Genomic DNA, 60,948 nt, shown 5'->3' with positions numbered 1-60,948 from the left:
CAATTATAATCTCTTAAGGAGATTTTGGTCTATTTATTTCTGTATCACACCTATAACTTTTTTTTAGCATATAATAGTCTAAAACTAGTCTGGTGTGAGCAAGAATGGCTGCTGCTGTTGGTTGAAAGCTGAAACCATAACGTTAGGCTACACAGCCATGCGTCCATTCTGTAGTACGGTAGTTCATCTCATAGATATAGCTATATGTCTATGAGTTCATCTCTTCCTGGGTGTGGGGCTGGCAGTTTCGATATTGACCACATGAGGTCAACACTGAGCACACCGTTTCTGTTTCCTCAAGGGCCAGGCAACTAGCGGTGACATCAATACTAGCAGTGCAGACAGTGAGCCCACGGACTCGGTTGTGCTGCTCAGAGATGGCGTCCCTTCTGCAGCCAGATAGAGTTGTCTATCTGGTTCGTGGAGAGAAAAGGATTAGAGCCCCATTATCTCAACTTTATTTCTGTCGCTACTGTAGTGAGCTACGGTCTCTGGAATGTGTGTCTCACGAGGTACGTTAACGTTTTTCCTCTCATTATGCTCAAGCTAGCCGTTAGCTTAATTTAGTCAGCAGCTACTTTGTTGTTAGCCGGCTTGCTAGTAGCTTTGACAGGTAGGTGGGATTAGTCCAACCAACTCGCGCATTGTATGGCTAAGCCGCATGCCAATCAAGTTTTTTTTCCAACAGTCTACTCATCTCATTGGCTGCAAGCGACGGTTTAACTTCCGTGGATCTTAGCGTTATGTTGAGCACAGCATAAATGAGCGAACAACTTGCCATTTTTTAGCTCAACGTTCAAGTGTTCGCTTAGCTCATACACAAAGAATATGTCCGACAAGTAAATCTATTTGTTAACAACATTAGTCCACCCTAGCTACCGTCCTCGCTATCAAAAGCCATCTTGTTAACGTGGCTCACAGTTATGGACACCACACCCAGAGTGCTTTAGATTTCGCACCTATTGCAACTTCAGATCACATCAGTGACTTTTCTTTGTAAACATGGGATTTCTTAACGTAACAGAGAATACAAAAAACACCAAGCTTGCCTCCTGAAATCAATATTCAGCTCCCATCTTCGTCATTGTACCACACTGCCCAAATACATGCTAACCATGTTCGATGCTAGTCTTTGATGACCCTAGTTAGGAAGCCACTGTGTAACAATAACTTTAATATGTGGCTGCACAGTTGGATTGACTCTTCTCTTGTACCCCTGTTTTTGGTGATCAGGTGGACTCCCACTATTGTCCAAGCTGTCTGGAGAACATGCCATCTGCAGAGGCTAAGCTTAAAAAGAACAGGTGAGACTGACATGCACACACATCCAAAAAGCTACATACATACAGCACTCGTGCAGGTCACTGTTGACCTGACTGGTCTCCATACTTCATCATATTTATGTCATTAATGCCCTTTCACTCATTCCTGATTATCTGTGCTCTGCTGTAGGTGTGCAAATTGTTTCGACTGCCCGAGTTGCATGCACACACTGTCTACGCGAGCCACAAACATCCCAGCTCCTCTGCCTGATGATCCTACCAAGACGGCCATGAAAAAGGCCTACTACCTGGCCTGCGGCTTCTGCCGCTGGACCTCCAGGGACGTGGGAATGGCTGACAAATCAGTTGGTGGGTGCTGATATAATGTAGATGTGTGCATGTGGTCATATTTACAGTATTTCCACAATTTCAACTTCAAATACCAGTAAGAAGCATCAGCATTACAATAATATCACCATGTGTCCAAGTCCTGCTATACGTCTACATTTGCTCATTAACTCAGCTCATGAAGAAAGCTGTTATCGGTTGTATTTGTTTGTTATGGCTGTCTTAAGTCTCATGCTTTGGTTAATTTTGTTCACTGCAGCCAGCGGTGGATGGCAGGAGCCAGAGAACCCTCATACTCAGCGGGTAAGTTTTCGCCTGTAGTCATTTAAATTCTCACAAGTTTCTCACATGTTTCCTGATCATGCATTACTTGTTTTTGAATAGATATGCCTCTGAATAAGTGACGCAAAGTCAGCCAGAGGCAAAAGCAAACTAAGTGGTTGCTGAGGCCACAAATAACAAACCATAAATGCCTCCTTCTCAATTTTAATAATTCAAGTGGTTATCTAGAAAAGCAGATGATCTAGTAATTTTCATCATTTATACACCTTCAATTGTACAAAGTCACTTTTAGTGTTTTAGTGATTGTAATAGGAGTTGATCATTATTCTGCACCACATTTTACAAGTTAAAGTTTGTCAACCAATTACACAATACCTCCTGTATTATTGTGTGACATAAAAGTACATCACAGATGTAAAATCCTGGTGTGCTGTATTTTACAGTTAGAATAGAGGAGAAATTTGTATTGGGTATAGTGCTACAATCGGTTGCTTCACAACACAAACATGTAACGGAGACATGTATTGCACAGGTGGTCAACGTTTGTTCCCTTTTTTAAAAATTATATTTACTTACTTCAAACCCTGCATACTGTTGTGTAACCAGACAATATGTAGTGCTAGGACACTGGGTAAAAAGAAATACATTGATGCATTGATGACCAGTCTCTGAATGAAAATATTTGTTTCCAACAGATCAACAAGCTGATCGAGTATTACCAGCAGCTGGCCCACAGAGAGAAGCAGGAGAGAGATAGGAAGAAGCTGGCCAGGAGACGACAGTGCATGCCTCTGGCGTTCTCGGTACTCCGTCTGAGCCCAGTTCAGCCTTTTCACAAATTCCATACCTTCCTCTTAACCTTTTTTAAATGTCAAACAGCTGTTGTCTCACTGTAATCTCTTACAATGTGTGCAGGTACTGTCGGAGCAGAATTTATATCAACAATTATATGCATTTAAGAGATTTATTTGATACAGATGTTCTCCCTTAATCTCAATAGCATTACCAAAGTTATACTCTAAAGTATGTGCCATTGAGAATATTATATGATTAGCTCACCTTTAATCAAAGCAGGATCTATATCAGCTGCTGTAGTGCTTGGTTGGAGTGCAAGATTTACACCATGTCTATAGTAAGGCGGATAAGTATGAAAATGCTGTTTACTTGTGGAAACAACATCAACATTTTCAGGTTGCTTTCAAAAAGTTCTCCATCCACATTGAAATTCCAAAACAACAGCAAAAAGTCAGCTTAGTCCGTCTATAGGGCAAAGGAATTTAGTTGCCCTGGTGTGGACATGGTCTTCATGCTTCTTGAGCTTGTTGACTCATGGTTTTACACCTCCTGCATTCTGCTTCTACAATAATTCACATTCAATAATGCAAACCTGTCTTTCCTATTGTGTAATGGAACCATTTGAAACACTTAGCGCTGTGATGTCCCGCAGTTGTTTTCCATCACTGATGCATTGCTGTTGCATGTCACCAAATGCCACTAATGTTTGCTAAACTGCTTTGGTTTCACCTTGTTCTTTATTCTCTTTTTTTCTTTGCTAATGCACTCTGACATTTTGATTTTTGCTCCCCAGCAACACACTATTCATGTGGTGGTGAGTTGTATTTTTCACAACTTGGATAGTCTTCTTTAGAGTAGCACTGTCTTCTCGTTTACCTCTGTTTGTGTCTAATCCCTTACTGAGTAAGCTCACAGATCACATGAATGTCTCCTTGGGTAAATGAGACTGAGATCCACACAATGGGAGCCTTTCTAGGGGTTAGAGGGCGAGAAGAAATGGAAGACTGTGTTAAAGTCTGTGTAACCAGATCAAAATATTTGTTATACTAATTAAGTCCTGCACCCTCAGTCTGTCAGAGTTGCGATATGGAGAAAATCAAATATCTATATATATATATATTTTTTTGACCAAATAACTCAATATCAATACCGCAACGATATTGTAGTGTTGACTATTGGTGATTTCACAAAATATTTACACAACTAGATTTTTGATAAATAATCATCAGTAATGTATGGATATAATGACTAAGTGGGTAAAGGCAAATAATAGAACCGTTACAAGTCTGGTAAGTTCAGAAAATGACATCACTTTACTGTAATGCAGTCTTTAAAACCAGGAAAAGACACTTATGCCATATTACGATATCCAAAATCTAAGACAATATCTAATCGCATATCACGATATCGATATAATATCGATATATTGCCCAGCTCTATCAGAGAGGCTCTCCCACTATCCTGGGCAGAAAGGCTCTTGTTTGGTCTCTTACCACAAGACAAATGGAATTGTTTTTGGCTTATTTGTTTATTTAAATGACAAATACCATTTCTTTCCAATTTTTTTTTTTTAAGTAAAGTAAAAAATCCCTTGGGGGACTTTGTGTTAAAAGTAGTCATGTAGAAAAATGGTTATGTAATTTCATAAATTGTCTTGAGTTCTCCTTTATTTTCAATGGGGAAAATGCCTGATCTTGTCTCCCCCACACACTTAATTCACTCAGGAAAAATATGGCCTTGGAACCAGACTGCAGAGGCAGAGGCCTGGAGCTCCCATATCAAGCCTGTCGGGCCTTTCGTGAGTGGTCTTTTGTCGTATACAGGGAATTACTGCTGCTTTTGACTCAACACATGGAACATTTATTTTCATACTATAGTACATGCATATTATTGGTGACTTAGTTTAATTGATTTCTTACCATCCAGCAGCCATTGTTTTATTAATTTCAGTTAATTTAATTTGTAGAGCCTTGAAAGAAACTTGGCTTGAGATTCATAGGTAATCCATCACAGTGAACAGTTCCTCACCCTTATTTTTTTCTCAAAGTTATGCCATCACCAATACAGTTGTGAGTGATCACCATCTTTATATTCCACCACCGTCCGGGATGCGTTCTATAGACCCTGCTTTACGTCTGGAAATTAATAATTTGCTGACAAAAGGCACTTGATTGACAAAGTTTGCTGTCAGATCCAGGAGACGCGTAAAACATGAAAGTAATTATGTGAAGTCGGTCTCTTGTCTGAAAAGGTTGCCGTTCAATAGCCAAGGCTAAAATCTCAGATGTCTAAGTGCCCTAGCAGGCACCAACACTGAATTCTCAAAGGTCTCTTTACTCAACTGCATAACCATGCAACTTTAATTTAAACTTGACAAAGAAATAGCTTCTGGTCTGGACTGCTAACTGCATTACCTACCTCACATATTCGGTCAAGTCTTTGCAAGTTGTTAAACCAGTGGCTACCAAGAAAGTACAAAAGAAGTCTAAAGCCTTACTTTATGCTGGGAAAGTACTCAGTGGCCAGTGTTTCCTGATTTTTGTAGAGCCCTATTTCTGATACTGTGGTGGCAGAAATCTTGCCATGGTGGGCTGCCACTACAAAATCAGCATAGAGGAAACACTGGTGGCAATTTAAGATAAAGGTTATTAGTAGTTAATGTGCTAAAACTAAAAAAAAAAAAAAAACACCTACACGGTTAGTACATTTGTTGGAAAGTGTATGTTGCGTTAACATTAGAAAATCTCACTATGCTTTACAGCTTTCAGGTTACATTAAAATTGCCATCTTAGAATAAATATATTAGATACAACAGAATGTTGATGGCAGTATTTGTGTAACTTCACCAGCCTTAAAGAGGGTGAGGACCAGAAGGAGATCACCATCGAACCTGCCCAGGCCCTTGATGAAGTGGAACCCCTGCCTGAAGACTGTTATACCAGGCCCATCAGCTTACCGGAGGGTAAGAGTTTGTTTTGGGCTCATTAAACAATGCTGATAGTTTGTGTCTCTAATTGCGGTAGAGTTGAATCTAAGTTGTGTTGTGTCCTTCCAGTGACCACGCTGCGCCAGCGGCTTCTGCAGCCAGACTTCCAGCCTGCAGTGGCGTCTCAGCTCCACCCCAGACACAAACACCTTCTGATGAAGCGCTCACTGCGCTGCAGGGTCGGTACCACTTCCGTGTTTTACTCTCCTGTAATCAATCAATGGCTGTAGTTTTATGTAGATCACATTTAGATAACATTTTGTTTTCTTAATTTCCTCCTCCAGAAATGTGAGCACAACTTGAGCAAGCCAGAGTTTAATCCTACTTCAATCAAGTTTAAAATCCAGCTGGTGGCTGTGTGAGTACTGCTCATCAGATTCTGTCCTAAACACGTGTCTTCATGATGATGCTGATCCTTTTTTTAAATTTTTATTTTTATTAATAAATATAAATCAGCCTGATGTAGTTTAATTAGATTGAGGTCCTTAAGTTACATTGTAGCCAAGATCAACTGTAATCCACCTGTTCAGGAAATTATCCATGCAAGAGTAGCTCCATCTTAAAACACAATTTGTTATTGTTAAAGGGAAAATAACCAAAAATTATACATGATCCAAAATGGTGTGCTGGAAAATAAATCCAATTGACTGATTTGGGGTAATCCATACGGCACAACTAGCACGTTGTCGTTCTCAGGTTCACATTGTTTGTGAATGGTTGCGTTTTAGCTGGTAGCACCAATGATCAATTCCCAGCTTTTAGTGAGTGTGGCTGAATGCTGTGTTGAACAAGGCCAGTGTGTTTGAGTGTAGCTGTGATTCATTGGCTATTGATTGGCGCTGTGTTGTTCCTCCCACAGGAGTTACATCCCTGAAGTGAGAATTATGTCCATTCCAAATCTCCGGAACCTGAAGGTCAGTGTGTGTACTGGTTCTGGCAAGTTGAAAAAGAAGAAAAAAAAAAAAATATGTGTGTGTATGTATATGTATGTATGTGTGTGTGTGTGTGTGTGTGTGTGTGTGTGTGTGTGTGTGTATATATGTGTATATATATATATATATATATATATATATATATATATATATATATATATATATATGTATATGTATATGTATATATATATATATATATATATATATATATGTGTGTGTGTGTATATATATATATATATATATATATTTTGTTAATGTCATATTCATTCTGTTCATAATCTTCAAGGGGCATTTCTGTTTTTGTGACTTATGGACATTTTTTTTTTTTTTTTAATTGTTCCAGCATTGGAGAGCCATGCAGCCAACAGCTGCGTAACATGTTGCAATGTAATCCTATGGGCCAATTACGAACTATCAATGTACTGTACGTCTACTAAAAGTGCTTGTTTTGCCACTGACTGGCTCAGATTGTTATTACAAGTGTCTGAAAACATTATGGAAAGATGGTGAAGTCTCGATCGGAATAGGGTTGTGCCTGACCGCCACGCCCTCACCCCATCAGAGACACCCTAATCCTAGTGTCTTCTAATTTTAACCTAAAAACTTTGCATGCAGGGGAGCTCTGGACGGGCCTGGGCCTGCCCACATTGAGAACTGGCCCGTCCAATCAGAAATGCATTGTTCGTCTGCCATTTCATCACTAAATTCACTTCTGAGACTTTTATAATGCGAGAAATCAACTATGTAGAGCTCAAATATGGGCCATTTTCCAAAAATTGATGGCAAATAGCAAATTTGGTGCGACTGTGTCGGATTTTAGAAGCTCCACAGTCTGACGTGACAGCCGGTGGGTGCCTGCCGGGGTCGCTGGCATGCCGGTCGGCCTGTCCACCTTTACAGACCAGCTGTGAGCTGGCCTGAGCTCTATCAGGAGACTCGCGGACAATAGGCGTTTAGTTCTCCGATCGTTTGTTTAAATAACACAACACATATCCATTGTAAGATTAACTGGAACCTGTGCTTTTTAGAAATTATAATGCTCCACAGGAGATTGCAGGCGTAACGTAACAAGTTCGGTGACCGGGCCGTCACTCACATACCGGCCACGGAGCAGGCAGAGGAGAGGGAGAGCAGCGTCCCACAGGGCAGAGATATCAGTCTCCCTTTGACAGTCTTGTAAATATAATTATAATATGTATATTAGATCTATAAGTGTTCCTCTATCATAGGCGCCGATTTATGTTTTCCTCCATGGGTGCTCACGGGTGCACGCCCTTTTTATAAAAAAAAAAACAAACATAATGTTTGCATTTCAGAACCTTAGGAAATGGTTAGCGGCCGACACGAACACACACACCTATTAACTTGTTAATAAAGCTGCAAAGTAGGCTATCTTTCAACTCAGGACAACGCCACTTCTCACAAATACAGATAGGACTGGAGATGAGAAGTTTAACTGACACGTAACCGCGATCATCAGCGCTCACACGCTCCACTTAGCATCAACTGCAATGTTTAATTTTAAATGAATGTAGCCTACTGGCAGTCTGGCGCATGACGTGGGTGCTCAGTATTTTCCGTGGGTGCTGCAGCTGTTATATATATTTTTTTGGTTTTTAAGTAGAAAAAAATATTTATGTGAAGAGATGTAGTAAAAAGAGACGACGATATCATCGTCCACCGCGATATTTTACTGTAAACATCAACTGCCAATTTAGGGGACATCGCCCAACCCTAGATCAGAAATCTTGCGAGTTGACTTGTTGCCGGAAGACAGCAGTGTGGAGCGTGAGTGAGAGAGTTGGAGAGAGCAGTGCTAGGTAGAGTGTGTTGTGTTAGCACAGATCCTGGAGTTAACCGGCTCAATAAGTGCCAAAATAAAGCCAACATTTTCCTATATACTGTACATGTTGTGATTTGTATAGTCACAGCGTGTACAAATAACAAGGTCACGTGAGACACAGCCATCTTCTAACCGTATACAAACTGGGAACTATATTCTCAGAAGGCAAAGCACTGCTACTTGGGCAGAGTCAATGCGTAAGCATTAACAGTGTATTAATTTCATATTTAATCACAGTTAACTTATAATATTACTTGTGAAAACTGGAATTGTATTACACCTATAATTTAATTTAGGTACAATCCTGCGGGCGAAAAAGTAAGCTATACTATACTACTCTCAAATTGGTTCTATGGAAATGAAAATACATCTATAGTCAGGACTCAATATCATCTCCCGACGTAAACTCTCTGTGAATTAATACAGCTTTTTCATCAACGGGATCGTTGACAAAAGGACATGACATGTTTGAGAAAAAAACATTTTATAATCTGCCTAACATAAACCAATAAGTTTTTTTTATTCATGCAGATAACAAACTGCATTAAAATGCGCCTGATACAGACTGAAGGAATGAATGAGGAAATGAGTGAGAACAAACCTCGAGTGACACTGTGTCAGAGGGAGGAGACTGAGAGAAACTCGAGGTTTCTTGAAGAAAACCTGCTCCCGACCAGGTTAGGTTCACAGGCTCAGTTACCATAGTAACTGACTCTGAGGTTAAGTTACCTCTCTTTCTGAAACGGAAAACCCAGAGTTTCCCTCATCTCAAGGTTAACAAACTCAGAGTTTTCACTAAACCTGCTTTCTGGAACGGACCCCTGGATCTGTGCTAAACTAGGCTACTGTGTGCGTTAGCGGGAGTTACAACACGCACGGAGATGAGAAGTGTATCTATGGACTCATCTAATTCAGGGGGATACGTGTTCCTTTTAACGGAAACTTCATCTTTCCATAATGTCGTCAGACACTTACAATAACAATCTGAGCCGGTCAGTGGCAAAAACAGGCACTTTCAGTGGACGTACAATGACGGTCGCTGTTGCCCCATAGGATTACATTGCAGCCCGGTTCACGGCTGCTGGCTGAAGTGATGTTCCCATTAGTCAAAAAAAATTGGGAAAATAGGGTGCAGGTTGAAAAATACAGAAATGTACCTTTTTAACCTCAAGAAGTTGAGTCTGTAATTATGCTGTACACTGCACAGGGCCTAAAGTTGTCAGGCACCATGCCTGAGCAGTTTTACAGTTATATAATAATTAATTTAATACATTGTTCACATTTCCTCCAGGGCAGCATTTCAGGCTCACAAATGGTTTCTCCTTTTACCCACTGCACTGCACTAACTCACCAGTAACTAAGCTTTTTGAGCTCAAGTCAAGTCAGTCTCTATTTTTATTGTCCTAGAGGGAAATTTGCTTTGCAGTTCAGGTATAAAAACTCAGATCTATGGAAAAAAAAAAGTGCATACGTTGTTAACGAATAAAATAAATGTAACAAATTAAATAAATAAAAAATAAGATAATAAAAGACATTTAAACATTACAGATGCTACTAGCAGAGTGTATGATGTAAGAGTGAGGTATTGTGTTTTAGGACAGGGTTGTAACACTAAAGAGACACCGCGTCTTTTAGTACTTGTCAGCGTGATGCCCATGGATCGAAGTACTAATACAAGAGTTGGTGAGAAAAGGCTGACATGCACCTTGCGTCCCTAAGAACCTGCTAGCTACAAGCTTACCTGATCAGGACAAAACCTGTCCTCAACAAGAATTCCTAGTTCTACATTTACTGAGTTAGTCAGTAGTTGGTCTACTCTATTGATCAAAACAAGACCAAGCCTTATAAGTGAACTTGGCTTTGAAAGGTAATTTGGGTTCAACTTGTGTCTTTTTCCTCATCCTGTCTATTTAGGAGAGCCAAGTGCTGCTGACCCTGACCAACCCGGTGGAGAACATCACCCACGTCACGTTGGCTGCCTGTGAGGACGACGATCCTGATGATGTCAATAGCACTGCGAAGGTATCTAACTCTATGTTTTCCTTTTTATTTGTTGAAACAAACTGTGGTCACAGAAAGTATCAAATAGTTTCAAGTAGTGAGAATTACTGTGAATACCAATTACTGTTCCAACTACTACTAAACATTGACACTGTGATTTAAACATTAATGGTGTGAATCCATACTGAAACTAAAGAATATGTTAAATCTGAAAGTGGTCTCTCATGGCAAATCTATAGAGAATGATAACCCAGCTCTGCAGTCTTAACCGCTAAAAACCCAGATATATTGAGACTGCACTTAAAGGCCAGTGAACATTTGTCCTAAATTTGTCAAATAGTCAGAAACATTTCACTGGGATGATAATTGTGTTCTATGTTCTCTGCTGGGTACGCAGTTGTTTAAACCAAAACACTTTATGAGGCAATAATATGTCAGGGCTGTGTGTTTATCTGCTTGTTTGGGGGGGTACTTTCTGCCCCACATGGTGGCCAAACATCAATAAATGGAGCTGGAAAGAGCATCATGGCTCAAATACAGAGTATAACAAAAGTGCAAAGTCACAGACTGTGGCAGTTGTTTACCACCTGCCTACTCTTAAATATTACATATTCTATCAAATCCTGCAATCTTACCAGCCAGCTTCAAAGAGCGTGGGGTGGTCTGCTCCTTCACACAGCCTGTTCCTTGTGGAGTAGGTAGCCTTGTCATCATCTTATATGCAGAGCAGTTGGGTCCCATTTTTACCTCCATCTGTCAGCTGTCACAAGCGGCTAAGTGTGCCGTGTTCCTGTGGTAAACGGTCTGCTGAGCGGCTAGCAGCTGCTGCGAGGCTCTCAGTGACTACAGGCTGTTTGTCTTGGCCACTTCAGCGATGAAGTCATGGGCCAGACTGGGTAAGGAAGAGCTCCCGGCCAAAACCGAGCATCTCCATGACCCATTTCCATCCACATAGTGGCTAAACGGAGTGCAGTCCTGTCATTCTGCTTGATCTGATATTCAAACACCTGGAGGGCAGCGTGAACCACAGCGAGCCATGCTTGGTTGATTTTATCGACCAGCTTTTTCCCAGGCTGACTGCGCTCACCTCTTACATGTATATATTATGTGTGAGTATATAGTATTTAAGTTTGCTGATGACTATAAAGGTACAGGATATTAATTTTACAGGTAAATGTGATCCAAATTCACACACTGCACTAATATTACTGACTTGTTTTCTGAGCCATGCAAACATAAATCACTTGTATTCAAATCACATTTTGGGACTGCACCACTTTTAAAGAGCTGAAAGTGGAACTTTTAGAAACTTAAAGTGGAAACCTAAAGTGGTCATGCATAGAGCCCTAGATGTTGTCATAGGGGACTCATAGATCGGACCAGAGCCAACATTTTAAAGTGACTATTTGGGTCAGTATTATGACCGTAACCTGAATGTTTATTTCACGTTTGGTTAATTTGCCGTACGTCATCTGCCCATTCCTGAATCCATCCATGTTCGTCCGCTTATCCGGGGTCGGCCATTCCTGAATAATTTCTTATAAGAATTATTTATTTGATTAGGACAATGCACATTAATCAACATTTCTTTAAATGCGCCAGTGTTAGCCAGTCGGCTAATTTTCAACTGTAGTCCTAGTTACCTAGCATGCATGTCATTATGGTGGGAGGAAACCAGAGCACCCGGAAGAAACCCACGCAGACACGGGGAGAACATGCAAACTCCACACAGACAGGCCCTGCCCGGACCGGGGATTGAACTCTGCAGTGCCAACTTGCTGTGAGGCAGAAGTGCTAACCACTGAGCCACTCTGCCCTGCAAAGGCAAAAGACCATAACTCGCTAGAGTGTGAAACTGAGAAAAATGACTTTAAAGTTTTTGTTTTGTCCAGACAAAAGTATTATAGGTAGAACTCCCAAAATGTGACAAGTAGTTGTTATAATGAAGAAATGTTTGTATGCAAAAAAATCTTGAGTTCAAAATTGACCTTTGACCCTTGTTTGGCAGTTACTGTACTCTGCCTTTGTATCATGTGCCAAAAACAAGGAGTCATGCAAAGGCAAAAGGCAGTAACTGACATATAATCAATATTTGCTTGCTGTTCACCATACTTACATCCATTATAAGAACACCTAACCAAGGTCTAGTCATCATGGTATTTGTTTTAAATTATATAGAAGACATTTGGTTGTTCCTATTTACTGCTATAATGATCAGGATAGTGTGGCAACACTAACACAGTTGAACAGCTGTGTTTCCTCTAGGATTTTTTTTTTAGCAGTGGGGGCAGATCTGTCGCACCCCCCCCGGCGCCCCGCTGGCAAATGTTTTACGTATTAAACAGAACTGACACTTCGCTGCAACACAAACAAATATATTTATTCACCTCTATTCACACACAATGAGACATATTTTGATTTCGTTTTGATTGAACTGTATTTTTGAGGAACTGTAGGTCTACAAAATTTATTTTACAAGAACTTCTTCATAGGGAAACCAAAACCCAAAGTAGGCTATAGTATGAAACCATTCATAATGAAACTAATTGCATATTTGCCTCAGTGGCAAAGTTGGCAGCCTTGCAGTGTGCATTTGATTTTTCTTGGCTTTTGGAAAAATAACTCCAAGGCTGGGTTACACTAGAACGGCCAGGACGGTCATTTTGAACCGTTTTGAAATGTATGTGTAATAACTTTGCTTAATAAAAAAATACAATCCTGCTGGTACCTGACTTTTCCTAAAAGAGTCTGTATTTTCATTTAAAATAGTTTTTATATACTGTACATTACACAAAAGGCAAAGAAAATACAATCACTTTGACCTATTTTGGCCATACACTGTCATATTGACCGCTCGGATTTTCGCGGTTTTGTTTTTAATCTTTTGCGTGGTTGAAGATGCATCTTGGTTGCTTAGTAATAATCATAGCCTCTGTCAGAGAAACGTAACTAGCGGTCTCGAGTAACCAGTGTGGGCAATGCATCACCGATGGGCCAAAGGCAAAGCCAGAGTCGGTAACGTAGGCTACGGCGTGGATGGTTCTGAATCAGAAGAAAAGCACCGGGCGATCGCTCTGTGAAAGGCGCAGTAGGCCTACACGTAGACGGTAGCTGTCTACGTGTCCATATAACTTTATACATGCTACAACTGGCTGGAATCATTGCACACAGCTGAGAGCGGAGTTTATGGAGGAAAAAAAGGGCAGCGGCGCACGGTCCAAGCTGCGCTGCGCACCGCAGCAGACACCAAATCGGAGGCGGTGCATGCCAGGTTAGGTTAGGTTATAAATGTTCAAATAGCATACTTTTAATTGTTATTTGGCTGTGAATTATGTTGAATGAATTTCCCCCAATATGTTTCATGAATGTATGAAATAATCACGGTTTAGCTTACTAGGCCTATGCCATGATATGATATCAAGGGCGTTGTATTGAATCAACAGCCACGTGCAATTTAGCTAGCAGGTGAAGGTGAAACTAAAATGTGCGAGAACTATAGACTAATACAGGCTTAAATGAACTGACAATATAAGTTATAAGACTTACAGTTACATGCCATCTCAACCGGGTCCTCCGGACAGCGAGTGGCGCGCGTGCCCACTCGCGTTGTGAAGCACGTGTCTGCGCTATTCTCCGTCGACGCACTCTTTACAATCACTGCTGATAGACGGCTTTTTGTATATATATTTCTGATACCGTGGCGGTCCGCCACTTGCCAATCAACATAGAGGAAACACTGAACAGTATGACAGATAAGTTACTTTGCAGTACAGTATACAGTATGAATAAATACAAGAAATATTTTCTCAATAAAGATAATTTAATTATAATTGAATACAAAGGTATATTTATTGTTTAACAATAAATATATAATGTTTAACACTTTTGCAAGGCACTGTATCTGTGTCATATTCTCATTAGGGGCTGAAGGTCTGATCCTAGAACCGCCCCTGGTTAAGGGGTAAGGGCCACCAAACTGCTCAAGATGCACAGTCAACAAACTCGACTTGGATTACTACTTTTTAATTCTGAGATAACATTTAGGTTAGCATACTTTTTACGGACGTTAGCAATAAATATGTTAGTGCTTTTATGGATTTGTGTAAGATTTGACATGAACACCTGCAAGAAGGAAATATGGCTCAAACACGTATGGATTGTTGTGGATACAGCAGATGACGTGCTTTGCTATGGATTATATCTTCCATGGATTATATCGGATTGCATGGAAAGGTAGGATGCCTGTGTATTTAATGATTCGTTTTCGGCATCTGATGTGAGGCTCCGCAAAGTGAGGAGGTGTGTCAGCATCACCGTTAGCGCTACGTGAAGTAAAGTTAGCTAGCTCCGGGCTGTCACTGACAGAATAGGAATCATCACCACTTTATTTGAAAGATATGTCGTGTGTATGTTACGTGGTTTGGTGACAATTAAAAGCGGCAAACTTTGACAGTATGACAACGCCAGAGTACAGTAACATCACGGCGGCACAGTAACATCTGTCTTGATGCCTGGCTAAACAGTCAGAACACCTTAACTCAACTTCAGCGTGCTCGGAACAAAGGCAATAAGAGCCGTAACAGCTGTTACGGCGTTCTGCTGTGGTTTCTCGTATGGTTTTGGATGTTACGGTTGTCATAGCCCTTTTTATTTTCTCGTTAAAACAATCAAATTGACTCACGATATTTATTCACATGATAAAGGAGGTCTCAAATACCCCAAAACTGACATTAACTCATTTTTGCCCAAACATGATGTTACGGCGTTTTGCCTTTGCAGGGCAGCACTGTGCTGCTTAAAATTGTTGTAATCATTCTAGTCTAATCATTCATCTTTTTAGCAACCCATTTTCTGTCCAAACGTGTAATATTATATATATATATATATATATATATATATATATATATATATATATATATATATATATATTTTCTTTTTTTCAATTACATCTGCCTCTTCTTCCTCATTGAAAAACTAATCCATAATCTGTGAATATGCAAATATAGGTTGCTTCAAAACTTTAACTACTGGGACTTCCCAAGTTAGTGTTGAGGTCACAAAATTATGATCGTACAAACAGTACACATCTCAAACTCCGTTTTAAAGGTGAGCACAGAAAAACTTTCCTCCTTCAGCAGATGAATTGTAAAACAGCCTTCTAGTGACAGAGTCTGCACATCCATCATTCTGCACAGTGAAGGGGAAACTTCCAAGTGATGCAACAATAAGCAAAACACATTTTTTTCAGAGGAGAGTTTTTCCCAGAAACGCATAAATTCGACAATGGCTTGCTTCAAAACAGAGTAGCTATATGATCTTTTAAACTCTATGTTGACTCATCCAATAGTCTGAAAATCACTGACTGTTGGAACTGTCTCTTCTAGGTTATGGTACCCAGCAAAGAACTGGTCTTGGCAGGAAAGGATGCTGCTGCTGAGTACGATGAACTGGCTGAACCTCAGGACTTCCAGGATGACCCTGAGTAAGTTAAAACACACACACACACACACACACACGCGCACACACACACACAGACACCCAGAGAATGAATAATGCGAGGTAACTCTTTGCCTGACCACCTTTGTTCTTTCCACAGTGTTGTTGCCTTCAGGAAATCCAACAAGATTGGTTTCTTCATCAAAGTGATCCCTCAGAAAGAAGAGGATGCGGACGTCACCGTTTCATTTAAGATCCGACACGACTTCCGCAACCTCGCGGCTCCCGTCAGGCCGAGCGAGGAGGGAGCCGAAACCACCGCCGAGGCCGTTTGGCTCACGCACCACGTAGAGCTGAGGCTGGGACCACTCGCTCCCTGAACATGAATACTTGGTTTACTATCAAACAGTCCTACTGTTGAGTTCTTTTAACTAATTTCTGTAAACCTGTGGGATGAATTTAATTTACAAAAATGATTTCCGATTCTGCTCATTGATCTGTAAGAACTATTTATGATCTGCCTGACATACGGTTGTTTCAGAGTTGTAGCTCAAGCTGCGTCACCAGATGTACATTGTAGAACATACAGTGATTGCATGATAGCCCAGTTTATGAAACTACAGGAAACCATGACTGACTGCAGACTGATAAGTGCATCACGTTTAACTTGACTAACTGATTTATTTTTTTTGTTAGCCAAAAACATGGCGATATATAGTGTTTCACATCATCATTCTCCTCAGCTTAAACACTATAGCATCTATCGGTAAAAAGCACTTTTAGTGCGAGGTTACCTACAGGAAACGGAACCATATATATATACAATGACTTAAAACATGTTAGGCTTTGTTTAGAAATTCCACTGATGTGCTTACTTTGCTTGTTGTGCTACATACAGTATTTTCTTAAATGGCAAAGCAACTACAAAGTTTGTCTTTTTCAAAGTATTAGCGGTGGATTTTTGGAGTGAAATATTAGTCTTTATAGTTTGTAGAAAATAGCAGTTTATGTTCAAAGATGAGAGGTTATACGTTAATATAACGGCATCGAGATGTGGTAGAGAATGAATGAGCAGAATCAGAAACCACAGTTGAGAACAATCCAAATAATCCCGGACCGTGCAGCACACACTGCGATTTCAGCTTATGTATCCTCGTCAACATTCTTTTCTGCAGACAGTAATATCGTATTAAGTCGCATGCTTCAACTATAGTAAATATCGCACACGTTAGACAAGTCATCACAGTTACTGATCCTGAACAGAAAGGTAGGTTCTCTGGTTGAAGGTGAGACCTGCCCATACTTTTACTTTTGTCTGAAGTCTAACAGTAACCATCACTAGCACTATGGAGAGGACGTATACGAAGCTCTGTAAAGTACATGAAATACAAAGTGTTCATTATTTAAATGTATTGAGACACTATCATTTTTTTTTTTTTATGATTTTAAAAATGTATCCTCCTGGTTTGTAGAACTCACTGACCTCTGTGGCAGTGTATATCGTAAGCTGCTGTTATTTTTGGTCTCGAGTGTGTTAGTAAAGCATAGCCTCAAAACACTGTTAATCTTAATTCTGTACCGGCTAATAAAATAATGTGATACTGTAACCGACCTCTTGACTTTTCTTTTTTTGAGGGCTGACATAACTTTTAACCCTTGTGTTGACTTCGGGTCACATTGACCCGTTTTCAATTTTTGTTTTACATCAGAAAATATGGGATGTAGAAATAAGCGCTGAAAATGTGTAGAAGAAAAATTTAACCATTTAAAACGTTGAAAAAAATTAATTTTGGCTCTTTGAATCACACGATGCTTTGTGATAGTTTTTTTTTTTATTCTCACCACAGGATGGCACTGCAGGCAAACAGATAGATAGCAGCATGTCAGAGGGCTTTGGAAGGACTCGAGCATACAGGGACATGTGTTCTTTAGTATGATCTTGAATTTCCCTACAAAATGAAACCGTATGTATGTCTAATGATAATTAGGATTGACTGAGAAGGTACAAGACACTGATCCAAACAGAAGCATTTGTATAATAATCCAAGCAATGCTGGATGTTGTTTCTTTTCAGGATGTGAGTCATGACGATAAAATGTCTACTTGTCAACATTAGGGCGTAGATAATAATGGAATGTGTGTTCCAACAGATAACGTTTTCTATTTAACACATATCAGCCCTGTTCAGTAATGCTTTGCACAGTTTATTGCCTCTGAAAAGGCAGACCAGATATGTGCATGCAGGCCTGTTGCAGCTCACCAATTGTGGCCTGTCTGCTGTGTAAACAGACCCACTCCGTCTGGGTAATAAAGCCATGATTTTCTTTTATCTTCGGCAGATCTAAACAGCTCAGAAGAGTGGCCTGTGTGAGAGCCATAAATCACCACTGAAGATGAGGTAATAAAGCACGCATGGGGCGAGACCGTACCACTGAAACAGCCCAGGCTCCCACTTCAAACACAGCTGATGATAGCAGTAGCTGACTTTCAGTGCACACAGCAGTGGTGTGTACCTGCTGTACCACATGCTGGGAGGTCGCTTTTCTGCTAGAAATCTCATATTGCTATGCTAAACTTGTATATAGTCATGGCCTTAATTTAATTCAGATAATCAAAGAAGACAGTGATTGAAAATTACTCATATTGCATATGGCAGTGGAGATTTAATGCGTTATGAACAGACCTTGAACAATCCCCCAAAACTGTCTGGAAGACAAATTTTGGATTCCTCTGGTCAGGATAATATTTTCCTGGATCAAGACTCCAATTATTTCATGCTCAGCATCAGCGTGTTCTTATTTGTAGAACCTCATACTGTAAACAGCACAGAAATCTGACCTGTGACCATGTTATGGGGATTAGAAATGAATAGCATAGTTCTCCAGCAGTGTTGAGTATGTAAGTGGTTTAGTAAAGGGCTTTCATGTCTCTCCTTTGCTCTCCTCTCACTTGTTTTTCGTCTTTTGAAGACTAACATCTTTATTTATAAAGACAGACCCGGCCAGCCTTGACCAGATGAGAAATTCCTCACTGAATTACAAGTTTGACTGCACCCAGGACCTTTCCACAATTACGTCATTGCCCAAACCGCCAGTAACTCACCCGCAGAAGAAGCATGACACAAACAAGCGGAAGAGGTGAAAAACTACACCTCAACAGAGGCAGTAAATTCCCTCCATCTAATAAAAAGATGGCATATAGTAGCCTGCACGACTACCATTTCTCTTTGTATTACCCCTCTCACGGATCAACTGTACAGTGTGTACAATATGTATGAGTATATGATGTGCTTTCTTCATTAGATCTGTCAGGTGCATGGATATTGCTAATCCTCAAAGGAGTCTCTATTTTCCAGAATAATTTGGACATGTCCTGTTTCTGGGCATGGGGAGGAGAAGCACAAAATGCCCAAGAGCTTTTTTCGATAATTTCCCCCTTTTTGTTAGGATGAGCAGTAGGCCTAGAGGTGCTGTGAGTGATTAATCGCCTCCTTCATTTTCTGCTCACCAGACCATCATCTTGTTAATTAGGGGTAATGGATGATGTCTACCCAGACAAATAACTGTAGGCATGTGGGCTTCCAAAGCTTGGAAAGCCAAACCTGTGAAACATTAGCTTTTCAGGAGGAAAAAATAACTCTCCACAATCCTCTTTTTTTTGTCATTTTCTCTCCATCTCCCTCCATTTCCTCTCGCTTTCATTCAGTCTGCATTCTGATGGCTGTAGGTTAGTTGGAATGTTGACTTTGGACGCCTGGTTGAAAAAGATCGCTTTGAGAAAGCAGCTGACCTTCGACACCCCCTCTGAGCCCCTGTCAGACTGCAGGCTCGCTCTCTGCGTTCTTTTATTATTTGCTCAATTGTTCACCGGGTGCATTACGTGTGTTAGGGCACAAGTGTGTCAGCACCCTGAGCTAAGGCCAGTGCCACAGATTGGGGCCCCCGGGGGAATCACCGAAGCAACAGGAGGGCTGAAAGTCTGCTGTTTGCTCCACATCTTCCCACTCAATGGAGAGACAATCAGGCAATCGGGATTAGTCTCATTTAGTGAAAGAAATTAGATAGCTCCATTTTTTGGTCACACAGTGTTCTCTTTGCAAACGTTATGAGCGAAGGAGAATTCAGAAACGCCATTTTCTTTTACCTTCAAAGGTATTTTTGTGATCCCACAGATTCTGTCTGCCCGAAAAGATGAAATGTTTTTCCCAGTTTTAAGCAAAACATTTAAACACAATATTTCTACAGACTACAGCAGATTTAACATAGCCTTCATTCCAGCTAAGAGTAAAGAATGGAGCAAAGCGGTGCAGTTTGTGGAAACAAATAATAACCCTGGAAGATGTAATCTCCTGCTAGATAAAAAAAAATAACATTTTGACTCATCCCCCAAGGTGTGTGAGCCAACCGCCGATTAGCTAAATTATGCTTAGTTAAACGGCTGCTAGCTGTAGCTTCATATTCTGCGTGCGGTTACGGTAGTGGTATCAATCTTCTCATGTAACTCTCTGTATGAAAGCAAAAAAAAAGTGTTTTTCCCAAATTGAATAAGAGTTGATTTCCACTATAGTATGTCGCCTACACTTATGTAGTACTTATGTGTTGACACCATAATCCTAGGCCTGAATTTTCCTAGAGGCTTTGGGTCTCTTTGCACATCATTCTGGTCCCAGGATATTTCACCCCGAAACACCAATAAGTCATTGCCACTTATTTATTTGCCTATATTAGCAAACAGAGCAGAGCTTATTATCCTCTGACATTTATAGAAAATAATCATGCATTTGCACCTGCCACACTAAGATCTTAATTCAATGACGCCCAGCACAAGATAATGCTCTGTGGTCTACCAGTATCCACCCAAACAAGGTTCAATAATTGCCAAAATGAATTACATGCCCCAAAGAAATCCAGCCACACGCTAGCAATAATGCAAGTTCAATAAATAGAGGATTTCAATTAGGACAACACTTGTAAAAAGCACTATTGTTGTCTCATTGTGGACGGTATAACCGGAGGCTTCTCGGGCAGCTTAGCCCCATTAGGTCTTGCTGAAAGTGTGTTGGCAGCTGAGAACTTGTGGATAGATGCTGAAGACAAAGGCGGCTGGTTTCCGCTGTGCAGCCATCCCAGGGACGTGCAGCCAGACCCACAGAAGCTCCATGACCCGCTGCCACACCACAAATATTGTATATCCACATCCAGTGTATACACACACAAGTTCTCATCACTGAGCAGTGCCGTATTTTTACCCAGGAGAGGCTAAGTTAAATCAATGTAGGGAATCAATGAGCGCTTCATTGGATTTACTGTGCAGGAATATGAAATGTCAAAGTGTAGATGTGGATTTGTTGTACACTCTATCAGTGGCATATTTCGCAGGCTGAAGAGGCCCTAAAAATCCACTGTAGTTGGACTTGAGGAGTAAACATCAACAGATTTGAAAGCTTTTACTGTATATCCACATACAGTATTCGTGTCATGTCCCGTTTTGCTCTGATTTTATGTTTTCATTGGTTCTTGTCATTTATTCTTTGTTTCCTGTTTTACTGTGAAATACTCACCTCCTCATTTCAGATACCTTGCTTCCTAGCTGTTCTTCATCAACCCTGCCGTCACCTGTCCCTCGTTATCACCTTTTGCTGTATTAAGTCCTTGTGCTCCCCTTATCTTTTGTCAGTTCTGCGCTTGCGGTCCTTGCGGGGGTGTCTGACTGGGTAGGGAAAGGGAACTGAGTACCCAAAAAGATGCTAAAATGAATAACTGTGGATAAGGGGAGGGGACCATGGAGAATGCCTTTCCATAGGGCCCAGAAGTTTGTCCTATGCCCTTGGTTCCTTGTTGGATTTCCTCCCTGTGTTCATCGTGCCAGGTTTGTTCTCAGTTTAGTTTTTGTGTTTTTCCTTTGTACTTTAATTTACTTCAGTCTGTGCCTTCGGTTTTGTTGCCTGCCTGTTTTGTTCTCGGCCGGTTCTCTATAAATGAGAGACGTATAATATATGACATGTATTGAGAAGATCCCAACCTTTGGCTTGGGACCCCTCAAAGTATCCCAAGATAAAACCTCCTTCTGGAATATTGGATACTTTCAGCTTTTCAAGCCTTTCAACAATACATCAAATGAGACAAATCCAGGAAGGAAGAAAATCACTACTCCCATCCCACGACTACATGCCATAACCTGTGATGACAGGTCACAAGTAGTGCACAAACCAAAAGGTTGAGAACTACTAATTAGAACCGTAAAACTGTATTTTAGTGGCATGTGCACTGTATACTGTCACCAGCAGTTAGTGGATGGAGGACCAGTTGAATACCCTGCAGTCAAGGGGGGTAGCTGCGGCTTATTCCGCCAGGCAAGATAAAGACACGGATGAAAAAATTGCTGCTGGCCAGTTCTCCATCGATCACCAGAAACATTCGTTGGCAACTATAGAAACAGAGCTATCCTGCAAATGCCAATGTTCTGAAGCGGGAGCGATTGGTGGGGATTGCTGTGGACACATGGAGATAAACTTCTAAGAGCAAATTAAAGGTGCAGTAGATAAGCCTTATAAAACTAACTTTCCGTCATATTTTGCTGAAACTGACCCTATCTTCCAGTAGAACTACATTAAGCAGGTAATTAAAAAAATCCAGCTCCTCTGGCACCACCTACAGCCTGTAGTGTGATTTGCAAAAATCCACAGCTCCCTGTTCAGATTCACCAATCAGGGCCAGAAGGGGGGTATCTAACTGCGTGTCAATCACTGCTCAGGCACACACATTCATTCTCCCTCGTGGGGGGAGGGGCTTAGGAGACCGTTTGGGCTTTAGCAGAAAGGGGGGGGAGGGACTAGCCTCGTGAGACTGTCCTGATCTCGCGAGCTCCAGTTTTCCACTCGCAGATCAGTCTGGCATTTTGAGAGAGAGAACATTTGGAGCCATTCACCAAACGACCGACCAATCACCGTTGGTTTTGAGGCGGGTTTAGGTGTGACGCAACGAGAAGCGTCTATCACCAACTTAGGCGGCGATAGACCGATGGTTTATCCAATCAGCTAACCAGTATTTTCAGACAGCGGTAGCCCTAATTCTGTTAGCCGCTTGCTAATGCTTTTTTCTCTTGGATCCTTCTTTTGGAATATGGACCGGGAACCTGAAATGGAGCCTTTTTATTCATGAATTCTCGTTACACAAACGGCAAATATCCTTTAACGACATGTTGCTTGCTTGCTGAGCTAACGAGCTATGCTTTGCCTGCAGCAGCAGGGGTAGCCTGGCTTGTGGTTGTATTTTCATACGCTTCGTTGATCTGATTGGTTGATTTGGCCCGTCTATCACCAACATCGGTGGTGATAGACAGATGGTTTATCCAATCAGCTAACCAGTATTTTCGCCCCTTCCCAAAAGTTCTCCAACGGTAAGTTCCCAGATGGATAGGCCGAGCAAATGCGAAGCAAGCCATCTGGCGGAGTCAGGTTAGGGAGGGACTGAGAAGTTGTTGATAAATCCTGGATCTTCACAATCCTACCTATAGCACCTTTAAGTTTAACTATGTATCCGGCTAGTTTAAATGGCTAACATTACTGTATTGTGTGAACAGTAACTTCAGTTAATATTGTATGTGATGTTTTCTTTTGCGGGGAATTAGCCATTACGGAGCTCGCCTACATGCAAATGTTCCTTCTTGAGACTATTTTGAAGAGGCACCGCAGTTGCTTCCGGAGCTTAGCTCACCTAAGCTGATTGTGATTGGTTTAAAGAAATGCAAACAAGCCAAAAGTTTTTTTTTTTTTCTCCTATCCACAAATTTGTGTTTGAGGTAGCCTGACCTTAATCCCCAGCGCTGTGGAGATAGGTCTGGCAATGCTAGACTACAGTTTAAGTAAACCTATTGTTATATCCACCATTTTGTCAGCAAGCAAATACTGACCGAAATCTTTTATCTCTTCCTCAAATGCCCTAGGAGTATTATCTGAGGGTACTCTTTATTATTTTAGCTGCTTTGTGATTGATTTCTGTTCGGTCATTTAGTGAGTTTAGGTTACTGCCAACCAAGCTAGCCAGTATGCTAGCTGTCCAAAGTTTTGCTAATACAACATTATAAATAACCATTGATTTACTGCACATTGTTTGTATTTTACACTTGTGGACTCTGTACTATACTATATACTTAATAGATTAGTTTTTCTTCCTGTGAGAACTCAATATTTGTTACTTCCTGGCACGAGGGACAATCCAACTAATGTTATATGTGTAACACCTTTTGTCATTGTTTTTATGGTAGGCTATCATCTTTCTCTGACTTGTAATCATTGAATTTGTTGTCTGTTTTGCTGTAAATTGCTTCCAGTGAAGACTTGAAAGTCCAGCTCCTTGTCTTCAGCCCTTATTGGAAGTGTGTTTATATGTGCAACTATACACATAGTGGGGGCAGAAGACTTATGTCTGAACTACTATATACAAAACTACATGATATAATTGTAAAATTGTAACATGGCCATAACCATGCAAGACAAAACCTACAAATACTGCGCGTTCATACAGTACATGAAGCATTTAATTGCATGTTTACATGCGGATGTATGGTATGACTCTTGTAGGTTTTGTTTGCCAAACTCCTTTGAAGGGTAAGGTCTCATTAAATTTCCTGCATAATGAATTATCTAGCAGATGATGCAGCCACAGATATAGGGGGATGCATTTTGAATCAGTATTCTTTATCTTTAAGTCCAAAGTGATCTTGTTTTCCACCTGCACACACTGCTAACTCTAAACCTGCACCCAATGAATTAGAGTATCATCTGTAAAAGAGTTTTATAGATACTCAAGCTCAGCTGTGGAAACAAAGTCAAAGTAAAGATCCCACAGGGACTATCGGCAGAGACCAGAAGGAATTTAAGACTAGATTTTTCTTTGCAATCCCCATTGAAACAATAACACTAGGAACATACTGTATATTGAGATCATCATGACACACAGCCTTGTGTGATGAGGGAAAGCCAATTGTAGTCAGAGAGGGTGTTTGAAAAGTAGAAGAAAAAAAGAATCTAAGAGGCCGTATTAAGTGAGCTTTTTTAAAAGCAGAAACTGAGATATAAGTGAAATGGAGCCCAGATAAGCCTGACAAGAGGACGTAGACTGCATTCACTTGTGTTTGAGGTAGGAATGTCCAAACATTTATTATTTACATAAGGATATCTGCCGTCTGAATACCCTGGCTGCTGTTTATTTACAGATTGGACTGAGGAGTGTTTCACTGTCAGGACGTCCTCAAGCATTGCCAGGCCTAGTCAGTGGTTGAAGTGGCTGCTGAGAGGATCTGGGTAGACTGGGGTTTGTTGGTTCTTGTCTAAACCATGTTGTTCTCTTTAATTTCCTGTTGATGGGGCTCACAGATCTGATTTCCTGCCTACGCGGGAAAGATAATCTTGCTGCCAATCCGCTGAGTGGTGGGGGAGAATTTCACTTCAGTGAGCCACAGCGACTTTATCTAAGACACCCCCTCCCCTTCACCACCTTCACTGTTGGAAGATAGGCCTCGCTGTTATGTGTAATTTCATAATTTACTTTTGATAATTTACTTTTGATAAGCCTTTGTGGGAGAGTGTGTATTGTAGAGCATGAAAATGAAAGAGAGCCAGTGTAGGTATATACAGTATAATACATTATACTAGGGCTGCAACTAATAATAATTTTCATTGTCAATTTGTCTGTCAATTATGTTCTTGAGTAATGAATTAGTTGTATGGTCTGTAAAATGTCAAAGTGTTTTCCAAAGCCCAAGATGACGTCCACAAATGTCTTTTGTCCACAACTGAAAGATATTCAGTTTAGTTTCATAGAGGAGTTAAGAAACTAGAAAACATTCACATTTAAGAAGCTGGAATCAGAATCTTCCTTTTTTTTTTTTTATTATAAAAAATGACTCCTACCGAGACTCCAAATGAAGATTGAGGACTGGGAGGGAGCGATGAGTCCTGAGGGAAGAAAATATGTCTTCAAAGGAGGGGAATATTTTGGTCTGGGACCAATCTGAAGCATCTGTCACTCCTTTCCTGTGCAACATTCTCCATGATAATGGTTGAGACCTAGCACCAGTGACTCCTCATAGGATCTCACTTCTTCAGCCGCTCATTTGAATTCACATTGGTCTTCTTGCACATGTGTTTCTGTAAACTATTATTTTTGTTTTGAAACAAGATCTACAATAATGTGATCATTAGCAGGGCTACGAAATGGAAAGTGTGTGCGCACACAGCAGCTCACCCACAGCTACAGGCGTATGGGACCGCAGTGCAGGCCGTGCAGTAGTAATACATCCCTGACATATTTTCCGTTTGCCAGAGGATGGATGAGCTTGACCCCTGAGTACTTGACCCTGTTCACCCTGAAGCAAGAGCAACACATTCCCCACTGTATCAACATCACTCTGTTCAGCATTAAAAAGCTTTCCGTTCGCTGCGTGTTGAAAGAGGGACCACCTCTGAGGTGTAGTTTCATACAGATTAGAGTCACATGGAGACTTTTGTGTTGCTGCTGAGATATTCCTTTTAAATGAGTAAAACAACATGTGGGTGTAAGCCTTAGGACTGCAATGACTTCATGTTTGTGGTGTAGCTTGCACACCATTGTTAGCAGGAACTTATGTCCAACATGATCTGTTATTTTCTTCCCCTTTACTTCGCTGAGTTCCTAAATATTTTCTCGCAAAGGGTTATCATAACATGACCTCATGAAAAGTGAAACAAAGCATTCCTTCTCCTGCGCACAATAGAAATCATCGACATCTCTCCCCATACATTTTCATTCTTTCCCTTTTTATTCACAGCTTTTATGATGCCTTTTACTTCTCCCTTTTCTTTGTTTCTCTGGCCATTTTTCCATGTGTCCAGCCCTCCTTCTTTCTCTCCTCCTGGGTCCACCCAGCCCCTAATTAGAGGGGAGTCAAAATAAGAGTGGCGTTGCTAAGCTCGAGTCGAGCAAAGCAGGTTTGCTGCCAGGCGAGAAACCTTTCGGGCACGTTTGCCAGCACACAGCATTTAAGTGGGTCACGAAACTGAAACCCAGGCACGAATTTTTTAGCGCTTAAAACAGCCGTCTGGAGAGAATGAGCTCCAACCAGAAGGTCAAACATTCCCTCAATCAAGAACCCCCAAATCCCAGACACCTCGGGGACCGTGATGCTGAATTTATTAGTGAGCTTTTACATTGGCTTGATCACCTGTGGGCTGGAACAGGAGAAGGTGGTTTTCTTGAGTCAGCCTGAACAGGAACTTGGTACTGCTGGCTATTTATTTTCTCATTTTCTTATTCAGCACTGTAACTGGAGAGGCCCAGATGGCTGCCGCTGGCTGGATTGGCAGGCGTGTATTTCAGGCTGTTTATATTTGGGTGTGTCTCCAGGGATACTCTCATAACTTACATGGGTGTTATTTCAATACCCGATGAGTTTACAAACAACACTGCATTGCCAAAGATTTTACTTGATGTTTTTCATTCTTTTTATGGATGTTTTTTTTTTTTTATTTTTTTTTTACACATTATACTTTAATAGACTGAGGACTTTCTCAGATTTAGATTTTTCTCTCCGTTTCTACACACCAATGTTATTTTTTTTTTCTTTTTCCTGGATGCTCTTTTAAACATTGTACCCTGGCATTAGTCCCTTGCTAGTGAGAAAGAAAACACAGTATTATAGTATATTCGGCTGCAAATGACAATATGATTTTAGTTTTGCAGTCCAATAACCTGAGCTGAACCCATTTCTTTCATGTGTTCGTCAACCTCTGCAACCTATGGGTGCGCAGTTTCTGCAAAAAGAGGTATTTGTCACATACTTGTTTTTAATTGGTAGTGTGGTGTTGCCTCATGTTACTAAAGGTTTATGGGGGGAAATATGGTAGAACCCAAACTGTCAGTTAACCTTGGCTGCAGCCAGTAATTAGGGCATGCCATTGGAAAGCACACATGATGGTACTGACTCAGATTTAGGAGGCAGAATGCTGGTTTGGATTTAATCCCAGAAGAAATGGTTCTTTTTTTGATTCTACACACAATAATGACATTGTGTTACACTGGTTGTGTCGACTTGATTGCTCACATTGACTGCATTTAGTACGGTTAGTTTTTTGTCACGTGATGCTCTCAAGCTCCTTGCACAAAGAAATAGCCAAAACCTTTAAAAAATACAACTCAACATTTTGTCAAAATACGCCTTCTTGCTTTCTTGTCGAGAGTAAACTGGGATGATCAATACCGCTTTCGAGTGGTATCGATTTTCTCATCTAACTCTCGGCAAGAAAGGGAGTAAGCTTATTTCCCAAATGTCAAACTATTCTTTTTTTCTTTTTTCTTTCTTTCTTTTTAAACGCAGTTGAATTTTCTTTTTCTTTTAAGCATCCATCTGTGACTTGCTTAACCTCTCTTTCTGATAAACTTCCACTCCTCTTCTAGTAACTTCCTCAACATTCATTCCCCAACTATTTGGTCTGCTTGAAATATTAGGCTCAGGCCTATAAGACGTGATGGGTCTCAGCCGAAAATCTGAAAATATACAGCCCACACATTTAAACCTTGCTCCATTTCTCAGGAAATGTTTGGCAGAATGAATAGTTGATTACTCTTTTTCTCAAAGGGAGTCTGACCTAACTTGTGCTCTACGTGCTGGGAGGAGGAGGAGGAGGAGGAGGAGGAGGAGGAGGAGGAGGAGGAGGAGGAGGAGGAGGAGGAGGAGGAGGAGCGTAAACTTAGAGAAGCACAGTACTGTCCTACTCATGCTCACTGGCAAACAGGTGGCCAGGAAATGAAAGATGGAGAGTGCTGCTATAACACCTAACAAACCTATTTTATTTCAGTCAACCACCAAATCCTCATGCACTGCATCTCTCAACACACACACACACACACACCCACAGTCTATCATCCTGCACACCCTCTGTCTATCCTGTCCAAATCGTGTGTCATATGCTCACATATGACCTTCCATTGGAGTAGTAGGTGTGTATCTTGGCTCATGGGTACAGCTTTTAGTGAAATAATGATTTGCTACTCTAGCTCATGTATCTCTGATCAGCATTATTGCACCTTAGTACACTAGAGAATGCTGTTTTCATTCCTTCACCCATTTAATAGATTCATGATGGGCCTTGTCTTTCTAAATTTGCATTTTAGCCTTGATCAGAGCAAGACGAAATTGATTCAATGAGTATTTTTTTTTGGGGGGGGGGCGGCAAAGAGAAGCTGGAGTTCACCATGACGGCCCCGTAACTCATTTTCCTGAGTGGAAAATGAAACAAAGGGGCATTCACATGGCACACTGCTGACATCTGTTTCAGCATCATGTTAAATAAATCTTTTTGTGCTCAGCTGCCATGGCATAATCTAGATGTTCTGCCTGTCATCAAAGTCGACTTTGCCTGTCTGCTTTGATGTCCTCCATATCACTTTTGGCGTACAGTAATGCCTGCTATGACTAGTCTGATCGGAGAGATGTTACATCTTTCCAGATTTTTCAGTGGTTTGTTGGCAACAGTGTGACGACCGCTCATGAGTGATCTGAAGGGAAATTTGAGTCAAAGAGCGTAGCCTGTGGAGAGCATTGAGACAGAAACCAAGAAAGACAACATCAGGGCTGATAAGACGCTTGGCTGCCTGCCCTGTACACAACAAAAAACAAATTCTGCCATATCAATTTTGGAAATGCCCACCAGACACTGGCTGTCTGAGTTCATATGTGTGTTGGTTAGCTCTGCCCTCGCTCTGCAGATGCGAAGGATTCATCGGGCTGTTGTTGAAAGGCAGATTTAGCACCCTGCGTCCAGTTAGTCAGCCAAACGAGCCTGGGCCTGCTCCATGCCCACTTTCTCCACACATCTGTAAAAGCTTAAAACTCAGTGGGCTGGATCACAGAGACAGAGCTGGGCTTTGTTAAACCTCAGATTCTCTGCCAGGACTCGACCTAAATGGATTAGACTCTGTCAGAGAGCACCAGGGGAGGACCGAGTTCACTGCCCCCGACCTGCAGCCCCAGTCCCTTTTTTAGTTCATCAGAGCACTGGTCTGCACAGTGCCAGCTACTGGGCCACTGCTCTCCATCCCACTGAAGGGGTTTTCTTTCAGAGCATTGGAGAGTAGAGGCAATGCAGCCAGCAGAGTCATGGGTATGAAAACACTACAAAAGACTAAACAAAGACGGAGAGGGTGGTCTAAATAGACTACACAAATGCCTCTCTTCATTTGATGACTTTGGCTTTTCAGTAGTAACAGCTTACCCTAGTAGTTCTGTCTAAATGCCGTCTCCTCCTCTATTTTCTCTTTCTGTCACCTTCCCTTTCTCGTTTTTTTTTTTTTTTTTCGTCTCCAGGCCTCTCACCCGGCTGCCATATAATGGCATGTGTTTTGATTGGTGCAGCACGGGGAAGCCGGGTATTGTCTGGACAGGATCTAGGCTGAGATCAGCAGATAGATCGGATGGTGGTTTAGGGCAGTGCTCGAGCTACCAACGTCATTTTTTGTTTTAGTTGGACCTTGCGAACACTTGGCTAATCCTAGAAAAGAGCCAGACATGCAGGAAATAGGGACTTATGAAAACAAGCAACTTTGTTTGGCATCATTATTATGTTGAACTCATTCATTAAAAATATGTTGCTGTTGATTATGTGTCCAGATGTTATCGGACATCTTGTTTTCATTTTGAGTACACTAAGATAAAAAAGTAAATAAAAGAAGCAAAATGATTGATAACTGGGGATAATAATATTAAATTCTGATTACTTTTTCCTGCTATTTCCCTTCTATACATATTTTATTTTAAGGGCTTTGAACTCAACCTTTGCGTCCCTAGTGTTGTCTTGGCATCCTGGATGGTTGATTTCATGGTTGGTTATGGCCCACCCCATTGTTTGTCAGAAGTGCACAGGCCTGGTTGCCTCTCACTGTGCAAAAGGGGGCTGACACTGAAAGGATGCAGACAACTGATTTATGTTTTCTGGCAAAAAAAGTAGACAATTAATTCCTGGCTACAGGCTCAAATTACAACATGCTTGGGTTGTTGTGGCAGGGGTGCCTGACCTGAAATAGCTGGTCTGTCAGTGCCATGAATCCGTTATGATATAGAGGGGTTGGTAGCCAATATGAAACAGAGTGTGAATGGTAATATATTCCATATGGTGTTCCACGCTTTAATCGACACAGTGAGAAGTCTAAATGTTTCAAGACTTCTGTTCAGATTGATTAAATAGGCGTGTGTGATGGATGTGTGCACATACTGTATAAATAATTATTTGGATTTTTCATATATTTCATTATATTATCATATTTTTCAGTCCACTAATGACTAATAGATTCTGTAATTTCTATTGTATTTCACAGTCTTTACCACATTGCCAGGAATTCATTCAGGAAAGGGAAATACTTTATTTTTTAGTTGCTATTTGTTGGCCTCCATTTTAAAAGTATTGAGTATAAAAATACTAGAGCCTGTAAAATACATACGTATGTAAGTTTCAAGTGTAGAACGTCATTTGTTCGGTTGCAAAGTGGTTCATTAAATGCTAACATCAGAACATGGTGTTTAGCTGCAATGTTTACATTTTTCACCATCTTAGTTTAGAGTGTTAGCATGCTAACATTGTTCATTAGCACGAAACACAAAGTACAGCTGAGGCTTATGGGAATGCCATTAGTTTTGCAGGTATTTGGTCATAAACCAAAATATTGGACAAACTGAAATGTTGACCTGATGGTGCTGGATAAAAAGGGAAGGCATCACCAAAGTTATTACAATTAATGAATGTGACTGGCATCACCAAAGCCAGTAGGATACATATCTGGGAACCGTGATCGTCTGCACAAAATTGCATGGCAATCCATCCAATAGTTGTTGAAATATGTCAGTTTGAGACCAAGTGGTGGACTGGCTGACCAAAAGACAGACAGGATAGAGGCAAAGACACTCATACTGTAATGGTTTACAGTAAACACAGAGCAGGGAGGTGCAGAGCTATGATGGACTGGAAGACATGAAGACGACACGCCATGATGACTCAGTTGACAGAATTTATGTCTTGTATTAGACACTGTACTGCTGTCAGAGTGACACGCTGGCCAGAGGGACAGTAACATAGGAATTATAATGTGTGCCCAGCTTGTTGAAATAACTTCCTCTCCTTCAGGGGTGGACTCCACCTTGCCTGATGTTCTGTGGGATTCAAGGCCTCTGTGGCTTTCCACTGTGTGTCATTTCCTCCCTGGAATCTGTGGATTAGTCATATCACTTCCTAATGTCCTTGCCAGGCAGTGGCCCACTTGGCTGCAGCTCTTCTTTGGCCATGGCTGCTTTTAAGGCCTTATGGTTTTGCCACAGTCAGCACATGTCCACTACTGTCAAAAACATTATTTCATTTGCTTTAGAATTTCTCTTCCCTTATAACTGTTGGGAAAGTGCAACTGTTATCCATTTCATTATAATTCCCAGGCTTTGAATGGCATTTGGCAAAGGACTTTATTGTGTGGCCAAAGGCAGACAGCACTTATCCAACAATCTTTCAAAACCATACCCGTATATGGTGTTGGTTAAACCATTCAAGAAACATTTACTTGCTCATTTGATGGTAAGTTCAGCTTTGAGTGATAAAAGTCAGGAGTGTATTACTAAAATTCAAAAGTGTTAATGAGAAAACAGTTGATTCAACACTTTATTCCCTAAACTGAAATGCTTACTGTGAGGCATGCTGCTCTCTTTCCTCAACGCTCGAGCTGGCCGCTTGTTGGATGAAAAAAATGGAGAAAAAAACCAACCTTTTCCATCCAGCTCCAAGGCAGCCCCTGGATGTGCATGTGGAAGTTTTAATGGGAGTCAGATGTGCTCCTAATCAAAGGAATATGGTGGGAAATGTTAGTGAGCCCAAGCAAGGAGAAATGGGACTACAGGAACTGTGATAAGACTCAAATGACAGTAACAAATTACACTTCTTGACTTCAGAGCCAACAAACAAATTCACTGTAGGCCTTGAGTTGTTATTTTCTCTGCTGGGAACATGGTGATATGATTGAGTTAAATGCCATTTTATGAGGTGCTGTACGTTATGGGACGACAAACGACAAAATTGCTTGTAAAACAGTGACAAGCTGTAGACTGTATAGTGGCTACAATATTAGCATGCTTACATATTTTTTATTATTATTAGCGATGCAAATTGATTTTCCTTATATGGCTTGGTATTTGGGATTTTATTTAACAATGGATCAGAAGATGTGTAATGTAGGGGAGGGGGGTCGCTTGTAGTGATGATCCCAGGGAGAATTATCACCTCTATTGAACTACCAACTCTACAGAACATTTTAACTTGCAGCTCATTGTTTTGGTTTTACGGCCCACAACTTTAGTATTTTTGTTCACTCCCACCACTCTCATCAGTGCAGAACTTTGACCTAGGAGACCCCTGTTATATCCCCTTTGAAACTAAAAGCCAAGGTTGAGCTATTTGACGTTTAGTAACAAACGTAACTATGTCCCGTTCTACGTCACGTGTGTAATAACATCATACTTCATTACTTAGTGCTTATGTACGGAAGTAAAGTAACGTAACAAATGTGCTGATTTTAACCCTTTAAAGCCCAAATTATTTCCTTGTTCTATCTACACATTCCACTAAATTCACACATACTGTCTAGCTAGCCTGTTATGCTCCTTTATTATCATACTAAAAGGACAGTAGAAACCATTAACCATGTGAACGTGGTCGTTAAAAAAACATTTACAGATTTTCTTAAATTCGTAAAGTTGAAATATAGCAGCTAAGGGCCTTACAGGGCTAAACCACGATTTTATTTTTTTACCCATGGTTAACCACATGTTTAAAACTGTGACCTTCTAAGGTGGAGGACGTGTTGATCTGCTACACTAATTTTGGAAACTTTCTGTGGGTCGTATTAGAGGGTAGGACCAAACCACCTAAGTGGTCATATGTGTTGGAGAACTTGTACTGTAATTTGTCAGAATTCCAAATGCAAGACTCCAAATGGATGCTAAGTATGTAAATTGATTTTTGACAAGTTAGCCACATTGACTTAAAAGGTGATGATGTGTCCGTGTTGTGTTTACATTTTGTTTCTGCTGCCCCCAAGTAGCCAACAATTGTGTTATTGCATGTCCTTCTGCCTCTATTGAAAAGTAATCAATTGCATGACAAAACAGCGTCTTTTCTATCGAAAAAGAAAATCTTATATATCGAAAAATAATCATTTGCATGACAAAATACTGTCTGTACTAGCAATAATGTAAAACTATAATAATTACTGGCCTTGAGTTTTGACTGATTTTAACTGCGTTCACAGCTTCTCTTTAGCATTCTTTGTCACGTGTGTGTGTGTGTGTATGTGTGTGTTTGTTATATTTTCAATATAATGATTTTCTCTCCACAAAAGAAACTGTTACTGTTGCTCAGCGTATATTTTTGTGCTGATGTTGCACATGTAGTTAACCCTCTGGTAATACCGCGGTAGCTTTCTCTATCCTGTGACAATGGCATACCACCTATCTAATCATCCACTGCACCCGACCTCGCTCTGTCTTTCTCTCACTCCCTCGGCTTTCCAATCATTCATCCTACTTTTTATATATTTCAGTGCCTGAGCATGCCCCGGGCATATTGACCCCCCCCCCCAGTCAGGCGACGGCATGAAAATGGAAGTGATGATGTCATGTGCTGATACGCGTTCACAGGAGAGGAACAAACTCGGCTATTTGTCTTTGTCAAACCACAAGCTCCTTTCCTCTGCCTGTAGACTAAACACACTCTCACACAGACGCACTGTGTGCTTGCATGCTCATGAGTGCACACAATCAAATGCCACCACAGACATAAAAAAACACAAAAAAGACTCGCACATATTAAAACATCCACTTGAAAGTACTGTATATCTAATTTGTCACTCATCTGCCAATCCATAAGGTTCCCTCTCTTCTGTGGTGACTTTAACTGTTTCTGAAGCTTTGTTTGCATCCATCTGCCTCTCACAGACAGACGAACCGCAGAGCTGTGACTTTAACTCCAATAAAATAACCCTAGGTCATGCACAAAGAGCTTATGGGAAAGCAGCACTGAGACTTTAGCCCCCTCCAACTGCTAAGGCATTGGCTCGATTTATAAAAGGACAATTCATTGCACTCCATTTTCAGAACCAATCTGGCTTGGTTCACAGAGAATATATATAGTTTTAAGAGTACTAATAAAGCAGGTGGAGTAGGAAAAACCAAAATAGAGAGCGAAGTAAAAGAAAGCAACTGTCACAAAAATAGGAGACCATGTAGGAAGCCTGTCAAAGCCTGTTTTGTCTATTTACAACACACTCATTGCTGCTGTCTGGAACGCTTGCATTTGACTGGAAGAGCAATAATCAAGAGAGCTGCAGGCTATGGCATCCACACAAGAGAGGTTATGGGTATTCAGCAGTTTGCATGAATTACATTTCTCCCTCAGTAATGCCAGTGGGACAAAAGCTTAAAAACATGCTTGTGTGGAATGCCTAAAAAAAAAAGAGCCTCTGTGTCTGTTTTTATTTAGTGCGCTGCACGGAAGGGCCACAGCGGTATCATCATCCAGGTGGGTGGCTGGTAACAGTGGATGAGGGGTTTTCTTGAGGCGTAGTTTTTCCATTAAAATTGTGTCTGGTAAAAAAACAAAAAACATGTCTTCCTAATTGGTCATTGTAAAGAGCAAAGACAAGTTTTCTCTCTCAAACACATATGCTGAGCAGATGGAATTAAACCTAACCAGCATTCACAGGCAGTTATGGATAAACAACTTGGATGGCCTAAGGTGTAACCTCCTCTTTACAATAACAAATTAGTTCACTTTAAATTGAAAAGGACACTTCCTCTGCACGCTGTGTGAATAATTTGGGTATTGATTCCACATTGTCCTGCCTTGCAAAGTGCCTGTCAGAGGTCAGGTGCAGGAGCAGACATGATGGAGGATCTGGTATTTATGGGAAGAGACGATGATGTCAGAGCGGCAGCGTCTTCTCCAGACATCCGGTTGAGGTGATGTCTGCTGTCAGTAAGGCTGAATACACCTGAGGCTGATTTAACAGTTCTAGTAAAGGTGTGTCTGTGTCTGTGTCTGTGTGTGTGTGTGTGTGTGTGTGTGTGTGTGTGTGTGTGTGTGTGTGTGTGTGTGTGTGTGTGTGTGTGTGTGTGTGTGTGTGTGTGTGTGTGTGTGTGTGTGTGTGTGTGTGTGCGTGCGTGCGTGCCAGGTTCAAAGAGTTAATGTTTTTTGACTCCTCTTTTGTGCTTTCACAGACTGAATCATCCATCTGTGCAATTACGAAATGTTTTCAGTCCTGTCTGGTATTTAGCTTCCCATGTGAGCCATTTTATGAGATATGTGTCATTTACATTCACAGTTGATGGAGAAGATCCTGAGGAAGAGCTTCAGTTGCTTCTTTACTTTTTCTATGCTTATAAAAAAATATAAAGACTAAAAATCTTTCACCATGCAAGAGACTGTGTGAGGCTGTAATTATCATTACGCATCAGAAAACAATAGTTGGAAGGATAAAATACAGATACTTTGCCGTTCATACATCCTTCCCATTTGGGCAGAAGTGTAAAGTTAGTCAGGCATTTAGATTAAAGGCTGGGGTCTTTCCTAAGTTAAAGTAAAACTATAGTTTATTACATTTTTTCGTTTTCTTTTTGTAGCTCCTCTCATAGGTTCTATCAGTTTTGATAACACTGTACAGACAAAAGTAATTACTGAGATTTTAGGACTAAAATGAATCCAACAGGGAAACAAGCATGAACAGCCAGACAATCTTACAGGTTCTAAACAACCCCCCACAAGGACACGTGAAACAATTTTTACCCAAGCTCTCCATTGTAAACATTGATAACACAGTTTATAGACCATCTCCTGGGTCAACCTAACCTACCATACTGTGTAATGAGGGACTATTTGTGACATCACAGGTGCTCTTTCGGTTTAACTGCTACCCCTCTGATTTTCTGACTGCTTGTGTTTGTTGCTAGCCTGGAAACCAGACAAATATGCAAGCTCATGTTTCATTTGCTCTGGGAAATATGGCTGGTGTGTACTGATATGTCAGGCTCAACTCTACATGTCAGACTTGGCTCAACTTTAGTCGAAGTTGTCGTTTGTAAGCCTTAACTGTAAAACACAGCAATGGTAGAGAACAAGGTCATGCATCATTCCAGCACAGTAACGCATGTTTTGGTTTGCTTTGGATTTGGTTCCATAGTGATTAATAGCAACTATTAAAAAATAACTACCGTATATTGAATGCTGTTAAAAAAGAACAGAGACTGACAATGAAACAGAATTGTCTTTTTCCAAAACTTCTATTGTTATTATTATTAATTAGGATTATACAAGTAAACCTCTTAAAGAATCTACTTGTGCAGAGTGAAATAAATAATGAGCTGTATATTTTAAGAAACAATTACGCTGCCATTAGTGTTTACATGGCCACTGAGCTGTGACTGGCATTGACGGGAGTTCAGAGGGTACACCACGGATGCTGAGTCCTCAGCATGAGCCGACCGTAATTTTGCCTCCCAAAACACTGAGGCATATAAAGCTAATTAGCCAGCTAATAAATCAGAATAACCATAGAGAGATTCTGGGATGAAATAATAGACCATAAGCCAACAGATACAAGCAGGGATAATCACCTTCATTTTAATATATATCCCCCCCTCTGCTGGGGATGTAAATGTCTGTCCAGCTGCCCAGTGGAACCAGTATACTCATTCATCACATAGTAGCTTCTATTTTCTAATCTAATTTTTGAACTTTTTTTACCCATAACCTTAAAATAAAAAGGTATTAAAATGTGATTTATATTTGTTTTTGTTTTTAAATGTAAAGGTTGTCATTAGAAATCTACAGTACATCCTCTCTTAGGCTTAACTTCAGATGTACACTTCCTGCATCGCTGCAGTTCAGACGCTCTTCTCTTTTCCTTACTGTGTTTTTTTGGGTTTTTTTGCCACTTGTCTCAAACTACAACACATTTAAGGATGTTTCCTATTACAACTCAAATCATTTGTGGGGTAATTTATAGCAAGTCTGGGCTGTGATTATCTACTTTGAACTGCCTTCTGCTACATACGATGTTAACATGACCCAAACAGTAACTTAATGGAATATAGACAGAACGGTGCACTCTGCTCTCTGCTCATCAGAATCGATGAAGCACGCAGACTGTCATAAATTGTTATAGATGATTGGATATTCGCACTGGAGGCACTGGATTAAGCTCAGCCAACTTTTACCCCGGACTTCTGGCGGACAACCAAAAGTGGACATAAGTGGACATAAACCCAGACCACAGTCAACTCCGACATTATAACTGGAGAACAGGTTTGAACTTTTAATAAATCTCAATGAGACAGAAGTGGAGAGGACTACTGCTGAGTTTGGACATAGTATTATGGAGAATGCCAGCCGACAGTAAATAAGCAAACAAGTCTTACGGGTTGGGGAGACAGATTGGAAGCCCAGATTTTTATGAGTGGACTGCTGCAGACTCTTAGCACTCAACACATGGCTCATCAAAACCTGTGGTGTCAAAGGGATCAACTACATTTATAACTTCTTCTGGGGACGCAGGCATCTTTTCCGGGCATATGGCCTCTGCCCAAGCAGATCTGGAGTTGAAGTACTGATGGACCATTTTTCATTCCGTCTGTGACACCCACCAGCCAGGCTTAATGATGATGCCCTCGTGACCCACACAGCAGCTTCTGCGTCACAAAGACAAAACAACACAGCCTCAATGTCAGCATGTTGACAACTAGCTTATGAATTAGTCTCCTAATTCCTTCTCTCTCCTCTGCCTCACCCCTTTTAGGATTTGATAAAAATGGAAGTGCTGGTTAACACTGGAATTACATTCATCCCTGGTCACTGCCACCCCAACCAAGCACAATGTGTAACACCAACCTTGATAACAAAGACGACAAAAACAGAAAACAACTCTCTCCTGCCTGCGCTGATAAGGCCAGCAAGGTCACCAAAGGTTTCATGTTCCTATTCCTGTTTAGAGAAGTATTAAAATATACAAGAAGGACGTAACTAATTCTGCAAGTTTATCAAATGTATTATATTTGAATTCCTCAGGCCGAGCTCAATTCCTAAACATCTACAGGCCACCTAAATACAGTGCAAACGGTTTTGATGACTTGCTGAACTGCTGTCTATCATCTGCATTGACTTTGATTGTGTAGCCATTGTTGGGGATTTTAACATTCATGTTGACAACCCCTAGGACAGCAGCACTAACAAACTGTGTTGTATTCTGGATAACTATGGACAGAGCCCACACACACAATAAGGGTGCATGGCATCAGATCTTCTGCAAACAATCAACACTTCTCTACTCTCAGGTTATTTCCCACAGGCCCTGAAAACTGCAGTCATTAAGCCACTCTTAAAGAACAATCTAGACACCTTACTAAAGTTACAGGTCCAAATCAATCCTCTCGGCCTAAGACCCTCTTGGACCTAAACAATTGTCATTATGTTTTCCAGTCAGGATTTGGACCACACCACAGCACAGAGACTGCTCTTGTTAAAGGTGCTGTAGGTAGGATTGCGAAGATCCAGGACTTAGCCAAAAAATTTGAACATCGACAACTTCTCAGTCCCTCCCCCCCCTTTCTGCTAAAGCCCAAAACGTTCTCGTAAGCCCCTCCCCCCACAAGGGAGAATGAATGTGTGTGCATGATAGAGTCCGGATCAGGCCGAATTTTTCTGTCCGAGGCCGGCCCGCGTCCAACAGAGCCGTGACCGAGGCCGGCCCGAGCCCGACAGGTATTAAGAAATTTGTGTCAGTTAAAATCTCATTTTTTTTGTTTGTTTGTGTGGAAAGCCCGCTTTTGTTAAGCAACTGTAGGAAGGCATTTGGAAATGTCAACAGATGAGCGCATCAGCGCACACGGGGCAACAAGAGCACGTTAATCAGCTGTTGCCTTATCGCGCTGATGTGACCGAGCCCGACCCGACCCCGACCATAATTTCTAAATATCTGTCCGAACCCGGCCCGGCCCGTCGGGACCTGTCGACCTCGGGTCGGGTATCCATGCCTTAGTGCATGAGCAGTGACTGACACGCAGTTAGACACCCCCCCCCCCCTGGCCTTGATTGGTGCATCTGAACAGGCAGCGGTGGATTTTTGCAAATCGCACTACAGGCTGTAGGCCTGAGGAGCTGGATTTTTTTTTTTTTTTATTACATGCTTCATGGTAGCCTAGAAATCTAGATGCACCCTAGTGGCAGCAAATTTAATTTGCAGCCAGGGGGGTATAGGCACTCTCCGTTGGCTTGCGAGCTGGAAAAACCAAACTTTAGTCAGGCCAATCAAATCGTGTATAGAGTCGGTGGGCGGGCTTATGGCTGCTGCTGCTGGGAACAGCTTCTGGAAGACTTGGAGTTAAGCTTTTCTTTGAGAAAAGAACAAAGAACGGCACTGAAATCCTTCTTAAAAAAGGAAGATGTGTTCGGAGTGTTGCCGACCGAATATAGCAAAAGTTTAATCTATCAACTAGCTCCGCTACCTTCTTCGTTGCTCTGCCTGGTTGTAGCGTGTGCAGAGGGAATTTGAAAGACAACCATTTATCCCGCCCCTCGGGTTGAGCCCTGTTAATAGTCAGTTCCCAGACCCACATCTTGATGTGGTTGTCAGGCTAGCTTCATGTAGTTCTACTCAAACATAGGGTCAGTTTCAGCAAATATGACAGAAAGTTAGTTTTATAAGTCTTACCTACTGCACCTTAAAGGTCTTAAATGACGTCTACTTAAACACAGGCAGTGGAGTAAAGTTTTAAGCTGGTATTATCAGTCGACCAACTGGTTTGAATCCTATTTGAAGGATTTTCGGGCCTCTTCTGTTAAATTCAATAAGATTTTATTTATAGTATCAAATCATAACAAAAGTTATCTCAAGACACTTTACAGATAGAGTAGGTCTAGACCACACTCTATAATTTACAAAGACCCAACAATTCCAATAATTCCCCCAAGAGCAAGCATTTAGTGCAACAGTGTTGAGGAAAAACTTCCTTTTAGGCAGAAACCTTGAGTGGTGAGGTAAACTTCCTTTAAGGCAGAAAGCTCAGACAGACCCAGGCTCTTGGTGGGCAGTTGTCTGACAGTGCCAGTTGGGGGTACAATGAACAGTGGCAATTATAGTCACAATAAAGCTAATGGAACTATGACTAGAAATAGTAGTTGTAGTAGTTCATGGTGTAACAGGGCACTGCAGGGCGTAGCAGGGTGTAGCAGGGTACCGAGCAGGACCACGGTGGCAGCTGCAACCAGGATTTAGGTTTAATATATACATGTTCCCACTATAATGTAGATTATGGAACTATGCAGACAATACACAGATTTACATAATGATGGTCCCATACAAGCACTAAGTGAGTGCATTCAACAAATCAACTACTGAATGTGCCTAAATGCAGAGATGTTCACAAGTCATTTTTTGGAAGTCCAAGTCGAGTCTCAAGTCTTTTGCCACGAGTCCAAGTCAAGTCTCAAGTCTCTGGCCATCTGATCTGTCCCTAACACTTTATTGTTAAGTCTTATAAATACAAAGCATGTCCTGTAGCTACCATCTATACAGTACAGTATCAAAATCCGTTGTAGGATAACTTTATGGGGTCTACTCCAATGCAATCTGAAGAAACACTAATTAAGAACTCTGTTTCAATTTCATAACTGTATTTTTAAACATTTGGTATCTGCACCAAAGAATATATGTTTGTCTGTGTTACTAACTGGCTGTAAAGCCTAACCTCATCATGCATTACATTACAAAGTTTGAGAGAAACCTCTGTATTGAAAGTTATCATGTATGCCTTAATGGAGCTAGCTTAATTTTGTTACATCCAGAACTTACATTGGGTCTCCAATTTAGGACATCATATAGTGTCATAACAAATCATAACTAATCTTCTGCTACTTAACACATGCCTCTACTACTGACCTGGTGAAATACAACTATAAACTATAAAGATACAATTTGCCTGTTCCCAGCATTAGCATTGGTTAGCTTGTTACCTGTGACGATATATGCTAAATTTAATGTCTCTTTCACATTAGCAAGTGACTGACCTATTTGGGTGCATTTTGAGATGCCTGATGAAGTTCGACGTTGTTGATTTGGCTTCATTTATCTTGGTGCCACACACCTTGCATGTAGCTGTTCGCTTACTGCCACAGTTTACAAAGTTATTGAAAGCAAAACTAATGACAGAAGGCACAACTCCAGGAGGATTTGGTGTCGCCATCGTCAATGCATTTTTTTTATGTGAGTGTACGCACATAGGCATGTGTTACGTTGCACATTATGCCAAAGGGCAGGGGACATGCAGCTCGTCATACATTTCCCTAACATATATGCACCAATAAAAGAAAATAGAAATACATGAATACATTTAGATTTAGAAAGCAAAAATTGCATGAAAACAGGTTGTTGATGAGTCTCAAAGCTTGAGTCCGAGTCAAGTCTGAAGTCTTTTGGGTCGAGTTGCAAGTCAAGTCTGAAGTCACTGTTTGTGTGACTTAAGCCCGGGACACACAGGGCCAATAATCGGCCGTTGGACAGTCTGGCGAGGTCAGTGACTCGAGTCTGTTTGGTGTGTTCCGTGCAGTCGTCCGTCTGAGGGGCCGTCTGTCTTCATTTTGGACGACCTGACATGTTCAGTCGGAGGCAGGGCAGTCGGGACTCACCCGGAAATGGCGAGCGGAATGAGCCTGACTAGAGTCTCTCAAAATCTGACGAAAATCTTTTTAACTGACCTTTGTTGAGCTGAAATGAAGACAGATTCAGCAACTGCATGGTCTATTTCTCGCTTAAAATGTTTTCAGAAACATGCATGTTTCAGTGAACTATTTTAGTACAATATGAGATCGTATTCTGAACGAGCCGCCATGACAGTCTGGCTTTGAATTTCCGGAGAAAACAAACCCATGTGACGTGTTCGTCCAATCAGCTGTCGGTTTTCATTTCTTGGGCAACAATACAGAGTAGCGCCGACTGCTGCTATGGAGACGTATTACGTTTCTCAAGTCGGTGTTACCTCAGTGTGTCCCGAGGCAGTTTTTTGGACCTCGGGGACCCGATTGATCATCTCGACTGGCTTTTCTGTCGATGTTTAAGTTTAAGATTTCATCCTTTTTAGAATTTTCCTTCATGCCTTTCGGTCTTGTGTAAAGCCCTTTATATTGCCTTGTTGTTAAAAGGTGCTATACAAATAAACTTAGCTTCAGTAAAGTCATTACAACTATACGTGGTTATGATTGGCTGCCATCACTGACTAATGACTAAAATGTGTCCAATCAGACCAGTTCTCAGAGTTTGGGCTGAAAAATCAGTCATTATTCTCATCCTGAGAAATGAAAGACATGAAAGAGGTTGTGATCACCCACACACACACACTCACTCACTCACTCACTCACTCTCTCAAATGACGCATAACTCATAGAATGGCTCACATGGGAAGCTAAATACCAGACAGGACTGAAAACATTTCTTAATTGCACAGATGGATGATTCAGTCTGTGAAAGCCCAAAAGAGGAGTCAAAAAACATTAACTCTTTGAACTTGGTACACCAACTTTCTCTATGCCCTTATGAGCTATCTTAGACTCTGGCCAGGTGATTCAGATGACTGGAGCTTCACTCTACGCTCTGTAATGACACACACACGCACACACACGCGCACACGCACACACACGTGCACACACACACACACACACACACACACACACACACACACACACACACACACACACACAATCCACATGCATGCATACCCTGAACCCCAAAGTGATGGCCAAAACTTTATCTATGTGGCTCCCCACCACTTCCACAATGAGCTCCAGTATTCCTTTACTTTGTAGGATTCCAAAAAAAAACTTTTTTAAATTGATGTTCACACAGATTTTCTTTGCATGTGAACTTTCCTGAATGTGTCAAAACTTTCCATTACATACAACTGTGATCAAGTTGCCTGTAACTTTTACAGAGGAAATTCTTTCCTAAAACTTCCTGGGGGTTGAATTGGGGATTTTTTAAAATCTTTTTTACTGACAAAAACCACTATTGAATACGTCATTGTGGTTAAACAGGCCAATCCCTGAGGGCCATAAAAAGAGTCACCAAGCTCCCACTGCTTGTGGGTAACTTCCATGACACTTAGAAGCCGGTTAATCCTAAACACACATCCATATGCACAAATTGTCATGCATTTAAAGCATCATGTAAAATCTTATTAAATAGGCGTAACACAAGTGTGTATCTGCAACTTTTCTGGTGAAGGCTTGTGCAATTCACACCTTAATGTTGGGCAGAGCTAAAAACTGTTGAGAGTATGATGGGAGATGTTGCCGCTCATTATCAGTTCCTGAGTGTTGTTGTTTTTTTTGTTTTTTTTCCAGGATGTAGAGGAGGCTGTCTCTGTTGCCGTTTGTCCCATCTGTCAGGCGGCTGGTGGACAGCTCAGTGGGGTCCTCTTTAGGCACAGTGGTCTCTCGAGGCTGTCCAAAGAGGATTAATAACCATCTCCAGCATCTGATGAAGCAGCTTCACCATGGCATGGCCCGTCCATAGGCCTCCATGGACTCTTTTAGTGTTTTTTTCCTTAATGGAAAAGTCATGTCCATGCCAGTGTCTGCACTGAGCTCAAAGTAATGGGATCCACTGCAGGCCAGTGAAAGACCATTAAACCCATGGCGTGACAGTGATGAGCAGAGCATACTGTGGAGACTCTGCCTAAATGTGAACAGCAGGAACACCTATTCCAGTCTGACTCACCTTCTGGCAAACCTCGAGGCATTACCTGGCAACTGAAATGACACTGAGCTTTAGCTTTTGCTCTTTGATGACATTTCTATTTAAAATGCCTTGTGAACTGAATTTACATTATGAATGAAATCATTCATCAAGACTAACAACATCATTTAACATTGTTTTTGCAGCTGCGATATTTGTACATTAACTCAGCAAATCTTGTTACAGTAAGTTATTCCCAGGTGAGAGATTGAAACCTTTTCCAGTGGCTTATTTCTCTGAGAAATGTAGAAGAGGCTAAGAAAACTGAACATACAAAGCCTCTAGTGTCTTGAGAATACATATGAGCCCACAGAATGGAAAAAAAGATTCAACCTAGTCTCTTAATTCAGAGAATAAAAAAGTGAGAAGGCCATGCAGACCCCAAATGGTATGAAAGAGGTATGAAGGTATGAATTGAATTGCTTCCAGACACAATGCAAACAGAGGGGGGTACAAGGTACTGTAACTGGACAAACACACCCTGAGAGATTTCTGATGGGGATGAATATTATTACAAGTCTATGTCTGGAATTACTGAAATTAATTGGGGCGTTGGCATAAGCAGCGCTGGGCTGTCTACAGAGACCGCATTTTTTTTTTACAGTGTGTTCAGGGGACAGGCAGCCCGCGGATTAGAGCTGTAATCGGGCCTTAAAAGTACGGCCCGAAAAGGCCCGATCCCGACCCGTACATTTTGATTGACAGCTTTTTAAAAGCCCGATCCCGTTTACAGCCCGACTGTAAATGCCGTCTATCAGCATCATTAGAGTGTCGGACACGCCGCTTGCGCCCCGGCGGGCACCGCGCACCACTTTCGGCGAAAAAAGGAGAGAAAAAAGAGGTCTGCGCCGCACGCACACAGCTCCTTTGTCTTTCGTAAAAAATTAGTCATTTATACATTTTTTAACATCATTTATTCATGAATAACGGAGGCTATAGGCCACTTGGAAGTTGGAACATAGAAATTAATTAAGTCCTCCAGAGACCAGCCTCCGTTTCACCTCCTCAGGATCCATTTTCACGCTAATCGAAACGCATCAGCTGACCGCTCATTTACCATGCAACCCGAAGCGCAAGCCCGAGCCCGGCCCGAGCCCGTGAAAAATAATAGAAATTAAGACCGAACTGAAAAGTAACTAATCTCAATCTAAAAATTTGTTTCTGTGGTGCAATTCGTTTTTATTAAGTGATGCGTTACAGTAATTACCACTTAGAAAACACATTTGTTATATATTTCATTTATTTATTGGTTTTCACACATTCATATAAAAAAAAAAACAATACAACATAAATCACAACATATGTCTTTCACATAGAAAGAGAAAGAGTGTGTGTGCTGGAGAGGTCAGAAACCCGTGGGGGGCTCATAGTGAAACCTCACCACATCACTAGAACGTAATTTACAATAAAAAATACACACACACACATACACACACACACACACAGGTTTGTGGCACTATCTTTATGGGGACCCGTCATTGACATTTCCTGGCATTTCACTACATTACACATGCACAATGACTGTGGCAGATATTTTGGGCTCACGCACTAATGTCCTTCGCAGGAGGGAAGACGGGTAAATATTTTGTCAGGACCTTGCATTGTGTGACACAGATTAAGTCCTTAGCTTGCGTGGCAGTGAACCAGATCAGTGTTTGGCATTTTGTTTTTGTCTCCCGGTAAATTTTGATTACATTCTGCAGAGCGTTGATCCAAACAAAGAGTGAGCCTCTTGTTAGGAGAATAATTCCTGCCTTGTTCCTATTCCATCTGCAGAGCAGCCTGGCTACTAAGCAGAAAGGCATTTAGATGGAAATGGGCTGAACTGAACCAAATCAGACGGGAATGTCACATCTATTGATCCATATGCTGATTTGATGGATAAAGGGCTTCTATGAAAAGTGCAGGTTTAATAATTTGGGAGCTGAAACCTGATTGGCTGGAAGGAGGTAGCATAGAAGAGATAAAGCATGGCTTCAGCAAAGTTACAGTATGTGTGAGTGTGTGTTTTTTTTTTTTTTTAAATACTTGAGCTCCCACCCACTTCCATTTATTCTTTAACACTTAACATTGCAATAGAGTGAATAAGGAATACATGTTGCAGGACATTCCATTGAATTAAGTAATGTCCTGTACAGATTACAACCTTGACTGGATGTGAAAGACCTCTTGTTGTGTACTGCTGCTCACAGCCAAATCACTGATCTGTGATGCCTACCTTTTATGTTAATTCATTTTCACTTAAAAGATACTCATTTAGCTTTTAAAATGTGACATACATGGTCTTCTGGTGTCCATATATGGAAACAAAGACTCAAAATGCATGTTTGTTCTTCCACTAATAAACTGAGACTAAATCAAACTCCCCAAACTTCTTTTTTTTGACACATCCGGTGTTTGTTTGATTTGGCTACCGGGAGCCATGTGAACACTGATGATTGTGATATTAAACTGAATCACAACCAGAAATTTATTACATTAAAATATTACAAATCAAAACCAGATGAGCTGGCAGTGAAGGAAACGGTGATTGTGTCCAGGGCAAGCCTGTGACATTCATTTGCAGTTGTTTCAGATTCCCTCATGTCTGAGCAGCATTGTTGCCAAGAACATATTAGGAAGAAGGTGATGTTGCCATATAGCTGATTAGATTTTTTGTTATGTGTAAATAGCATCGTTGGCTCTGCCTGTGTTGCAACATTACCCAAACAGACAGACAGATAGACTGAGCCAGCTGATTGTGGTTTGGGCTCAGGCTCAGTCTGTGTGTTGGTGCACAGGGGCTCCCACCGTATGTTTCTGGTGCTATGGGTCTAAGTCTGCCAAACACATACAGTTCATAAATGAACGCACACACACAATGTAGACGCACACACAACAACAAAAGGACTCCAGGGTGCACTAGCAGCTCTGATGCCCTGCCCAGTCTGTGGAAGCAATTTAGACCACTAAACTATGTCGTAGTGGGACTTGTGCCACGATGGAGTATATTTAGTGTATATATATGATTTGGGGAGTTTGTGTGGGTTGAATATATTAGCTGGCGCCAGGCTGACATCCAAGCTAGAAATTAGCAGAGGTGGAAGACTTCTTGTACTTAACAGTACAGGAGTACTTAAAAGTAGTAAAAGTCATTCATTCAGTTTTTTACTTGAGTAAAAGTACAAAAGTATTAGCATCAAAATGTACTTAAAGTACCAAAAGTAAAAGTACTCATGCAGAATCGCCCCTTTCATATTATATTAATAGATTACAATCATTGATGCATGAATGTGTACATCACTTTGAGCTGTTGGTGGGGCTAATTTCAAACTACTTTAAGTGCTGGTGAATCCCCCGAGGAAGTTTTATCATAACCTATAATAATATATCTTAATTTATTTGTTGATTATATTTTGTCTCATTAATCTGAATCTGCAAGGTAAATAGTAACTCCATCCATCGTTGTCCGCTTATCCGGGGTCGTTAAATAGTAACACAAGTTATTAAATAAATGTAGTGGAGTAGAAGTATGAAGAAGCAGAAAATGAACATACTCAAGTAAAGTACCTTAGTATTGTACTTAAGTACAGTACTTGAGTAAATGTACTTAGTTACTTTCCACCACTGGGAATTAGACTTTTGGAGTGTCTCTTTCTAATGAAGCCTTACAGTAGTTTACATCATCAAACCACAAGTGGACACACCCTCATTTTACCAGGCTTTATTCATCTCTGCTTCAGACCACAACACCCTCTGAGGTAGTTTATGAGAAATACAGATGTCTGGTCGACTGAAAATAAACAGAGGCAGCGCTGAAACATGAGTGTGCCTTAACCGAATTAGTCCTGCATACATACCGTATCCCAGAAGATTGGTAATCAACACTGTCAGTATGCAGTTGTACTCTTATGAGATGTGAGCTCGACTGAGTTGCGCAGCATTATCAATGAGAAACATCTACCCATCAAAACATCCACAAGCATGAATATTCTCTCTTTCTCTCTCTGTGTTTATACTGAAGCTGTGCCTTTGAACAGCCCCATGGCTGTATCCCATTACATCCAGAGGGATGAGCTGAGGGTTGGTATGGTGAGCAAGAAAGCAGAGAGGGGCCTGTGTATGATTCCAATCAATGCAGGCCTCGGCTGTAGCCAACGCTCTCTAATAACTTCTGTAGATGGATCCGACTTGAGAGGGAATGCAAACCAGATCTCTTAGGAAATTCCACAACACTCTCTTTGCAGCAAAAGCCCCTCTTCTGAAGGAATGTGCGCTTACATTTCCCCTCCGCTCCCTGCTCTCCCACACACACAGCTGCCCTTCAGAGAGACACGCCAATAGAGCACAGGCCACTGAAAAGGCAGAGGGGGAAAGGAAAGATAGACGCCGGCTAATGGCTGCTCTCCCAGCTGCATGGGGTCTTGCACATATAAACATGTCAGGAGATGTTGTGGCAAAGGAGAGCGTACACAGGAATGGTGATGAAGAGAGGGAGATTGAAGGGGGGGAATAGGAATAGGTAGCCTAAAGTGAGACTATAAAGAAAGGAAATACAGAGATGAAGAGAAGGAAAATCGATCTGGGCTGACAGATGTGTGAGGAAAGAGAAGAAAATGACAGAAGAATACAGAGAGGGAGAGCGAGAGCAGAGGGAAGGAGTCTTGAAGGAGGAGAAGAGGCAGTGCTAAGACGTTACTTAAAGTGGCCTTGAGGTGATGGATTGTCTGAGCAGTTTAGCAGCACCATCCATCAGGTGAGGAAAGCTGGTGAAAAAGAAAAGTTCAGATAAACAAATGACATCAAAATCATCACCAAAAACACCTTCAGAGTCATAAAAGATGCTGGAGAATGCTTTGAAAATGATCCAAACTGATTTGGGAAGTAGAGGTTGGTAAACTCTGTGTGACCTACTGTTTGAAAGAGTGGTGAACCGCAACCATTAAGTAAAGTTAGCTTATCCTATGTCTGAAAGGAGATTAAGATGATACTCCTAAATCTCGGCAGCTGTTCAACACACATTTTTTTTCCACTATATTACTCAGCCATGCGCTCAATGGTGTTTTAAGCCCCCAACGTCTCCTTCCAGACAGCGCTGCCACCGTTGACTTCAAGGCACCTAACCATAACCATAACCATTGCCTAATCCTAGTGCCTTCCAGGTAGCGCTGCCTGAAAGGAGACGTTGGGGGCTTAAAACACTGTTAAACCAGCCATGCAGTCTCCACTGTGCAACCCAGTGCCCACAGCCAGTCCTCATCTGAGGGCCTTCAAGATTCAATGATGTTAAAGATGAGCGAAATACATCCAAATGTTTCTCTGCAGAAAACTGCACATATAAAAAGATATAAAAGATGTAAACATTTCTAAGCCTCAGACAATATACAATAAACCAGATGTCACTGACATTTCATGGCTCTTGTGGGATCTTTTGCATAAATCAATGTTTGGAGATCAGAAGTTAGATTAGATCATAATTTTAGGATTAACATCCCTGCAGAGTGGCTACAAGTTGTGTACTGTAGATCAAATATGAATGTAACTGTCCATGAGTTGTGTGTTCTGAGCAATCTGCACACATGGTAAAAAGCCCTGTAGGCTCTTTGTAGCTGATGTTTCTTTAAGTCTGTGTTTGAGTTTTATTATTCAAAAGCAGCCAGGGATTGCATCCACAATTTCTGTGGGTTTAGCAGGAACTTCGTCTAAATTTTTCTCGCATAGTTTTCACTCTTTATTTGGATTTCTCTTCCCGGTGTGCATGTCGGGAAAATGAGTTAAGAAAGGAAAAGAGGGTTGGGGGTGGGGGGTGCACTGGTCCCTCAACATCCCTGTGCTGAATATGAAAATATATTATAGCATAATGTGTTCAGTATGCAAGCTTGAAGGAAACCATATGAAAAGATCCCAGACAAAGAGCCTTCTGTGTTCCAACTGACCCCCTCCCACCCTCATCCTTCGTCTGCTTCAATTGAGAGAGAGAAGGGAGAGGAGAGAGAGAGAGAGAGAGAGAGAGAGGGAGAGAGGAGAGGTAAAAGGGGGAGTTGTGTGTGCAGAGTTGTAGGAACTGAAAAGGGGCAGTACACACACTCGCTGCCTCACACAGCCAGACCCACCGGAGTACAGGTGAGCAACACGACTAAACCAACACACACCAAACAGGAAGGAGCACTGAATGCTGGAATTTTATCTGTCGCTGTGAAACTGTGATTGCTGCAGACTTTGTCACCTGCAGCCCATTATATTTAGCTTTACGGGGTAAGACACTATCTTTGTTTGGAGCGGGAGAGAGAGTGCAGGGGAAATGCAGTGAACTGAAGCAGAAGTGGAGGGAAACTTTGAAAGTCTTTGTTTGAGTGGATGACAAACATCTGTGGCCGCTGTTCCCCCAGAACCCCCCCCACTCCGTGCAGGCTGCAGACTTGCAGAAGGAGGTTGACTGGCTACATTAGCACTGTGGTCACTGATATCCGCGCCTATTGTCCTGACCGTGTGGTGCCTGCTGTGTAGCCAGGTTATAGACTTGAACTGCACTGTGTAACATTAGATGGTGTATCCAATGAAAGACCTGGCTGGAGCTGTATTGACTTACATATATAAGTAATTGTTTCCTGTTAACACAACAGGTGAGGCCCATTAACTTCTTTACAGGGGGGCAACTGAAGGTTTTCTTCAGCCATACGTTACCATAGATATATTCACTAATGATACCCGTTTAGAATGCTGTGACAGAAGGTGCTTTGAAACTGTAGAAAACTTGTTTTGCCAAATGTCTTACTGTGAAGAGAATAACAATGCTTAAAGTCAGTACCACCCAGGAAATAATTCCTGCAGCGTTTATATTGTTTGCACACATTTTAAATTTTTAAAAGTGCTTGTACTTTCCCCCTTTGATGTCTAACAGTTCAAATTAGATGTTTGAGAAGGTCCCCCCTCTTGGCACCAGATCATACACACCTACTTACAGTTTTTATCGTTGCCTCTTGATGTTCTCCACCTGCGACTCTGAGACTAGGATGAGCGCTACATGAAGCAGTCACTTTATTACAAGGTTGTCCTCTGCATGATTTATGATTGCACCATTCCTAAAAGTGGAAAGGGAAACAGAGACATTTGTGACTTTTATAGGAGTCTGTTCCTTGCAGTGTGTGTTAGATGTCAGTCATCAGCCAGCACAAGCTGAGGCATGTTGACTATCACAGCCTCCTGAGGAATTATGAACCAGGAATGCCAATTTTGGAGCACTACCCAAAATTATTTCGTAGTGCTGTGAGGGCCCTTGAATGGTTCTTTGTCTGAGCAAGAGCGAGAGACAGAGCAAAGGGCCTTACTAAAGCCATTTACGGCTAAATGATTTTTGCTTGCCATACTGTAAAGGATCTGGGCAAAAAGGAAAGAGATAACAGATGTGTAGGAGCTCTGCCCCGAAGGGATTCAATCATAAAGGCTTGCCAGTCAATTGCTTGACTGTTGTGACCAGATGCCTCATTGTAAGCTTGGTAACTGATACACTTTTAAGTCTTACAGTAGGTGGAATGCACACTCACCTGACATCCACACAGCTCACATACACCAACACATGTGCGCCCAGAGCAACTGATGGTGTACAGATTACATACCTGAGGTGAAAATGCATGCAGTATATGAGTTATAAGGTGGCTGACATGCTGTCTACAAGTTGGCTATTGATGCAGATGTGTAATAAATGTACAAGACAACGGCCATGAGGGACAAATGAATGATTACAGTTTGTGCGGCTGCCAAAGCCATTTCTTTTGTGCGTCATCACTATGCGAGACATGCTGCAGAGAGCCGTGGGATAGATTTGCTGTCCACGTATGGATCCGTCATATGTTGACGGTGTACAGGAACTCTGTGATTACACACGAAAGTGGCCTACGGGCCAGACTGTAAATGATATCCCTGGCTCTAATCATGGAGGTCAATGGGTAGCGCAGGAAAGCTGTGCGGGGGTGGGACAGGTGTGCACTGTACAAAATTAAAAATAAATTACGAACTTCAAGGTAATTGGAGGATGGGAGGAAAGAGGGATGACATCAGATCTCAGGTATGGCAAGTAGATAAAATCAGTTGGAGTGGGGTAGAGATCACAAATACAACAAGCAAGCTGGATATTATTAACAAGCTGGGACCAATGAAAAAAAAAAAAGTCCAGAGTTTTTTTTTTAGCTAAGTCTGCATCTCTGCTCATGTCAGTGTTGAGTACCTACAGCTGTTCTTTGTCAGGCGGTTAACAAATATTTGCAGACCGGATCAAAGACAAGTAATCAAACCGTATTTTAATCAATCCGGTACAGCAGCGTTAGGACACGCCCTCAACATATGTTCACCTCTCTGTACTCATCGATTACAGTAAACATGGAATCTTGGAACAACAAAGACAACTGTGAATAAAGAAAATGTAGCATGATGAGGTGCTAATCTAAAAAGACAATGTCAGTCTCCGAATGGGGTCCAGATAGATCCAAGCACATCTGGGGGAATCAAAGAGCTGTTGTCAGTGTGTCTAAACAATACCGGCCTTCATCCCTTCTCACTTGACACGATCACGCCAGTAAGTGTTGTTTCTTTTCTGGAGGGAGGTGGGCCAGTGTTTTGTTTGGGTTGATTGTGTTCAGGAGGCCCATCAGCACTCCTCCTACAGACTGTCATGACTCAGCTGTCATGCCAGAGGAAGAGCGTCTACACAAAACAATCTTCCAAGGGATGCAAACAAGTTCACACCTTCAGAAAAAGGTGAATGTGAGCGTGGCTGCTATGCCTCTAAGGAAAATAATGATTATATGTGTAGTTCCCTGCACAGCGCTCCCACTCCTGAGTGTTCCAGCGGTGACTCAGGAGCAAAAACAAATGCCATCAGCTTCAAGGAGAGGCAAGTCTGATCAAGGAGAGAGACGTGCAAACACTGGCTTATCATTACACACTTTGCCAGTGGGGATTATTAGCTTTGAAGGGGGAACGTGACACTGTGGATCTAATGAAATGCTTTATCACATGAGAGGGATGGATGCCACAGATGTCAATGTAGGACATTTAAATCTTTGTTTGTTTCTTTGCTCCTTGCTGCGTGGAAATCTTTAATCCACATTCACTTTCTCAGCATTCTGTACAGAGCTGGCCCGACCCATAAGCGAACTAAGCGGCTGCTTAGGGCCCCGTGGCTACCAAAGGGCTCCCAAGAGCGCTTGAAATGTCCCACAATAGAGCCCATAACAGAGCCGGTCTATTTAAAGGTCCCATGTCATGAAAATTTCACTTTATGAGGTTTTTTAACATTAATATGAGTTCCCCCAGCCTGCCTATGGTCCCCAATTGGCTTGAAATGGTGATAGGTGTAAACCGAGCCCTGGGTATCCTGCTCTGCCTTTGAGAAAATGAAAGCTCAGATGAGCTGTTCTGGAATCTTGCTTGTTACGAGGTCATAACAAGCAAGGTTACCTCCCCTTTCTCTGCTTTGCCCGCTCAGAGAATTTGGCCAACCCATGAGAGAGAGACATCATGGCTTTCAAACGAGAAAAGTGGCAGTTGGTCAAGGCCACACCCCCACCCTCCACCTTGCCCCCCCTCTCTCTCCTCCTCAATAGCTACAGACACAGAAATGGCACATCCTAAGGAAAGCTCATTGTGGGACTGGCTCTAGTGGCTGTAATTCTGCACCAAGGCTGAATTTCGGGAAAGAGACTTCAGATACAGTATTAGGGGACCACTAAGGTCTATATAAAAGCATCCAAAGAGCACCATGTCATGGGACCTTTAAAGATAGTGTTGCTGCTAATAGGTCTCACATTAGTCTTTAAATGCGTATTTGTACATTATGAGTGCTTAAACTAATATTTACAATACACAAGTTGTGTAATGTGGAGAGTCCCCAAACCAAATCCTGTTTAGGCCCCCCAAAAGTCTAGTTTTAATACATATTTTTGACCTTAAAGCATTAATAAATTGTGGCCTTCTTCCGTCTTTGGAGACATCACAGAGAACAGAGTTTATCACGTTCAGACATTTATAAAGGCGTCTCCTCACTTCCTTTTCCACCCTTTTAGTCTGAATACAGTTCAAAGTGAGAAGGCTGATCTTCATCTTTGAAGACAGAGAATTGGACTTCAGTTGTCTCAAAAATGGACAGGTTGAGATTTATGCTTTTTGGAAGTAAACCAATGTTCACTAGAAGTATCAGATGAGCCAAACTTAAAATGTTCTTAAAGTCACTGTTCTTTCTTTTTGGAGTCACCCTCTCCAAATTTGTTAAAAAACTGCAGACTCTCTGTCAGCACAAAGGTCAGGTCATTTGGATTGCTTTCTTGAAATTATCACAGATAATACTTTAAATCCTGTACAAAGCAGTGGGTTGAAACTCATGTCATTACACAAAGGGTGATGATGGAATAATCGAGTAGGATTCTTGTACCAGCTGTTTGCCAAAGCTGCAGTTTGCCAAAGTTGTGGGTAGATGTTACATTCGGCGTTTGTCTTTGCAAATGTCACATTTAAATAGCATAGGCCTAATTGAAGAAAAGTGTGCATAACTGAATTTTAACCTGCATATGTCTCTTTTTTTGCAGGTGGTTCTGGACAAAAATGGACACGGAGAGGAATTAGTTAATCATCTACAGCTGAAGTCTGGTCCGCCAAACAATAACATTTTTTTACAGACTGGGTGAACGATCAGAACCCAGACATCAAATCTTTCCTACAAGGAGCAAAACAAACAAACTGGCAATCTGAATGGTGGAGCTGCCGACCGCAGGATTACTTTATTCGTGATGAATTCTTAGTTGTAGTGTGCCGATGCATTTCAGTATTGATCAAAACTACCACCAGAAGAAATAAGAACTTTCCTTCTCAATTGTGGTTTTGCGAATAAACAAAAGAACAAAATTGAGCATCCTTCCTTTAGAGGCTGTGTCTGGCTTTAATGTATAAGAAATAACACAGAACACCAGAATAAAGCAACTTGAATTGAATATATTGGAGCTCTGAATACAAAACAGTCTCTGGAATGACCTTTCCAGAGTGCAGTGTTATTCCTCACATGCACCTAACAGCAGGAAGCTGCCATATACACAGTTCCCATTCACGTCACTGTAGAGTTATGATCTCCAAGATAAAGGTCTGATCCTTTTCTCCGAAAGAAAAATAATCTGCGGGCTGGAGATTGGGACACAGACGAAAAGCATGTTTTGGTGACCAAAATAGCCGAGGAGGAAGAGCAACGTCTGGGAAAGAAAAAAAGGAGTATTGGAGAGATTCTGGAGAGACTGTTTCTCAGCCCTTTTTGCCAGATTTTCAACAGACCACAACAAAACTTGTGCAATTTTCTTGGCAGTTGTCCATGGGAACTCATCCAAGGCACATCGGAGCTGACCCTCCTGGGAGGTCCTGTTAGATCAAGAATAATACTTCATGAACACCAAAGTAAGAGCGCACTTTTTCCGTCAAATTTCAGCTGACTGCAGGACAACATTTGGAAGGATTATTGCTGAAAGGGGAGCCAAAACCGGAAGCAGCAACTTGGAAAGCTAAGCTACTCCTTTCCTTGTCCATTTTTGTGTGTTTTCTTGTTTTTCCAAACACATTCACTTCCTGCCAGCAAGGACTAAAACTTTCATCTCCCATCTGGAACGACTGACTGGAACGAAACGCTCACATAGCTCCCTGCCGAGGGCTTTTGTTTTTTGCTGCAGCAGAAGCATTTCACCGTGGCGATGGAGATGGAGAAGGGACATACGTCTATCAGGAGAGGAGTGAGCTGGAGTCCAGGAGGATTGAGAAAACCTCTCCAGGCAACACAAAACATGCACACTCCTGGGACAGAGTGCAATGCATCACGGGAGACAACAGGATTCAACAAAGAACAGATGAGCCGGAAAACAAGTAAGCGTTTGTTTATCTGGCGTTTTGCCGTCCTTATTCGGGGAGCCCAGGCAGCAGCAAGAAAGTGTATTGTTACTATATTACTTCATTACACAGAAATGTAGTTGTAAATACATTTCCGGTGGTTTGTTTGCAGTGCTGCCTTAATGCTACAGTGTGGCTTGAACTGCAGTATATCATCATATCAGAAAACCTATAACTAAGGGTGAGTAGACAGCAAATAGAGAAAACAGGCAGCCCTGCCTCCTCAGTGCAACTTGACACAGCGAAGCTCTCTATGAAACATCTGTTTCCATGCCGTAAAAATACAGGCTGCCCTAACAGCAATGGAAATGCAATCATGCATCCCTGCTAAAGGCCAGTCTTAATATACAACACAGCCACTGGCAATAAAGGGCTAACTTGGGGCAAAAGCTGTTTGGAAACTTCTTTTTTCTTTTTACTTTCACAGCTGTCAACCTCCACCCCAAAATTAGTATGAAAAAAAATCTTAATAACACTAACAACATTTTGTTGTTAAATGGCAAAATGGAAAAGCACTGAAACAAATACTCAGCTGGAAAGATAATTACCTCTGGGCTGTGACAGGTCTGTCAGATATAATATTCAAAGAGAGTTGAAAGACATTGTGTTGTGAGGAAGCATAACAAAAAAGGTCATGGCCATCAGATAACCTGATATAGATCTATAGCCTCTCTACCTCCAAAACTGTTCCCATCACTCATTACTCGCTAATTAGTTTCCTCAAATGGAACACAGATCACCCAAAAACAACACAGAAGCACAAGTCAATAGTCGACTGCACCTCTGCAGAGACATTTCGTAACTCCACAAAAGTAACACTGCGAGCAGCAGAGCTTGGTCTTTTATTTCCCCCACTGAGAGTTTAAAGTCACATTCAGTCGGGTAAAATCCCAGGACCCCTGTTAATCCTTGTCTTTCCATACCGCTTCACACACATCACCCATGGGGGCTGGTGCTGTCATCCTGCTCACCCCACAGCCATCGCCCGGAGAAAGATAACATCCGACAGGGTAATCTGACCTTTGATACACAAATGCAGGGTTGGCCCCCTGATTTAAATCCTCCCTCTGTGGGAGCAGTTTGCCGTTCGCTCTCACCCACGCAGGGATGAGGGGACGGGACGGAGGGCAGAGGGATGAGGTAGGGAAAGAAAGAGGGGGTGAACAATGAGATGTGGAGGCTCTTGCATCATCGCCGAGGGCTGAGTTTTGTCTCTGCTGGAGGACAGGAAATTCCTATTGTGGGCTTGCAGGTTGGAGCTTAGGGCCCAGACGGTTCAGAGAGGGCAGACACTTGGTTGGGGGAAAGTGCACAATAAACACACACTTACATGGTGATATCCAGACAGACAGACACACGGAGGGCAGCAGAGGTCAGGAGCTGGCTCTCTGGAGTCTTAGTGGTCTAATCCATACATATACCGAAGTATCTTTGGTCAGACACTTCTTCTTGCCATCACAGGACATTAGACAGAGATAAGTCGCTCAATACTTGCCATTGATTGGACACCTTTCCAGAACTGTCAAAACAAAGGGAAGTCTGTGTGTGCAACTAGGAAAACATCAATACTTTGGCAACAGAAGCCCTGAGCTCTTTCCTTAGAGGCATGTCTCCGTTTTTGTAATTACGGGGGAACCCTGTGGATGGTGGAGGTGCACATTTGAAAAAGTGAAACCGAGCTGGAGGCTGAATGACAGACAGCACAGCCTCCAGATACAGACCACCTCCCTCCCTGGCTGCCTGTGTGCCTGCCTGTGTGCCGGACTGCGGAGAAAAAGAAATCCGATCCCGTGTCTCGCAGCAGAAAGGGGGTGTGAAAGCGATCAGACGCAGTTAAATTGAAAACTCTTGTGGAAGTACAACAAAACAGCGGAGCTCTGAATTTGAACACGAAAGAGGTAAGGGATCAGGCACTAAGCAAGATAAATTCAACGTTCAGTTAACTTTGAGCAAAGTGGAGAACCTGTGCTTGCCGGTTTTGTGAAGATATAGCCTATTTGACTTGTTAGTAGCAGCGTTTTTTTTTTTGTAAGACATCGGCTACCGTCTATAAACTTAAACAGGTGATTTGTTTTCTCGTAAATGAAAAAATATATATAGGCTATATCCAAAGTCATTGAACTTTTGAACTGTTCTGTGTCATAATGTTCTTATGAGATCTGTAACATGCGCTGTAACTTAAAGAACATGAATTCATTTCTTCAACCCAAATGTAATTGGCTGTTGATTAACATCTCCATTAGTTTACATATTAGGCTACTGGGAATGCCAAAGTGTCATTTAATCAGATAATGACCAACTTTTTTTCTGAACAAATGTACTCAACTTAAACAAAATGCCACATTCCATTAAACAGTAAGCTACTTTTTTTTCACTATTTCGGTCATTTCTATGAATCACTGATAGGATTTGCACCTGCGTGTTACTTGATAACCAGTCTGGCTGGCTCCCACTGGAGGTACTAAAGGTGTTTACAGTGAGGGAGCATTTCATTTCAAGCCTCACTGCTCCGGCTCTGGTATAAACAGGTAGTCTGAATTATAATAATGAAATGGCCAATAAAAATGTTATTTGGGCCTGTGGTGGAACTGCCACCCATGTTGATAAAAGGTATACAGTTAAGTATACCGTGTGATAGGTTCTCTGCAGCAGTCTATAAAGGAAGGTGATTTATGCTCATGTCAATAGTGGTGAGAGGACTGCTTGTTTAAAGGGTTGTGTAATAATGCTTTCATACTTATTATATTGCTGTCACAAATATGTAAGGTGGTTGATATATCTCCCTCTAATAGTGTCACCGTCTGTCTTTCCTCTGTCAGCGTCAGGTTGATTGATTAACCACAGTTGATGCTGACATTGATGTATTCCCCCTGCAGCCATAACCACCACCATCATCAAAGGGTATCATTTAAAATGCACTGCAAATGTTCATAATCCAAATTGGCCCTATCGTCCCTCTTTATATATTAAAACAATGAGATGATAAACATATGCTATTGAACTTTAGATGGGTTCATGTAAAAGGAACTCGTGGGTCACCTACAAAGAGTTAATTACATTTTTGTGAGGGCAGACTGAAAGTCTGTAAAATCAATGGCAGATGCATATTATTCCTTTTTTACTGGGGAAAAGATCATGTTAGCTTTATACTCTGTGCCAGGAAAAACTGCATGCAGAATGAGCTCTATAGGAAAGCTTTACAAGTGATTGATTTACTCATAATCATTGTGATTGGCACATGATTAGATCAAATGATGTAGCTGTCTAGATCCGTCACCTTATTAATGATAAAAAAAAAGTCATGGCTGTGCCAGCTGTCTGACAAACCTCCAGGAGAGACTGAATATGAATATATTCCACCAGTCAGAGTTGTATAAATTAGATGAATAACCTACCAGATGTGTCACCACAACCAGTTATTCTCCTTTAAAATCTCAATCAGAGATTTATAACTCACGGTTTTTATTCTGTTTACAAAAAGGCAAAGATGCAGCTTTGATTTTCCTCTTGTAAACTTTGAGGCATGATGTAGTCCCTATATTTAACGCGGGAACACTTGATGTATAGTATTGTATAAGATGTCATTTTTGGAAGCCGTAGATTGTAAAAATGGTCTATTAAGGGTTTGAGCTGCAGTATTGCAGAAATTAAGTACAGAGAGAAACCAAAGGCATGTTGGAAGCTCAGGCAGGGAGTTTTCTCAGCGGTGGAGGAATGCTCAGGGAGGGACTACTGCAGATGGCAGAGGAAATAGCTCCGCTGCCTGGAATGGAGCTCTTAAGCTCAGAAAACAAACAGCCAATTTGAACATAGACATCATTTCAAGGTAATCAGCAAAACGGCAACATCAAATAACAATTTAGTTTGGTACTGTAGGAGACATTGACCGACATCTTTTTATTAACATTATACAACAAGCTTATTAAAACGTTTCTCCGCCTACGTCTGTTAGTTCTTTGTCTGCTGAGTCAAGTGTCCACAAAGCCGATTTTTCTCGCTGGATTATTTGGAATCAAAAGCGCTGCAAAGAAAAATCAAACCCATATGGTGCATAAACAGTTTTTAAAGAGAATATTTAATCCCAGACTTGTTAAAAATTTGCCCTTGTTGATTTTCTCTATTGGTACATAAAAGCCGTTTGGTGAGCTTTAATAAGATGTTGAGGGAGTTGTCTTTGTTTAAACAGCAGTTGCAGCACATTGCTAAGTCTCCCAAAGTTATGGTCCCTTTTATCATAAATCAAACATCTCTGTTGTGAAGGGGGAAAAGTCAATCAATCTCTTGTTTCTCTCATTGATCAGGCTGTCCACTTTCTCTCCTTTTC

The 60,948-nt window shown here is 41.5% G+C and overlaps 2 protein-coding genes across 3 annotated transcripts in view; both read left to right on the top strand.

Moving 5' to 3' along the window:
- Positions 1 to 312: 312 nt before the first annotated feature.
- dctn4 (dynactin 4) lies at positions 313 to 17,496 on the top strand. 2 transcript variants are annotated; one of them, XM_039813787.1, is made up of 14 exons: positions 313 to 512; positions 1,234 to 1,304; positions 1,453 to 1,631; positions 1,870 to 1,913; positions 2,588 to 2,695; positions 3,481 to 3,501; positions 4,412 to 4,485; positions 5,537 to 5,649; positions 5,743 to 5,852; positions 5,958 to 6,031; positions 6,533 to 6,587; positions 10,363 to 10,470; positions 15,834 to 15,931; positions 16,046 to 17,496. In XM_039813787.1, exons 1-14 carry the CDS (start codon positions 378 to 380, stop codon positions 16,263 to 16,265), a joined length of 1,410 nt encoding a protein of 469 aa, XP_039669721.1. In that variant the 5' UTR covers positions 313 to 377; the 3' UTR covers positions 16,266 to 17,496. The 2 variants fall into 2 exon arrangements, with proteins under 2 accessions (XP_039669721.1, XP_039669722.1); XM_039813788.1 differs by lacking the exon at positions 3,481 to 3,501.
- A 33,274-nt stretch (positions 17,497 to 50,770) lies between these two features.
- Positions 50,771 to 60,948, top strand: part of LOC120566876 (synaptopodin) — a 17,347-nt gene continuing 7,169 nt past the window's right edge. Inside the window, exons 1-2 of the mRNA XM_039813546.1 lie at positions 50,771 to 50,831; positions 55,289 to 56,600. Of these exons, the coding sequence (XP_039669480.1) occupies positions 56,432 to 56,600 (169 nt within the window). The 5' untranslated portion in view covers positions 50,771 to 50,831; positions 55,289 to 56,431. The remainder of the gene's footprint in view (positions 50,832 to 55,288; positions 56,601 to 60,948) is intronic.

The sequence above is a fragment of the Perca fluviatilis genome, chromosome 10 (assembly GCF_010015445.1).
Source record: "Perca fluviatilis chromosome 10, GENO_Pfluv_1.0, whole genome shotgun sequence".
In the NCBI taxonomy this organism is placed as follows: domain Eukaryota; kingdom Metazoa; phylum Chordata; class Actinopteri; order Perciformes; family Percidae; genus Perca; species Perca fluviatilis.
Note: the sequence above shows the minus strand (reverse complement) of the source record. Positions and strands in the feature narration are given on the sequence as shown.

Coding starts and splice junctions, on each gene's coding strand:
- dctn4 (XM_039813787.1), top strand. CDS start 378: ATGGCGTCCCTTCTGCAGCCAGATAGAGTTGTCTATCTGGTTCGTGGA. Junction 6,588..10,362: donor CAAATCTCCGGAACCTGAAG/GTCAGTGTGTGT, acceptor CTGTCTATTTAG/GAGAGCCAAGTGCTGCTGAC. Junction 15,932..16,045: donor GACTTCCAGGATGACCCTGA/GTAAGTTAAAAC, acceptor TTCTTTCCACAG/TGTTGTTGCCTTCAGGAAAT.